This window comes from Monodelphis domestica, chromosome 2 (assembly GCF_027887165.1).
Source record: "Monodelphis domestica isolate mMonDom1 chromosome 2, mMonDom1.pri, whole genome shotgun sequence".
Classification (NCBI taxonomy): domain Eukaryota; kingdom Metazoa; phylum Chordata; class Mammalia; order Didelphimorphia; family Didelphidae; genus Monodelphis; species Monodelphis domestica.
This window is the reverse complement of record NC_077228.1, coordinates 165,060,830-165,132,918: the sequence shown is the minus strand read 5'-3', so window position 1 is coordinate 165,132,918 and position 72,089 is coordinate 165,060,830. Positions and strand designations below refer to the sequence as shown.

Here is a 72,089-nt window from a genome sequence, read left to right as displayed (position 1 = left end):
GAGAAAGATGACCAAAAAGCCAGGTATAAAATCCAGTCTTTAAGAACCAGAATACAACAATTAGAAGCAAGTGACTTTACAGAGCAGCAGGACACCATAAAACAAAATCAAAAGAATGAAAAAATTGAGGAAAATATGAAGCATCTTATTCACAAAACAGAAGACTTGGAAAATAGTTACAGAAGAGACAATTTAAGAATCACTGGTCTACAAGAAGACCATGACAAAAGAAAAAGCCTGGACATCATACTACAGGAAATTATCCAAGAAAACTGCCCCCAAATCCTAAAATAAGAGGGAAAAGTGGAGATTGAAAGAATCTACAGATCACCTCCTGTACTTAATCCCCAACTGACAACACCCAGAAATGTTATAGCCAAATTCAAGAACTATCAGACCAAGGAAAAAATATTACAAGCTGCTAAGAAGAAGTCATTCAGATACCATGGAACACAGTGAGGATAATACAGGATCTGGCTGCATCTGCACTGAAGGACCGAAAGGCATGCAATATGATGTTCTGGAAAACAAGAAAACTAGGTCTACAACCAAGAATCAACTACCCAGCAAAACTGGCTATATTCTTACAGGGGGAAGTATAGTCATTTAACAAAATAGAAGAATTCCAAGCATTTGTAAAGAAAAGACCAGACCTGAACAGAAAATTTGATGCCCAAGCACAGAACTCAAGAGAATCATCAAAAAGTAATTTTAAAAGAGGAAAAAAAGAAAAACAAAACAAAAACAACAAAAAAATATCCACTGAAATCATAGGTTTCTTACAGCTGAAAGACAGAAGTATTCCAGGGTGATGAGAGTCAAGTGTTCTTCTGCTTTGGCAGATCATATCTGCAATATTTTATTTAAGTGTGTATAAAACATTTTAAGAAGGGTGTGAAAAGCTGATATTCACAACTGGACATCTCTAATCAGAGGCTAGATCACCACTTATCTGGGCATTAATGGGAGGACTTTTGTTCTAGTACAGATTATACTAGATGATCATTGAAATTGCTTCCAACTCTGAGATTCTGCAGTTCTAGGGGCGAAGAGGCAGATTTGAGGAGGGAATCAAGATGAGGTGGAGGACCAGCAGAGGCAGAGAAAAGGAGGAGGTCTTGGAGACTATATCCCCTCCTACCCTGCCCTCTTACCCCACTGAAACTGAGGAAAATGGTGTCACTCATGATCATGGTATATGAAAAGTTTATTGTCTGTCACCTTTGTCTATTAAGGGATCCATGAAAATACCATGAATCTTCTGTGTGCTGTGTCCATCTAACAGGCTGGGACAGGCACAAAGGTAAGGGAACCCTCTCCAAGTCCTTTTATCACAGATGCAGCTCAAAAGAATTCCTCATCTTCTAAGATCATATCTCCTTCCTCCTTTTTTTATCTGCCAGCTAGGTCAGGGTCCAAGTATTTCTCTCTCCAGTATGATATAGTAGAAAGGACATTGGATTTCAAATCAGATAACTTAGGGTCAAAGCTAGGGGCCACTTTTCCATTGAGCTTTACTTTCCATATCTGCAGGTTGAGGAGGTTGGACTAAATGAACAGTAAAGATTCTTCTAGTGTCTTCCAGACTCCAAAGATAGGGAAACTCAGGATCAAAGAGGTGAGGGGGAGGAAGGAATTAGAGGGAAGGGAAGAAGTGTTTGGTTACACATACACAAGTTGGGGCAGCTAGGTGACTTAGTTGATTGAGAGCCAAATCTAGAAATGGAAGGCCCTAGTTCAAATCTGCCCTCAGGGACTTCCTAACTGTACAGCCCTGGGCAAGTCACTGAACCCCCATTGCTTGGCCTTTATTACTCTTCTGTCTTGGAACCAATACACAGTATAGATTCTAAGATGGAAAGTAAGGTTTTAAAAACACACACATAAGTAACTAGCTATATGATTTTATTTTCACAAAATATTTTATTTAAATTTAAAATTTTATTTTATTGTGTAAATAATTTTCCCTTCCCCTCTGGAAGCCAGTTTCCTTATTAGACAAAAGAAGGGTTTGGAGGAAACAGCTTGGTATAATGAAAAGAGTACTTAATTTGGCTTTAAGGAAAAATCCTCTACAACTACTACTATCCATATGATCTTAGGTAATTGTTTCCCTTCCCAGGGAAGGAGTTGGTCTAGATCAGTGATGGCAAACCTATGGCATGAGTGCCAAAGATGGCACACAGAGCACTCTCTGTGGGCATGTGAATGCACCCCCCCCATCCCAGTTTGTTACTAGAAAGGCAGAGGGACTTAGGTGGAGCTGCTCCCTTCCCCCTCTCCATCATGCCTGATGACATTTTTCCACATCGTCTGCCCCTTTCCCAGCAGCCAAATGGGAGTGCTTTCTCCCTCCCCTGTTTAAGGTAAGGGGAAGAGTCTAGCACTCAGTGGGGGTAGGGCTGGGCACGGCACATGGTCTCTAAAAAGGCTAACCATCACTGGTCTAGCTGATTTCAAGGCAAGTTTCTAACCCCAAATCCTATGATATATTTCTCAGTTTTCTAGGCCAACCTACTCCCACTCCAATTCCAATACTTGCCAATTCCAACTCTGACTCTTTCTTAGCTTAAAGTCCCATCCTCTATCCCACCCATTTCCTTTTCCTAAAGATCAGGTAAAATATTGGAGTTCCTCAGGAGGATTCTAGGAGAGAGACCGTTTAGAGACACAAAAAAACATAGATCAATAGACACTGAGGAATAAAAGAGAGGTCATAAGCTTATATTCTGGTACCACTCAGAACCATCCTCTGTCCTCAGTTCCCCAACTTAATTCTTATTTAGTACTAAATGAATTAGTTTTCCAGGAGGGAGATAAACATCTTTTAATGCCTTGTACCTTATCCCAAACCTGTAGGGAAGAAGTTAAAGTATGTTTCTACATCTAGGTAAGGCTTGATAGTGACCAACAATAAATAAAGCAGAGACAGAAAGGAAACAACAGGGATGAGGGCGGATTCCAGGTTCCCCAGCTGTTGGGCAGGAAAAGTCACTTGCTTAAAGATTCTTTCTTAGACATGACTCATTCCCAAACCCAGGTTTTTGTGGAGAAGGAAGATGCCCTATCTTTCTCCTCCCTGCCCCCAACTTATTCCTCCCACCCTCTATCAACTTTTCCTCTCCCCTATATCATCCATACCAAATCTCCACTCCTTCTCCTTCCATAGCTTAACCCCATCTTTCTGGCCTCCCTGAAGGTCCCTTTCCTTGATCTCCAGTCTAGATCCTAGACCAGTGATGGACAATCTTTTGAGCTTGGTGTGTCAAAATTCACCAAAAAAAAAAAAAAACAAAAAACAAAAAAACTGAGCATAACTCTGATGGTATGTCACTTCAAGAAAAAAACTGTAATTCTGTGATATTTATAGTTTAACAAAAATATATAATTGTAATATATAACTGTATTTAATAAACCAAAAACGAATTATCTAACTTACCTACTTAGTGACTTCTTTGTTCATCTGTCAGTCAGGGTTTTTTTTTTGTTGGTCTTGATATTATTGAACTTGTGTGGGGTGCCATGAACTAAGATAAGTGAGGGGGAGGGGGAATTCTTTAACTAACCTGCCTATTAGTGACTTTTTTGTTGCTGAATTTCATTGGCTAAATCTTCAATCGAAGGTTGGTATTTTGTACAATTCAAGCCCAAGCAAGTGCTATTAACTTCATCTGTTAATCTGTTTATTTTGTTGGTTTTGATATTATTTAATGCTGAGAATAAGGTCCCACAAAAGTACATAAAGGGGAAAATTGTGAGTAAAGCCATAGCTATATTTTTCAGAGTTCTAAAAGTGTCTGGTAATGGGTTTCAGGCACTCCTCATTGCATGTGGACTGGAGCCCCATCCAGTCTTCTACTGCCCCACAGCTCCCTCCCCACTCCTCCCCAGCTGACTGGGGGGGGGGGGGGAGGGACTGCAAGAGCAGCAGCTGCAGAGCACCAGCCTGCTTGCCCTCAAACTCACACTTCTTCCGTGCCTTGCCTGCTCTCCTTCTCCCCACTGCGTGCCCCATGCTCACCTCATCCCTGCTGCTAGTGTGTGGAGTGCAACCCCACACACACACACCACCCCACCCCCTGGGGCCAGCAGGGGCATGGCTACAACTGTGGCCCAGGCAACTCCTGACCCAGAGGTGTGCTAAGCCCACATGCGGTTGTGTATCATCGAAAATGACTATATGTGTCAGTGCTAACACTCGTTTCATAGGTTCACCATCACGGTCCTAGACCCTAAACTCCTAGACTTCAACATCTCCTGCATTGCCCAAGACTGCTATTTCCCACAAACTCTCCCCACTATTCTTCCTTGCCAATTCAATCCAGCCCCTATTTCTTTCTTTTTAATATCCCTTTTCTCTACCTAGATCCAAGATCTGACCAATCCATGCCTTCCTCTCAGTCCTATTCCACATTCCTAGGCCTGAGCCCATCTCCCGCTGCTCAGAAGGGCTCAGAAATGGGACTTGACCACTCAAACATTATCAAAACACTAAGAGATGGAGGGGTGGAGCAAAGAGAGTTGAGACTTATTTTCATGCAGCAGTTCCAAGCCCTTTGAGATCCCAAAACAGAAAGAACTTGGAGACAGAGACAGAAAGGATAAGTTGAATAGAGAACTGAATTCTAAATGCAGGGAAATGTAATAATAGACATAAACAGTGACCGATAAACCCCAAATGGAGGCAGAGGGATGACGTCAAGTCTTTTTTTAGCTTTGAGGTCTATGCATCAGGTAGGACTGGGGTGAACCCAGTGAGGGATGTGGTTAGGGAGGTACAGTGGGAGGAGGTGTGAAGACTGGGGTGATGGTTGCAGTTATATTGGGGTTGAGGCTAAGGAAAAGTTAAGGTCAAGTAAGGAAGAATTAGAAACCATTTCCAAGTATGGTTATAGTTAGGAAAACTCTGGCTGGATTTAAGGAGAGGGACTGGAGCAGTTAGATGACCCAGTGATTAGAGAACCAGGACTAGAGACAGGAGGTCCTAGGTTCAAATCTGGCCTCAGACACTTCCCAGCTGTGTGACCCTGGGCAAGTCACTTGGCCCCCATTGCCTAGCCCTTACAACTCTTCTGCCTTGGAACCAATACAAAGTATTGATTCCAAGATGGAAGGTAAGAGCTTTAAATATATATATATATATATAATTGATTCTAAGACAGAAGGTAAGGGTTAAAAAAAAGATAAGGACTGAGATTAGTGTTACAGGTTGGAAATCAAGGTTAAAGTGTTGATATTAGTGTCAGGAGTAAGGATTACAGCAGTAGCCAGGAGTCCAAATTCCCTGAGATCCCTGGACCAAAGTGGTTGCTTAAACCAGCCTGAGACAAGCCTAGGACTCCAAAAGTGATTTCTCATCTGCTCCAGGCTCTAGAGTGTCCTTGGTCTCTGGATCTTATCCTTGTCTATTCCTACCCTGGTATTTACTAAGCTATATTCAGAGGTATCATAATAGATAGGGAAGAATACTGAACTTGCAATCATTCAGTGACACAGTGTTGAAGAGGGAAGAGCTGGTCCTGAAAGCCAGTTCTCTTGGATCTTTTGATTTCAAGTCTCCTACACCAAGCTTCCACTCTCCAATACAATGGTTCCAGGTTTGAATCCTGGTTCTGCTACTTACTATGTGATCCTGAGCAAATCAATTATTATTTTTTCTTTTTTTCCTTGCCCTCAGTTTCCTCAGGGTAAGATGAAGGGATTAATGAGCTCTTAAAGGTCCTTCTGGCTCTAAATCTTATGCTTTTTGAGGACTAACAGCCTCAATACAGCCAGCAGATACTCGGCAGAGAGCCAATAGTCACTTTGAAAGCTAAGAAGGATGTATGACTAGGTTGGGAGACTCCCCATTGAGCATTTCTGGATCCAGCTCCATAGTCCTGGCTGCTGGTTTGTTTTTCCTTGTTGCCCTGGCTCCTGGATTAGGGGAGGGAGGAGCTGGGATTGGGACAGAGCCAGAGGAGGTGGGACCTAGAGCAAGCCAGACTATTTTGGGCAGATGGTCCAAATATTTTCTATCATTCTGGATGTGTTAGCCAGGTCTAGCTCAAGGGGCTGGCTTTGGGGTAATTGACTGCTGATTACACTGTGAAGGCTAACAGCCTGGGAGAAGATGAAAGCAACCAAGTCCCAAGAAACAAGTAGAGAAAGGGCTTTTGGGCCTGGGCAGTGAGGACACTGCAAAAGGACATCCTACTCAAAGCAAGCTTCATCTTTCATAACACTTGCTTACAAAGTGTTTCCCTCATAATGAACCTATAAATTAAGTAAATCTACTTAAGTAAATTAAATTAAATAACAGTATTTCAATTTAATTCAACTTCATGGGCATTTATTAAGTACCTACTTTGTGCCAGGTACCACATTGGGTACTGTGGATGGAAAGACAAAAAATGAAACAGCTCCTGCTCAAAATTACCCCCATCTTATACTTCATTATATCTTTGATTTATCTGATGTATGCCCTCCAATAATACAGAGGCAATCCTTTTCACCATGTGCGAGTCTTATCCAGGTCTTCCAATAAGTACTCCAAAAGGGTCCACCCCACCTGTTATCCCTTGATACATGAGCAAATCACCTCAATTTTTAGGGGATAGCTTTTATGTCATTTCTTACATGTCATTCATTGTTGATAATAGGTTATAGCCTATCCATGCCCACCAGACTCCTCTTTTGCCCTTTGAATGATCCACAGTTTTGATTCTTTGAATATTAAGGAATTGTGGGTTTGTATTATCTGATTTAGTGCCTTCTCCCATCTTATAGATGAGAAAAATGAGGCTTATTGAGACTAAGTGATTTGCCTAAGATTTAAACAGATGGCAAGTGTCAAGAGTTGGGACTGAAACTCGGGTCTTCTGACTCCAAGCCTTGAACTCTTTCCACCATGCCACACTAGCGCCTAGTTCCCAATTCACATATTCATATCACCCAGGGAGCCCGTTACTCCCAGCTCCCCTAGAAAGAAGAAACATACCCAATAGCCATTCAGGATCTCTGACTTTACAGATCTAAGAAGGGAAGAGGAGACCTCTGGCCAAGGCTCTTAGGGGCTCAAGAGCAAATAGTCCTGCTCCCATGGTTCCTGTTTTCTCCCTTTTCCCACTGTCCCTCATTTCCACCCTCCTAGGTTGCCATTTATGTTTCTCTACGGAAAGATCCACCAAGATCTCAGACAGCCCTGCTCACGATTTCCTACACTTCATGATCTCCCGTAAAAATGGATAGTCAGGGATTGGACAGTCTCTCCTGATCATCCAGAATAAATCAGTCAAAAATTCAGGAGGCATGATTGAAGTTAAATCACAGGAGAACTTTGCAGGCTTATAGAACTGAATGAAGAGATAAAATATCCATTTTGGAAACTATTTAAATCCAACTATGAGTGGTAGCTAGGAAAAAGGCAGATAGGTGAGCATGGGTGGCCTTTTAGAGATCTGAAATTTCAATAATACTTTATGTGAGGGCTTTATGGGTATGGCATGCCCTAGAGAATGGTTCTGGCCTCTCTTTCATGTGGGTTTTGTAGAGAAGGGAAGACAAAGGGGTCAGGGAGCCTGATAGTCTCCTACCTAGTGTGACCTATGATCCAAGCTAGTTGTTCCCAAATATCCCATATTCATTGTTCCCAAATATCCCATATTCGGGTGAAAAATAGGAACTCTTGATGCGCCTGAGAGCCTTCCTGTGATTTAATCCAGAGTCCTCCCTCAAATCCAAGGTCCTCCCCAAAAATACCAACAACTCCCCAGCTCAATCCCTCCTCCTCACTCTCAAATATCACTCATCCCAGTCCCAGAAACCCTGACTGGCTTTGAACTTCCACAGTTCCTTTCATACCAGCCTAATCAAAGCATAGTTACAGACACCAATTAATATTCATTGCTGGCACAAGTCACAGATTAGAGAACTGAGACATTTGGAGGGAGAAAAAAGGGTGATGACAGGTAACTCCATTGAGTCAAATGGAAGTTCTGCTCAGGCCACTGAGGCACACCCTTGCCTGAGGCAACACTGGCTAGGCAGGCAGCAGCTTCTAGAGCAGGAGTGCTGAGACCCAGAGAATGCCTCTAGCAAGGAGTTGGCATAACACAGGCAGCAGGCACATCTCAGTAGGCAAGGCTAGCCCTCAGTCAGGAGAACTGGAAATACCTAAGACAGCCGCTTGTAGGTCAGGCTAGTTGCCCCAAGATCAAGGCCAACCACTAGACTTTCCAGCCATTTATTCCAGACTGGCATACCTGGGGCTGGGGAACCTGACCAGAAGACATGGGGTTGGAAACTCTCTGGGTAAGGAGCAGGGATAAGATCATAGGCATTAAAAAAAAAAAAACAAGCAGAATATCATGCCAAAGAGTCTGTGGCTCGTGTTTGTGTTTTATTTTGATTTGTGAATGTTCTTACAGTTTTGTAGGGTTGCTGGATCCTAAGGAAAGCATCATAGCATCTCAGAGTTAGAAAGAGCCTCAGCGATCATCCAGTCCAACTCGTAGCTACATTCCCAAAATGTAGGCATCCACCTTCTTCCTTCAGTGGAGATAGAGCTAATGCCTCCCAAAGCAGGCTCTGGGCTATTCAGAAATCTTTCCTTACATACAATTAATTGGAAACTGCCTGTCAACTACTTCATAGAATCATAACTTTAGAGCTGGAATGAACCTTAGAGGCCATCAAGGATATCCCCTTCATTTTTTTCAAACCCTTACTTACCATCCATCTTAGATCAATACTGTGTACTGGTTCCAAGGCAGAAGAGCAGTAAGGGCTAGGCAATGGGGGTTAAGTAACTTACCCAGGGTCACACAGCTGGGAAGTGTCAGAGGCCAGATTTGAACCCAGGACCTCCCTTTTCTAGGCCTGGTTCTCAAGTCACTGAGCCACCCAGCCATCCCCTAACCCCTTCATTTTAAAGATGAGGAATCAAAATCTTTGGAACAGATAAAACTTGCTCAATCACACAGCTAGTGGATGCCTAAGGAGGGTTTTGAACCCAGGTTTTTCCAGCTTTATGTCTACCACCACATCAGTCTTCCCCCTCTGCTTCTTTTTTACCTTTGCTTCTAGGTCTATGGGCCAAAAAGAGCAAGTCTAATTGCTCTTCCACTGGATAGCCCCTCAACTACTTGAAAACAGTTATCACAACCACTCTACCCCATGCTTCTCACCCTTCCCCCATACTGTCTCTTTTCTTCCAGCTTAATTATCGCCAACTCTTTGAGCCAGTCCCTGAATAGCCTGGACCCCTTCCTCCAAATGTACAGTTAGAAGTGGTACTTCTGGACCAAGAGATGCTTTTTCTCCACTTTCCAATTCTCTAATCCTCTTCCCTGTCCCTAAAATCACTAAGTCTACATATGTTGACTTCTCTGCTGACTTAGCTTTGGGGACTTCCTCTTTGACAAGCTAAAAGTTCTCCTATCATAGATGAAGGAAGAACCAAATCCAATGATAAACTTGGAAGTGGGTGCTGACCGTCCCAGGGATACACTCCCATAGCAGCTTGGCCAGGGCAGGAAAAGCATCCAAGCAGACATCCTGGTGCCAGAGGGATCCAGATACTCCCTTCCCAGCTCACTCAGCAGCATCTTCATGTTGGTGCAACAACAGTAGGCACCCAGGCCACATCTGCCCCCAGCTATAGACAGAGAACTTTCCCTATAATTATCTGCACATCCATCCCTGAATAGGGGGGGAGGGAGGGACAAAAGACACGATACAGCAAACCTGCCTCCACCCTTAGACTTTATTCCTGTCTTTTGCCTGCACCCTAAATCTGGGACCCTGAGTTTCTCTTATATTTAGCAATCTGCCCCTGGGCCAGGAGAGTAATCAAAATGACAACAAAAAGATGAAACAGAGGCCAGGATGAGGGTGAGGACAAAGAGATAGAACCTAGAAACAGGGACAGGCTAGGACAGGAAACAGAAAGGAAAGGAGAGGGTCTAGTGAGGCAAAGGTGGCCCAGAGTTCACCCATTTTAAACATCCCAATCGTATCACAGCCTGCTTTTTCTGCCCAGAGACATAAAGATGGCAAAGAGCAGAAGCATCTTAGTTTTCTCCAAGAGTCCTAGTTCTAATTAATTATTATTATTATTATTACTTGGTGCTTTAGATTACACTGAGAAAAATAACAGACTACATCACAGATGTCAGAATTAGAAATTCTCTGCATAAAATACGGCCTTCCTCTTGACCTAAGAGTCAAGGATTCAAGATGCGGAGGCACTCTCAAACGTGGCCAATTTAGGAATTCATTTTGTTTGCATATGCATTTTTGATAAGTTTTCTTTTTTGAGGGTTGGGGGTTCCATATTGGGAAGGAAAGAAAATCAATGCTTAAAAAAATTTTAAAGGAAAATAAAACTTACATTTTAAAAAGTTTTTATGATGAAGTTCTTGGCCTGGGATCTGTGAATTTTTTCAAAACATGTTTTAACTATATTTCAATATAACTGATTTCCTTTTGTGATCCCATGTATTTTATGCATTTAAAAATGTTATCCTGAGAAGGGGCTTGTAGGCTCCACCAGATTGCCAAAGGAGTTCAGGACACATGAAAGATTAAGAATCATTGGGTGAGGGGGCAGCTAGGTGGCACATTGGATAGAGTGCCAGCCTGGTATCAGTAGAACTTGGGTTCAAATTTGGCCTCAGACCTTCCTAGCTGTGTGACCCTGGGTAAGTCACTTAACCCCATTTGCCTGTCCTTTGTCCCTCTGTCTTAGAATTGTTCCTAAGATACAGTAAGAGTAAAAAAAAAAATGTAAATCCCTGGAGGTCAGGGACAACATCTTATACATCTTGGGATTCTCCCACAGTGCCTTGTGTTTGTAAGTACTCCGAAAATATGTGAGGAGGAAAAGAGAAGACAATTGGTTTCTCCTCCAAGCTCTGCCACTATACTTAAGTCTTTTTTTTTTTTTAATCCTTACCTTCCATCTTAGAATCAATACTGTGTATTGGCTCCAAGGCAGAAGAGTGGTAAGGGCTAGGCAATGGGGGTGAAGTGACTTGCCCAGGGTCACACAGCTGGGAAGTGTCTGAGACCAGATTAGAACCCAGGACCTTCTGTCTCTAGGCCTGGCTCTCCATCCACTGAGCCACCCAGCTGCCCTCTGCTATACCTAGTCTGATGACATCACTTCCTTATCTAGACCTCAGTTTCCTTATCTTAATAGATTATTTGCAATTATTTCTAAGATTTCCTCCCTTCTAGTTCTAATATCAAAATGGACCAACTCCCCTGAGGTTCTTGCCTCCATTATTTACTTTAGTGGATGGTTGTGAGGAAAACACTTCATCAATCCCTAAGTGTCATACGTGTATGTACGTATGTATTAAGTCCATCGCTATTTTCCTAAATACCTCTAGTCTTCCCATTCCCTTCCCCCTCCCACCTTCCATAGAAGTGGATGGATGCCTGGAGCTAGGAAGATGGGTTCAAATCCTGCTCCAAATACACGCTCTCCTGGGTCCAAGTGGTTCCCAGATCACACTGTTGTACATCTGACTGATCCTCAGAGGGATCCCTATGCCAGGATGCCAATGAGCGAAGGGGATGCCGGAGGAGCCAACTGGAGGAGGCTGAACGCTGACTATCATTCTGCCTTCTTCCAGGGAGACCCGGGAGAGCCCAGCCTGCCTTCTCCTCTGCAGGGGAAAGGGGCCTAGAGGAGCCTCAGTGCTGTGCCTGAGGAAGCGGAAGCCCAGGAAGCAGCTTGCTGACTCTTGCTAGCTGGGCCCTATGAAAAGGGGACTCTTGCCCCAGGCCCTTGTAACCTGGCATTGTAAACACCTGGGACGCACCCAGCAGCCTCCCGCAGCCAACCTCCACCACGATGGCCGCAGGGCCCATGTGGGGGAGGTAAGGATGGGCCCCAAAGCTCCTGGGCCAGGGGGAGGGGCCCCTCCACAATGGGGAAGACAGACACTATCCCAGGTCTTCAAATCTTGGGGGACCTGGGGACGGTTTTGTAGAGGAGAGGAGAGAGATGTTGTTAGTAGCTATATCCTCCAGACAAAAGAAATGAGCTGGAAAAATATTCTAAATTAACTAATTAAATAAAATCCAGCCATAGCACTGCTGGGTTTGTACCCCAAAGAGAGGATAAAGAAAAAGACTTGTACAAGAATATTCGTAGCTGCACTCTTTGTGGTGGCCAAAAATTGGAAAACGAGGGGATGCCCTTCAATTGGGGAATGGCTGAACAAATTGTGGTATATGTTGGTGATGGAATACTATTGTGCTAAAAGGAATAATAAAGTGGAGGAGTTCCATGGAGACTGGAACAACCTCTAGGAAGTGATGCAGAGCGAGAGGAGCAGAACCAGGAGAACATTGTACACAGAGACTAATACACTGTGGTACAATCGAAGGTGATAGACTTCTCCATTAGTGTCAATACAATGTCCCTGAACCATCTGCAGGGATCCAGGAGAAAAACACTATCCATAAGCAGAGGACAAACTGTGGGAGTAGAAACACTGAGAAAAGGCAACTGCTTGACTACAGCGGCTGAGGGGACATGACTGAGGAGAGACTCTAAATGAACACCCTAATGCAGATACCAACAACGTGAAAATGGGTTTGGATCAAGGACACACGTGATACCCAGTGGAATCGCCCATCAGCTATGGGAGGGATGGGGAAGGGGGGGAGGAAAAGAAAAGGATTTCTGTTTCCAATGAATAATGTTTGAAAATGACCAAATAAAATAATGTTTAAAAATTAAAAAAAAAAAGGAAATGGGCCAGGGAAGAGCTGAGAGGCAGGGCGAGAGTGGCTCAAATTAACCGTCAATCCGAACAGAATGAGGAAAGCTGAGGCAGATCAATGGGCTGAGGGAAACCATGTTTATTGGGGTGGGGTAAGGAGAATGGAGGCAGGCAAATGAGGTAAAGGGAACCCAAGGGGGCAGGGCGGGGCGGGCAGCACCGGGGCTCTGGGTGTGCCCTGTTATGGGGGACAGGGAGGTAGAAGCAATGTCTGTGTTGTGGTATTGCCTGGAGTTGAAAGGGCTCCAGCAGAGGAGGGTGGAAGGAAGAGGTGTCTGGATTCATCCCCATCCATTCTAGATCACAGATGTGGTCTGATGCATGGGCGTGTACACAGGGCCAGCTCTGCCCCAGGCCAAGGCCCTTTCTCCCTGGTCCCTCCTCTTCCTCTCATCCCTCCTTAACACAGCATTTCCATCTCAGCTGCAGGGAACTCTGCAAAGGGAGTCTCCTGCTGGAGGGAGCCCTGTGGTCCACATCCCAAAGGAGTCGGGACTGTCAGGGCAAGGCCGTTCCCTGCCCGTTCGCCCACACCCAGTGCCACAGGTCTCTCCCATGGTCCAATTGCCCAAGAGGCTCCATCTCTTTCCCATTCTGGGGACACAAAAAGGACATCTGAATTCTTTGGGGGGCCCAGAGGATCTGAGAGGGAGGTAACATGAAAGAAACATCCTCTTGCCTACCGGAGCCCCACTTTGCCCATGTGGCACTCTTGCTGATGAGTACAGAACAATTTCAGGTCTCAGCTACACTGAGAGAAAATCAGGTACAAACCCTAGTAGTAATATAATGAATCCAATCTCTATTTATAAAACCTCTGGGTCAGCAGCAACAGTGGAGTTCCAGGGGCAAAGCCACAGGCAGGCCCTGGAAGGGGGTCAAGAGGAAGGTCCAGCAGCTTCTTCACTCAGCTCACTGGATTCGGTTGAGTGAATATTGCCTTTTCTCTCTGCCTCAATGCAGTATTTCTCTGGAAGGCCAGTGGCTCTGCAGAAAGAAGGCCAGAGAGGGTCAGAGAGAGGGCAGTTAAAAAGTGGTCACAGGCAGCAGGAAATAGGGTCAGAAGCAGGCAGTATGCAGAAAAGGAGGGCTGACACTGAGCTAAGTGCTGGAGCTAGAAAGGCAGAAAGATCACCCTTGTTCGGAAGGAACTCACAGTCTAAAATATGGAAACACATAGACACACACAGGATAGATGGAAGGGAACCTCAGAGGGAAAGGGACAGCAAGGGGAGAGTGGGAAAGACCTCCTACTAGTAAAGGTGAGATTTAAGCTAAATCTTGAAGGATGTTTGGGAAACAGAGGAAGAAGTAAAGGGACGGAGTACTAGAGGACATTCAGGACAAAGGCATAGAGTAAGGAAATTTGAATGTGCCTAGGACAAGCTCAGATTTCCAAACACCCGCCCCCCACTAAGAGGTATCCAAAGAGCCCACACCCCCACACCCCCATCCAGAAAGTTCTGGAACATCCATACTTCCTCAGAAGCAATTCTCCTCCCTCCCCTCCCAGCTCTGGCAAGATTCCTCCCTAACCTTTTCCTCATTCCCCACCTCCCAGTTCTGTAGTAATTCCCCTTTTCATGCCTTCCAGCTCTGGGGCAATTCCCAATCTCCTTGCCTCTGGTTCTGGGATAAAGCCCCATTCTCTCAGCTCCTTGTGGATCTGAAGGGATTTCCCCCTTCAGCTCCCTGTTATGGGGTCCCCAAGAATACAGATGACAAGGGATTTGGGCCACCAGCTCACCTCAGCTCTTCTATTTTCTTTTTCTTGATTTCATTGATGCGCTCATGCCGCTTCTGGGCCTCTTCCTTGAGGCGCCGGCCCTCTTCAAACGTGGCGATCCGCTCCTGCACCTGCTTTTGCTGGTTCTCTCGCACCTGACGCCGTAACTCATTGGCATGTTGCAGATTCTCCTTGCCTTTCTTCTCTTCTTCCAAACGTTCCTTCTCAATCTGCTGTCTCTGAGCCCTTGGAATTAGGGGAAGGCAGAGATAGGTCTCACATGGAGGAAGGAGACCTGCCACCAGCCAGCTACTCACTCTCTTAGTCAGTTCCCACTTTCTGGCTGTCCCCCCTCGCTCATCCCTGAAACCCACTGCCTATCCATAGACCCCCTCCTTCTCTCAAAGCTCTGCTGTAATCTCTATGTCTCTTCTATCCACCAACTGCTCTTGGCTTCCATTACCCATGCATTCATTCAATGACCACTTATTAAAGGCCAGTTTAGTATAATCCACTGTGCTAGATGTCAGGGGAAATACAGAAATGATGTTAACACTTCACTACTTATTCACATAATAGAATTAAGATTATTTAGCCAGGAGAGGTGAAGAGCAGCAGTAATAATGTAAAGCAGGGAAGCTTGGGAAATGCAGGTGGCAGTCCACAAAGAACGGTGGAGGCTTTATAAAGCCTTTTCAAAATGAGTGTGCTTAGATTATCTAAGAGCAGCAAAACAGTATGGGGGTGCAGGGCAAATCTTGGGAGTCATAAAGAAATGGGTTCTAGAACATCCTGACTAAGTAGCCACAGCTAAGTCACTGAAGCTCCCAATCCTCCAGACAACTCTGTGGTTAAAGTTGCAGATAAACTGCCACTTTGCCTCAATGGAGTGGATTTGCACACAGAGTTCACGGTAGGGAAGAAATCACAGGGTCAGAATGAAACAAGGCTGAGAAAGCAGTTTGGAGGGTTTGTGGAATTTCTCTATGTGTGGGCACCCAGCTTTCACTCAGATATTAGTAAAGACTTGGGATCTCAGCCAGGTCATATTTTCCTCTGGTGCCTCAGTTTATTCACCTACAAAAAGAAGGCTCAGATTAAATTATCTCAAAACTACAATTCAGTTTTAAATCTGATGACCTCTCGATCCTCTGAGTCAAACCTAAGTGTCACGAGATTCTTCTTTATGTCTGACTTAAACCTTTCCTGCTACAATTTCATTCCTTCCTCCTTGTGGAAATAAAGAACCATTCTGGTTGTGAAAAATCACCTCCCCTTACCTGTTATCCACCTCTCCTTCCAGGTGAATTATTCCAGTTCTTTAACTCTCACAGATCCTCAACCAAGAAGAAACTTTGTCACACAACTAGGAAGAAACACTTCCTAGCAGTGTGAACTTGGGCAAGTCACTTAGCCTATTTGCCTCAGTTTCCTCATATGTAAAATGGGGATAATAACAGCTCCTACCTAATAGGGTTGTGGTGAGGATCAAATGAGATACCTATAAAGCATGTAGCACAGTGTAGGCACTTAATAAATGACTATTCACATCCTGTCCCCTTCTCCCTTTATAAAATCATTTTATAATCTTAAGATAGTAATGAGACCTAACATAGACCAATGAAAATTCCACCAGTAGGTGAAGATACTCTATCTTCAGTAACAAGGTTCAGTTTTAAAAAAATCTATATAAAAGGCCAAGACTTTGAATTCAAATCCTAGTTCTTCCACTTACTACCTGGGTGACTTTGGGGCAAGCCAATCTTTACTCCTCTGTAAAATAGATAATGCCTAAGGTCATTCTTCTAACCCTACATTCTAGATGTGGTGCCCTCCTCTCCATTCTCCCTACCACAGCCTTTGTTTACTTGATTGGCCTTTTCTCTGTAATTACCCATTCAGTTGTAGTGACTCTTTGGGATTTTCTTGACAAAGAGAGTGGACTGGTGTTGCTGATTCCTTCTCCAGCTTACTTTACAGTTGAGAAAACTAAGGCCAACAGAGTAAAAGTGACTTGTCCAGGGTCATACAGCTTGTCAGTATCTGAGGCCAGATTTGAACTTAGGAAGATGAGCCTATTTGATTGCAGGTTCAGCACTCTATCCACTGAGCCATCTAGCTGCCCAGCCTTTGAGACACCCAGGGGCAAAGCAAAGGCCAGCCTACCTGAGGATCCTCTCAAACTCATCTCGATCCCGCTGCACCTGCACAGCCATTGTATGCTCTTTGAAGGCCACTTGCTCCATCCGACTCTGTTTCAGTTGGTTGTTGGTTTCCATTTTCTTCTGGGCATCCTCCTTCTCCTTCAGGCGCCATTCTCGTTCTGCTGCTTCCTGATTGCGCCTGGCTCGAAGGGCATGCTGGCAAGAGGGAAGGGGGCAGCGAAACAAGGCTGGGTGCTGTGCCAGGTGACTTGAGGGAAGCAGGAAAGTTCCTAAACCCACCCAGTTGAAACCAGGAGTATTGGGGGGGGGGTGTCAGGGTTCTTGGTGGGACAGATTTCCTTATGCAACTAATTTCCTGGGCAAAAACCAGTTTCCTCAAGGAACACAAGCTAACTCACTCTACCACCCTTCCCACAAATAAAGTGGGAGCCCAGTGTCCTACGCCCATCCCCTAGATATCACCAGCTTATAGTTTCCTAATCACCTTCTGCTTTGACAAACCCAGATAATTTCTCTAGCAGTAAGAAAGTCTAGGAAAAAATAGATGGCATTTAATGATCTGAAAGTAGCTTGAGAGGTCATCTTGTCCATTTCCCACCTCTGAAGTGATTTTTATTTTAAAATACTATTAATGAGGGGACAGGTAGGAAGCTCAGTGGATGAAGAACCAGGCATAGAGATGGGAGAATCTGAGTTCAAATCTGTCCTTAGATACTTCCTAGCTGTGTGACCCTGGCCAAGTCACTTAACTCCCATTGCCTAGCCCTTTCCACTCTTCTTCCTTGGATCCAATGCACAGTGTTTATTCTAAGACAGAAGGTAAGGGTTAAAAAAAAGTCACATTGTGATTTTATGGCACAAGCCACAGTTGTCAGGATAGAAATTGTTTTGAAGGGTTTAAAATTTTTTACTATTAATGAGGGAGTCTACAGCCTCCCTTGGTGACCTATTTGATTAGCTGACCTTCTCCCTTCAGAAAGTAATTCTTAATGTGTAGCCTGTCTCCCACCCAAGTAAGGCAGAGGAAGGGCACCTCTGTGCGTTGTGATGCCAACAGACAGAAATGTGACTTCTGATACAAACAAAGGGGATATGCACCCACAAAAATATATATGTATGTATGCAGGTCTGAAGGTATCCCGCCTGCAGAGAACGGGGGTCTCTTCTGTCAGACTTGCCCCTGAATTCCACTTTGGAGATACCTGTTCTGCTTGGTAGTCCTGGGCTTTCTCCTGCATGGCTCTCAGCCGAGCCGTCTCTTTTTCCTTTTCCTTTCGGATTCTTTCTTGCTCAGCCTCATACTCTGCTTCTCGAGCCTAAAAGAGAGAAAAGGCTGTGAGAAGCATGACAGCGGATTCCCTCGGTCTCTCAGACAGCCCCGGATGTGGGTCAGGCCACTCTTCCAGGAGTACCTCTTCTCTCAGCCTCGGAAAAAGCACAGAAAGTGCTGGTTTGTCTTTCCCATCATCCAACTGCCCCATGGGGAAATTTCAGCTTGTCTAAGAAACAGCAAGGAATGTAAGCAATGAAAACAACAGGCTTTAACCATTGCTCCTGCTATAAAAGCAAACAAGGAGTTAACTGCTCCCCAAGGCCATCTCCCTAGGGCTGCTCATCTTGTGCTGGCAAGGAATAATCTCTGGGCAGGCCTAGCCCCTCCATTCTATCTCTCCAGACCTCTATGAATATCCTTATGTCCAGGCTACCTGTGTCTTAACATGGTTTCTCTAAAATTTCTCCAAATTTGCTGTTTCCCTTTAGTGTCTCATTAGGGTTTGGTCCACAGGCTATGTTCACAAATGGTCCACATCAATAGCTGATAGGACTGAAGCAGCTAGGTGGTTCTGCGGATAGGAAGCCAGGCCTAGAAATGGGAAGTCCTGGGTTCAGATCTTGCCTCAGACACTTCCTAGCTGTGTGACCCTGAGCAAGTCACTTAATCCCTGTTGCCTAGCTCTTACTGCTCTTCTGCCTTGGCACCAAAATACAGTATTGATTCTAAGACAGACGGTAAGGGTTGAAAAAAAAAGTCATATTGTGATTTTATGTTACAAACCACAGTTGTTGGGGTAGAGATTGTTTTGAGGTCAGAGAAAATCTACAATTAATAGACATTTAAAGTGAACTCCAAAAAGGCAGCAGCATGCACATGAGTGTGTGCCTTCCTGTGAAACAAAAGAAACACATACATATACACATTCCATTACTCTGCCAGTCTTTCTTTAATCTCTTTCCTAACTCCACCTGTTCCCTGATCTTCTTCCTTTCTTTCATTTTTCTCTTTCTTCCTTTCTTTCTCCCTTCCTTTCTTTTTTACTTCTTTCCCTTCCTTCCTTCCTTCCTTCCTTCCTTCCTTCCTTCCTTCCTTCCTTTCTTTCTTTCTTTCTAAAACCCTTACCTTCTGTCTTAAAATCAATACTGAGAACTAAAACTAGACTTGAACAATTGGAAGAACATTAACTGCTCATGGGTAGGACAAGCCAATATAATAAAAATGAACATCCTACCCAAACTCATCTATTTAGTGCCATACCCATGGAACTTCCAAAAAAATTTTTTACTGATTTAGAAAAAACCATAACAAAGTTCATTTGGAAGAACAAAAGATCAAGGATATCCAGGGAAATAATGAAAAAAAATACAAAGGAAGGGGGTCTTGCAGTCCCAGATCTCAGACTATATTATAAAGCAGCAGTCATCAAAACAATTTGGTACTGGCTAAGAGACAGAAAGGAGGATCAGTGGAATAGACTGGGGGCAAGCAACCTCAGCAAGACAGTATACGATAAACCCAAAGATCCCAGCTTTTGGGACAAAAATCCACTATTTCATAAAAACTGCTGGGAATATTGGAGGACAGTGTGGGAAAGATTAGGTTTAGATCAACACCTCACACCCTACACCAAGATAAATTCAAAATGGGTGAATGACTTGAACATAAAGAAGGAAACTATAAGAAAATTAGGCAAACACAGAATAGTATACATGTCAGACCTTTGGGAAGGGAAAGACTTCAAAACCAAGCAAGAATTAGAAAGAGTTACAAAATGCAAAATAAATAATCTGGAATACATCAAATTAAAAAGTTTTTGTACAAACAAAACCAATGTAACCAAAATCAGAAGGGTAGCAACAAATTGGGAAACAATCTTCATAAAAACCTCTGACAAAGGTTTAATTACTCAAATTTATAAAGAGCTAAGTCAATTGTACAAAAAATCAAGCCATTCTCCAATTGAAAAATGGGCAAGGGACATGAACAGGCAGTTCTCAGCCAAAGAAATCAAAACTATTAATAAGCACATGAAAAAGTGCTCCACATCTCTTATAATCAGAGAGATGCAAATCAAAACAACTCTGAGGTATCATCTCACACCTAGCAGATTGGCTAACATAACAGCAAAGGAAAGTAATGAATGCTGGAGGGGATGTGGCAAAGTAGGGACATTAATTCATTGCTGGTGGAGCTGTGAACTGATCCAACCATTCTGGAGGGCAATTTGGAACTATGCCCAAAGGGCGACAAAAGAATATCTACCCTTTGACCCAGCCATAGCACTGCTGGGTCTGTACCCCAAAGAGATAATGGACACAAAGACTTGTACAAAAATATTCATAGCTGCGCTCTTTGTGGTGGCCCAAAACTGGAAAACGAGGGGATGCCCATCAATTGGGGAATGGCTGAACAAACTGTGGTATATGTTGGTGATGGAATACTATTGTGCTCAAAGGAATAATAAAGTGGAGAAGTTCCATGGAGACTGGAACAACCTCCAGGAAGTGATGCAGAGCGAGAGGAGCAGAACCAGGAGAACATTGTACACAGAGACTAATACACTGTGGTATAATCGAACGTAATGGACTTCTCCATTAGGGGCGGTGTAATGTCCCTGAACAACTTTCAGGGATCCAGGAGAAAAAAAACACTATTCATAAGCAAAGGATAAACTATGGGAGTGGAAACACCGAGAAAAAGCAACTGCCTGAATACAGAGGTTGAGGGGACATGACAGAGGATAGACTTTAAATGAACACTCTAATGCAAATACTATCAACAAAGCAATGGGTTCAAATCAAGAAAACATCTAATGCCCAGTGGACTTACGCGTCGGCTATGGGGGGTGGGGGGGAGGAAAAGAAAATGATCTATGTCTTTAACGAATAATGCTTGGAAATGATCAAATAAAATATATTTAAAAAAAAAAAAAAGAATATCTACCCTTTGATCCAGCCATAGCACTGCTGGGCTTGTACCCCAAAGAGATAATGGACACAAAGACTTGTACAAAAATATTCATAGCTGCGCTCTTTGTGGTGGCCAAAAATTGGAAAACGAGGGGATGCCCATCAATTGGGGAATGGCTGAACAAACTGTGGTATATGTTGGTGATGGAATACTATCGTGCTCAAAGGAATAATAAAGTGGAGGAATTCCATGGAGACTGGAACAACCTCTAGGAAGTGATGCAGAGCGAGAGGAGCAGAACCAGGAGAACATTGTACACAGAGACTGATACATTGTGGCACAATCGAAGGTGATGGACTTCTCCATTATTATCAATGCAGTGTCCCAGAACAATCTGCAGGGATCTAAAAAACACTTTCCACAAGCAGAGGATAAACTGTGGGAGTAAAAACACCGATGAAAAGCAACTGCTTGACTACAGGGGTGGAGGAGATAAGACTGAGGAGAGACTCTAAATGAACACTATAATGCAAATTCCAACAACAGGGAAATGGGTTCGAGTCAAGAACACATGTGATAACCAGTGGAATCGTGCGTCGGCTATGGGAGAGGGAAAGGGGGGGGGGGGGAGGAAAAGAAAATGATCTTTGTTCCAGTGAATAATGTATGGAAACGACCAAATAAAATTATGTTTAAAAATTTTTTTAAAAAAATCAATACTGAGAAGAGTGGTAAGGGCTAGGCAATTGGAGGTAAGTGACTTGATCAGGATCACACAGCTGGGAAGTATCTGAGGTCAAATTTGAACCCATAACCTCCTGTCCCAGGCCTGACTTTATCCACTGAGCCACCTAGCTGCCTCTTCTCACATCTTTATTAAACATAATAGCAAGAAGCATAGGCAATGAAATTTTAATGGAAAGACCCCTGTACTTGGAGTTAAGAAGGCCTGAATTCAGATGTAAACTCTGCTTCATATTAGCTGTGGGGGTGACTATGTGTAAATAATTTCAGTTCTCTGATCTTCAACTTCCTCATCTGTGAAATTATAAGGATAATGATAATAAAAACAATAATAGCTAGCATTTTGTGCAACAATGATAGTATGCCACGTACTATGCTAAATCCTTTACAATTAAAAAAAATTAACCCCTACTTTTCTGTCCTAGTAACAACTCTAAGGCAGAAGAGTGAAAAGAGCTAGGTGATGATGGTTAAGTGACTTGCCCAGGGTCATACAGCTAGGAAGTCTGTAATATAAGATTTGAACCCAGATCCTCCCAAAATCCAAACCTAGCACTCTCTCCACTGTTCCAAAATCTGCCTGGTGTTTTATAATTATTATCACACTTGATACTCACAACAACCCTGACAGGTAGGTGCTATTGTTATCCCCATTTCACAGTTGAAGAAACTACATCTTTCTGATGATATCTCTTAACCTGACTATCCAACTATGCCAACAGGCAATGTGGCAAGGTACAAAGACAGCCATCCTTAGTGCCAGGAAGTCTCTCCTCTGATGTATACTGACTATATGACCTTGAACAAGCCTTTCAATCTCTTGAGACTCTGGGCAGAGAAGATGTTGACAGACATTGATTGAAATGAGTCCCCTCATCCCAGAATTCCCTATATCAATGGAGTTCCAGGTATGGTTCCTATCCCTTACTCTCAGTCATCTTTGAAGGTCTTTGTTATATTTTGCAACCTACTCATTCCCACCATTATGCCTCTCCCTTACCCCCTACTGATACTCATTTTAATTATTTTACATTTAGTGGTTTTCTATAACTAGCAGCCACACAAATAACTTTTATGAAGAAAGATGGGCATTTGTTTCAGGAAGAAGTAGACGTTATTAAGCTCTGCAATCTTTCTGAACAAAATCCCCTCTCCTCTTTCTGTTTAATTTGGGTCCAATTTGTGATCTATTTATATTGTCTGGCCACATATATGAAAGAGTGGCAAGAGGGGAGAATGGGTTCTCCATACCTCATCTACAAGGTGTCATCAAAGATGACAACGTGTCATTGTGTTAACACCTGGTGATTCCTTAAGAAATGCAACATTTCTATGATGGAATTAAAGGAAGCCTGACCAATGGAAAAGAAAAAAAGTTGGTTACACCCCTAAAGAATGTAAATAGTTATAACTGTCAACAATACCACGGATATTTATGGCAGAAGCCCATAGATCAAGAGAGTTCAAAGACATAGCTGAGGAAACGAAGACAGACTGTCCAGACTAAAGATGTGTCTCTCTGTTAGATGCCTCATCTAATATTGATGATCAGAGGTCAATGAACAAAGCTCTGTTGTTGCTATAATTCTTAGTGGATCTTGAAGTGCAGATGGGAAAAGCCTTGTTAGAAGAAAAAATTTAAGGGGGGGCATTTTCTCTATCAAATCAAAATTTCAAAAGAGAATCAATGAAAAAATACAGGAGGACCTTTTATTCTTTACATCAATTGTGTGATGTTAGAATTGGTGGTCTCCTGTATAATATCAGGCTTACAAAAGTTGGTCTGTTCCTCTCCTCATTGTATGTACATGACTCATAAAAATAGGTTAGTAAGCAAAGTAGGTCAATAGCTATTGATGTTTTCTCAGCCACTGTTTTTTCAAGTTTTAAGAACTGAGATTCCACCCCCCTCTTTCAATCTTTGATATCTTTTTTTTATTCATATACTTTGGGAATTGATTCTTCAACACCTTTACAATAGTGTTGCCTCCAGCACAGACTTCCTCTGTATACACACTTGGTTTATTGGAGCAGGCTTTTCCATCTTTATTCTCTTTGCTGAAATTTCTAGAGCCTCCACAAACATATCCTGGGCTATGATATTGAGTCCAAGTGTGGTGGGTCTGATGTTAAAAAGAAGTCAATTGTAAAAATCGTTGCAAATCTTTTCCATTTTTCTATTTGTTGCACTCCTTTCATTTTCATCTTTGTAGGTCCTCATAAGTGTTTTGCTTTGTTGAATCTTTTGGCAAGTTTTCTTTAAACTGGTCTTTCCTTTATGGTTTTTCTGTTTTATAGGGCAACCGCTCATAATCTTCTATCTTTCTTCTTTGTAATATTGTACAAATATGTTTATATTCCAAACCAATGTGCCTTTAAAGGGCTACCATTCTTCTTTACTGAGCAAATAAGTCATGTTTGTTGAATGAGGTGCTTCTTGGGCTCTTTTGGTCACTTTGTTACTGCAATTGATTTACATGGATCAGACATCTTAATCAATCAATCCATAAACATTTAAGTGTCTACTATGTGCCAGGCACTATACTAAGCCTTGGTATAGAATGAAAGGCAAAACACAATCTTGGTACTCAAAGACCTCAAGGTCTACCGGGGCAGACAACTTGTAAATAACAATGTACAACCAAGCTAGGTAAAGGTTAAGTTGGAAATAATCAACGGAGAGAAGAAACTAGAATTACCTGTATGAAATAATTATAGATTTGTGTCTATATTCATTCTATTTGCCATCTCCCATTTCCTGGGATATGAATAGTTAATAGTGGGGAGGTTCATATGAATGGGTAAGGATTGAGCTATTTCAACCATATAGTTTTCTAATTTTTCTTTCTTTTTTCTGTATTTGCTTCGATTTTTATCTTTGCTTGAATTAATTAGTAGTCTGTACACAAAAAACAGATTCAAAAAAATGACACTCACATGAGTAACAAGGCATTTCCTATCAGTTAAAACATAATCAGTTTTCTTTTAATGATATTCTTCAGTGCTCTCCATGTCTAGTGCCTAAAGATTCTTTTTATGAAGAAAATATGCACAATATATAGAGGTGGAGTGTCTTTGTAACCTACAAGTCTTTCATCTCTCTCAATTGTTATTCCTGATCCATATTTTCAAATACATTTCTTACCATCTTTACCTATTCCTACTTCTGCATTGAGGTCACCAAATATCAAGTATAAGTTGATTTAATGGGAAGGTCTCATTGAGTTATTGGTAGAATTTCTCTACCTCTTCATCCTATGCAAAAGATGTTGGCACAAAAAGGGAAATTATTTTTATGGCGATCTCCTTGCAAATACTCATAATGAACCCTGTAATACAAGGTGACCATATGTTCATGGATTTTTTTCTTGCTGTCTTTGAGTATATGATAAAACAAATGACCCTGACTCATTTATTTGCCTTTTAAAGGAGAATATATAAGCCATCCTTCCATTTAGCTTCAACTTCCTTCTCCCTGGTTTCACTTATATCAAGTATATCAAGACTAATATGAGACAATTCCTCCAGTAGTATCTCCATTTGCTGGTCACTGAATTGATCCCGCATGTAAAGTTGTCAATGGTCAAGGCAAAGTTTAGAGATGGCCTAAAACTTGTGTGACTAAGCCCCCCACACTTGCCTTTCTCCCCTGTTGCTATAGTCACTGTGGAAAAGGAGGCAACACACACACAAAAAAAAATGAGGGCTAATTTGTGAGGAGTTGTTGTTTATTTGTTTGTTTCATAGTTATCATGGCCAAAACATCCATCCCCAAAGTGGCCAGTCTCCCAGTGAAGATCCTCCCATACTTAGCTAGGCTAGTCCTCAAAAAACAAACCCAGCCTACTGTCAGGACCATACCTGAGGGATAGAGAAAGTCCAGAAGAATTAAACCCATATAGAAAGATGGTCAAGTTTTAGGAAAACCAGAATACAGTAAAAAAAAAATCTGCTTCTCTTTTTAATGGAAGATATTCATCATAAAGGCAGAAATGTGAACCAGTAAGGTGAAGGATAATACTTTTGTCTTAATTTTTGTTCTTGCTTGGATTAATTTGCATTACAGTCCAGAAAAGCTCTTAAGAGAAAGATGGGTTTCTTCATTCTAGCTTCATTACAATTACCATGGATTTGGATTTTCTGGGGACAGAATTCTCATAGTGGGAGGGGGAGGGGCCCAGGAAATTTGGGTATATCAGCTCTGCTATATACTATATATTTGACCTTAAGAAAATAATTTCATTTTCTCTGGGCCTCAGTTTACTCATCTATAAAAGGGGGGAGGTTAAGCCTAATGAATTTGAAACTTTAATAATATACTATAATGTTTTTTATAATACTTCTGTATTTTCTTTTTTAACTGTACCTCTGCCTGGCTAGTAAAATACAAACAAATCCATGGGGTTTATTCAGTATGGTTTAGAATGAGTGGACCCATAGAATTCCCTAAACCTGGGATAACTTTTCTGAGATACCTCCAGGTACTATACTTTCTGAAGGAAGTAAAAAAAACCTTTATTTCCATCGAAAACCTAAACCATGATTCCCTCTCCTCCTCCCATTTAAATCTCCCTATTCAAGATACTTTCAAAAATATTAAGAGAATAACCAACTAATCTGATTTTTTTCCAATACATTCTTTTCCCTGCCACTGTTAATGAGCAAATGGACCACCTAAAATGGATGGAGTACTTGGGCACTCTTCAAAATTGATTCCCACAGAATCAAGAAGTAGCTATCTCCTATCTGGAGGGGCTTTTATCCTGACTTGTCTTCCTGATATAGAATTGCCATAACTGTTCCTGAGAAGAAGCTACAAGCTGCTCCTTTCACTGTACCCCTCTACCACCATCATTTCACCACCTCTGTGTGTTAATATGGTCTATTGTGTTCCAGATAAGCAAACTTACTTATCATCCCCATCTCACAACTCACCCATTCCCACTTTTGAGCCTCCCCCAAATTCTTACTCCTCTTTGTCCCTATCCAGACCCCTGTCATCTCACCATTTTCTTCTTGGTGAACTCCATCACCAACTGATCTGCAAGCTTCTCCTGGGCCAGCAACTCCTCCTTTCGCCTTTGGTTTTCATCATTGATGCGCTTGATCTCAGCCTGCATTTTTATCTTATCCTGGTGCCTTTGTTCCATATTCTTCAATGTGGAGAGAAACAAAGGCACAATATGAGACAGACATAAATAACTCACAGTGACTAATAAAAGAGATAACCAGAGAAAGTGAAATACACTCTTTCTACTATCTTCTTAACTCAATGAACTAGACCTCCACATACCCCCTACTCTGCTGAAAATAGAAGTCTCTCCCAACCAAATTCAACAACTTTTTCTAAGTGTATATCTTATTTTCTCTCTCTGCAAATTGGACAGTGCTATAGAGTGCATCAAGAAGTAAGGTGTCTCCCAATGGGAAAAATCACCAGGGACAAAACTGATGGTTTTGATTTTAAATAAATATGTATGTATGCATGTGTGTAAATATATATATATATATATATATATATATATATATATATATATTTAGTACACTGTTTTGTGTTTGGTATTATCAGTTGTGTCCAACTCTATGATTCCATTTGGGGTTTTCTTGGCAAAGATACTAAAGTAGTTTGTCATTTCCTTCTTCAGATTTATGTGGATACATACATATGTGTATTTATACAAATTAAATTATATATTTGCATATGTAAAATTAAATATTTATATTATGTACAAATTAAATACATATATATCAATTTAGTTTGTATATAATAAATCTAAAATAAAAGAGAAAAGCAAGTGACTGGAGGAAGATGTTCATGTCAAATAGATATATCAGACAGCAGTTTGGTTCCCAAGTTTAGGGAACTGACAGAATGAATCTTTATTAAACGAATAAGTGATTATCTCTTCTCCTACAAAGTAATCTCTTTGAACTTTTTGGAATAGGAAGAACATATTGTTCTGATGTCACACTGTCAGTAGCAAGGCCAGGGTCAGAAGCAAAAGTAAGGTCTCCTAATTAATAGTCTAATGTTCTTTCACTTATACCAAGATAGCTTTCTCCTCACTTGGCCACTACCTGTATAACTTTGGAAAATTCACAGAGCTCGATTTCCTTCTCCCATTCTCTAAAATACTTCCTATCTCTAAGATCCTATTCTAGGCCAAAGGCCCCATATGTAGCAGTCCAGCCCATAGGTATTGTGGAGAGACAAGGATTGTGAGTGAGCACATGGCCATTCTGCGCATGGCAATGAATTCTATTCCCAGCTCTGGCTGAAGTTAGGGTGTGAAATCTTGCTTCCCTTTGTCTCACTCACCTGAGGATAATAACCCCACCTTCACCTTGTCATAATTTGCAATTATCCAATGGCAATACACTATGTAACTCATCTATATGTATTGAGGCATCATGTAACTTATCAATATGTATTGAATTCATTTGCGTATCAAAGAGAATAAAAGAAAGGGACACAGCCAGCTCCTCCCACTTCGACAGGTTTGCCTTACAGACCAACTTCTCCCCTTTCTCTCTCCTCTTTTTCTATCCTGAGGCCTGGCCCTTCGGTCAGGTCTCTCTCTCTGTCTCTCTCTTTTCCAATGCTAATACCTAGCATTGTCTAACTCTTTCAGTCTCAAATCTCTCTCTCTACTGAGCTAGTATTATCCTCTGACCAGTGCAGTGTTGAATTGGGATTACTGGATGGGAATAGCCTTAAAAGTAACATCCAGTGGTCAGAGCATGGCTGTGGCTCCCAAATATTAATAATTGATTACTGACTCATTACTCATATCTCAAAGGTCGGCTCTTTCATGCCCTTCGTGGGATTCACAAACTTCTATCCCTTTTCTATTTTCCTACCATAAAGCTTCTCGCTGGCCGGGAGGCTTTACCCCATGAATCAACAACTAGAGCAGTATCCTTCTGTTATTTCTCACAATGGTGGGAAATGATCCAGTCACCAACATGGAGCCTTCTCCAAATAGTAAACCAATTCCTAGTTGTTTAGAGAAGTTCTAAACCCTGCCATTCTCTTAATGGCATCCTCCCCCTGACCCTTCTCAATAATACCTTATGACCTTTATTTGGGGGTACATTTTTCTTTCTTTAAAAAAAAAAACACTTACTTTCTATCTTGGAAGATAATACAACTATCAGTTGCAAGACAGAAGAGTGATAAGGTCTGTGCAATTGGGTTTAAGTGACTTGCCCAGGGTCACCCAACTGGGAAGTGTCTGAAGTCATATTTGAACTCTGGTCCTTCTGCCTTCAGGCCTATCACTCTATCCAATGATCCACCTGGCTGTCCCTAAGGGGAACATTTTTCAATGAAAGTGAACTAAATATAAATTGACATGTCAATTAATTGCTATCTGTTAATCTGAGGAGTCTCTAAGGAAGTCACCAAAGTTTTGTTGAACATTTTTGTTAGTGTCTTAGATGAAGGCATAGATGGTCTGTCTAGTTATCAATTAATTGCTCATCAAATCTGCAGGTAACAAAGTCATTAAGGTAACTAAAATGGAAGAACACTGAACCTAGAGTAAGAAGATTCAAGTTTGAGCCCCAGCTTCAACACTTGCTAGCTGTGTAAACATAGGATTCCACTTAATCTGAGACTCTTTTTTCTTGTCTATAAAATGGGAATAATACTTGCACTATTCATTTGGAAGTGTTATTGTAAGGAAAACACCCATAGCAATCTTAAAATAATTTATGTGGGAGTTGTTATTATAAATATGTTAAATAACAAATAGAATCAGGGTCCAAATCATCTTGACAGGCAAGAACCTAATGAGACCACTTTTATCTCTATTAATTTTCAAACCCTGTACTTAAGTTAAGAAAAATAAATTATCCAAGAACAGGATGTAGGAGATGGTGACTAGACAGCAGCATTACATGTGAGAAGGACATGAGAATTTTAATAGGCAGACTGCAAGGTCAATGTGAGTAAACAGTGTTACATGGCAGCCTAAAACACTAATCCACTGTATCCACCGTTGAAGAAAATGGCAAACCATGCTAGTATCCTTGCCAAGAAAAGCCCATGGATAGCTCTGGTCCATGGGGTCACAAAAAGTCAGACATGACTGAATGACTGAACAACAACAAAATGCTCATGATTAAAGGCAACATTAACAAGGGGCTGATTTCCAGCATCCAAATGATGCTATTGTCTTCCAACCTGTCACACTACATTTAGGGTACTATGTTGAATGCTCAGTCTTGAGTAGCACATAATTGAAAGAACAGTGACAAGCTGGAGTACAGTCAGAGGAGGGTGATCAGGACGGTGAGGAAACTAGACATAATGCCATCTAAGGTTTGGGTCAGCAAACTGGGAATGTTTAAACTAGAGATAAAAAGACTTGGGAAGAATGTGATCGCTTAACTAGCATGTGGGAAAAGGGAGCAGACTTTGTCTCCTTGGTCCCAAGGGAAGAATTAGCACCTGGGAGTTGGGGAGGAAAGTTGAGGGAAGGATCAAGGAAATATCAGTGTAAAAGAAGTAAGAGAGTTATACAGTAATGGAACTGGCTTCCTCAGGACAGAGTAAGCTTCCCATCACTGGAGGTCTTTGAAAAGGACCTGGATAACTGCTTAGAGATATTATAGAGAGAATTTCTATTTTAGGGATGAGTTGGGCTAAACTACTTCTGAGGTGACCCTTCCAGCTCTGAATGACAATGAATATAATAGTAATGATTAATACTCACATTCTCTGGCACTTAAAGGTTCACAAAGGACTTTTGTCATAACAATCCCTATGAGGTAAGTTGTATGAATGTTATGATTCCCATTATGCAGATGAAGAAACTGCTCATTTCCATCTCTGGCTCAATTGATGCTGCTTTCTTCAATCTAGAAGGTCTTTTATCCTTCCCAAACAAACCTTACTCAACTTCCTACTCAGCACAAATCTCATTTCTCCCATGAAATCTTAACTCCCCTTAAAATTCAACTTAATCATTCATTTCTTCAGATTCCCAGTGCCCTTAAAGTCAGCATTATCCTTTAATTAAATGCTGTTTTGAATGACTTTCTAATTGGTGTGTGTCTGTGTGTATATGTGTGTTTTAGCCTCCCAAATGGCCTGCAAATCCTAATTAAAAGTAGGGGGTTAAGAGTAAAGCTTCCTTTGTATTCTTTATAGATGCTATGACAGAGGGTTAAGTGGAGCCCAGTTAATATTTATAGTCAACCTATTAGGAAGAGGAACTACAAGGACAAAAATAGGGTATATACTCCTAAGATTGAGAAGAATTCAGAAAATGCCACCCTATCATACAGAAACTACTAGGAACTGACACAGAATGGCTAAATTACATCATACAAAGAGATAACTTATAAACATATAAAAAGATTAGGAAAGAGAGAAGCCAGAAACTCTAAGATACCACCAAGAGGCTGCTGACCACTTGGCAACTCATTGTTTAAACTAATTATTCTTGATAATTATATACTAAAGTTCCTTACTCCTTCATTGGCATCCAAAATGCCTGGGGTATGGGAAATGGTAAGGCAACCCCTAAAGCAAATAGTCAGATGCTCTTTGGAAAGAAGATTTGAAGTAAATCATTCCTTCTGCCTTCTCCATTCAAAAGAACCCTTAAAGTATGATCTTAGAACTGGAATGTACCTCTGGGATCAGACAAGGTAATTCTTTGATTTCACAGAAAAGGAAACTAAGACATTATGGGGATTATTTGCTCAAGGTCTCATTCAACTGATACTGAAATTAAGGCTAAGCCAAGTTGGGCTCAAATGGAACCCATTAGGGACTCATAAATGATTGGAATAGGAAGGGACCTTGGAGCTAGCTTTGTCCAACCACTCTCTTAAATTACAAATAAAACTGAGACTGGGTCAATGTCAAAGCAGACAACAGGGCCCACTTCTCTTGACAACTCATCTAGCATTTGTCCTCCATCCAAGAGAAGAGTACACAGAAGTATGGGGACACCAGAACAATACTCCTTGAATTTATGACTTGGAAAAAGCAGCTATCAGAGGAAAGGGATCTCTGCCTCACTCCAACCCAGAACTAGCCTCCCAGGAGGCTCTTTACTACCCTAACTCCACCATCAACCCCTATTCCTACTATCTTCAGTCAGCAGTCCTTCAGTTCTCTAGTACTACAAATAATTGGAAACTGAGGAAGTGCCCATTAATTGGGAAATAGCTAAACAAACTTTAGCATATGTGTGTGATTGAATACTATTACACTGTAAGAAATAATGAAGAGATAACTTTGGGAAAGCCTGGGAAGACTTGAAAAAATGGTACAGAGTGAGCAGAACCAGAAAAACACAAACAATACAACTAGTATTATAATGAGAAACAACTCTGACTCAGGAACCCCAATCACAATTTCAAAGGACCCAAAAAGAAGCATGTTAACTACTTCCTGATAGATAGGTGATGGACATGGCCAATGTATTGATTTGTTTTGCTTGACTATACATGTTTATAACAAGGTTTTTATTTTTTCCTTCTCAATTTGTGGCAAAAGAATGTGGGAGGGAGAGGATGTGAATCTGAAAATAAGTTAAAATTTAATTTAATAAGTTAATAAATCTCCAGCTCTGGAGCAAATTTCCCCACCTTGAGGAACTAACTGCCCATTGGCCCTATCCTAATTACAGTTAAGTGGAAAGCAAGATGAACTTAGAGGTTGTAAAGCAAAGTTGAGCTCAAAGTTATCCCTGATAGTAGGGAATGTACCATGATTGGAGATGAGTATACATTTTTTTAAAATAAGGGATAAGTAAAGGAAGAGAATAGCATTGTTTATTAGGAAGGTATACTAATGTGAAGAAAACTAGGAACTAGAAGGAAGAAGCATAATAAAGCATGATCTTTATTCTGGTGGTGAAGAGAAATAAATTAGATGAATAAAGAAAAAGAATTTTAAAAGCATTTTAAACCCTTATCTTCTGTTCTAGAATCAATACTAAATATTGATATTTAGAAAGAGCAGTAAGTGCTCAACAATCCAGGTTAAGTAACTGGCCCAGGATGAGGCAGCTAGGAAATATCTCAAGTCAAATTTGAACTCAGGACCTCCTATTGCCAGTCCTGATTCTCTATCCACTAAGCCACCTAGCTGGCCTTTAAAAAACCATTGATTAAGTGTTTCCTGTACCCTGGGCACTATACTAAGGGTCAGGGACACAAAAAAAGAAATGTGAGCAATTTCATCCCAAAATGTACTGTTGTACATCCTTTATTTTCAGAAGACCAGTGACATCACTGGAAGATGTCTTCAGTTGCATGTGAATTGGATTTAAGTGAGAAAGAGTTATATAAAGTTGTGAGCTTCACTTTCTCTTCCACAATCACCAAAATCCAGTAGAAAGGCAAAATCAAGATGAATGTTGATAACGCAGTATGTAGTGGATGACCTTGGAGTCTTGGATGCCTGACCAAGCTCTAAGTGCCTTCATAGTCATTAGGACAAACTATTCTCATCTGCCCATTCTGCAAGGGGAAGTTCACAATCTTGGGGCAGATAACCTCCCTAACACCCCAATGGGTTTCAGGTTGATTATCTACCCTCAATTTTGTTTAGCCTATCTCCAATACAGTTTTACTGGAATGTGGCTGCTACAGCTTCAGGTGAGAGCTGAGTGAAAAGTGGACACCAAAGGTGCATGAGCAGCCTTGAAAATGGTTCATTGAGCCCTCAGATCAAAGCTGCTTGTCCTCCCAGAACACCTCATACCCCTTTATAGACTGTTATAGACTACCTAGACAAAAAGAAAAATAGATGAATTTGGAAAATAGATGACATGTCTGGTACAGAACATGATATAATAATGGAGCCCTCAATCATACAAACATGCCCAAAGTCTCTGCTATACTCAAGAGCACCTAATAACTTCTTGACTTGACTTAATGATAATTTCATTCTTCAAAAGGCTGAGGAAACAACAAGGAAAAAAATTTTTTTCCAGATCTAGTTTTCTAACAGGGAGAACCGGTTGCTGAGATGGAAATGATATGAACCTTAGGGGGAAGTGACCCCTCCTTCTTAGACTTTACAACAGAGAAACAAGGAGAGCTGGACATAATGTATTATGCACTCTAGATTTGGGGAGAACCAATTTCAAAGGGAGCAGAGGCAGAATAGTTAAGATGCCATAAACTAAAATTATACAGAGAAAGTTAGTCCAAAAGGGACAGGAAGCTCTTAAGAATGATGTTCTGAAGACAAAGAAAAAACTGGTGTTTTCTAAAGATACTTATGTAGATATACAGAGAACAAAACAAAATTGGATTTTGTTGGGAAGGTAAGATCAATAAGACTTGGCAACCAAAAGGTGATATTACAAAAAGTGAAAAGATAAAGATCACTCCATGATCGAGGACCTAGACAACTAGGATGGTGATGCCTTCAGCAGAAACAAGAGAGTTCAGGACAGCTCTCTAGATCTTCAGTTTGGTGTGCAGCCTAGTACCTCTTCTCTCCCACACATTCCTCAAGACTCCCAAATGTTGATGTGCTCTGGAAATATGTATATCAACTTAATTATCATACTGGAAAGTATATTACCAAGGTAAATTAATTCATCCATAGCATTTGAAATTTCTCCATTTGATGTAACCAGTGGTTATTTATGGTATTTGTGGTGCCGACTGATGGAGAACCTCTATTTTCTCAGTGTTCATTGTCAGGCCAAAATTGGCACAAATGGCAGAGAAATGACCATATTCTTGCATATCAGCCTCAGAAACTACATTGAGTGCACAATCATTTCTAATACAAAGTTGTGCAACCAACTCTCCCCTCTATTTTAGTCTTGGTTTGTAGCTTTTTCAAGTTAAATAATTTACCATCAGTGCAGTAGCTGACTTTAATGTCATTTTTGTCCTCATTGAAAGTGTCTGATATCATCACTGAAAACATCATGGTAAAAAGCTTGGGAGCAAGCACACAGCCCTGCCTCTCTCCATTGGTAACTGGAAAGCAAGAGAACATCTTCCTTTATCTGGGACCCAAGCAAGTATGCTATCATGAAAATGATGTACAATACTGATGAATTTCTCCAGACAATCAAATTTTGTCATGATCTTCAACAAGTCCTCACAAATGACAGTATCAAAGGTCTTGGTTAGATCAACAAACATTGTATGCATAACTCTGTCCTACTCTTGAAATTTCTCCTAGAATTGTTGGACAGAAAACACCATACAAACTATTCATTGGCCCTTTTTGAAGCCATACTAGCTCTAGAGATGTCCATCCTCCAGAAGAAGGATCTGCTAATTAAGGAAAACTCTGGGAAGAATCTTATTGGCAGTGACTAAGAGAGAGCACCCCTGTGATTGTTGCAAGCAGCCTATTCCCTTTTCTTTTATAAAAGTGGACAATGGAGGCATCTTTGATCTCCTAGGGGATAACCTCCTCTTGCCATATAGCCCAGAAGATTTCAGTCAGCTTTTATATGACCAATGGACTCCTGCCTTGTAAATTTCTTCTGGAATGGAATCACCAAAAGATACCTTATCACATAAGAGGAGTTTAATGGCATTCAAAACATTTTATTCAGTTGGAATTTTGGCTAGAGAAGGACTTACTTCAACCTGAAGTATATAGTCAATGGCTTCAGCATTGATTCATAGTGGTCTGGTGAAAAGATTATGGAAGTGTGTTCAACCCATCTCTCCAGGATCATGCCCTTATTACTGATCAGTATGATTCCATCAACACTGAGTAGTTGAGCTACACCACAGGTCTTTGGCCCATGAATAGTCTTCAGAGAATCATTGAAGCACTTTGGGTTGGTACTATCAGGATAAAGCTGAATTTCATCTGCTTTCTTACTGAGCTAAGAACACTACATCTCTCTAAAATTCATTTGCACTCTATTTTTGATGGAGTTAAATGCTGCCTTCTTTATCACAGATGAACTATCCTGCTGGTAAACCCTGTATAGCCCTCATCTTCATTTAGTAGCTTCTGAATATCCTTATCATTTTCATCAAACCAATCCTGATGTTTACATGTGTTCTGGCCCTAATGAGTAAATGTGATGTTGTACACCAAGTCTCTGAAAAATGCCCCATCTTTCTCTGCCAACTGTCTATTGGTTCAACTTTCTCTCTAGATCAACAAAGATTGTTTGCTCATGGAAAAGTGCTCTAATCTCCTGACATTAAGTCTTCTAGTAGTCATCTCACCATGGGGATGCCACTTTTGTGACATGCAAATGTTTAGAGAGGATAAGTCTCTGAGAGTCCAGCAGTCTGTACCACACATTGCCTTCACCACTCTCACATCCTGTCTGTTTCTTCTCCCCACAATAACAGTTTTGAAAATGCCAATATTTGCTATAACGATACATCCATGAAGTTTTATTGTGTTTAAGTAAACAGAAGACAGTGTTTGTGATGAACTCAGGGGACATACAAGTCTTCAGTAATAAATGACCATTGCTGTTGCTGTTTCCAACTTGATTTCTCCCAAGAACTCCCTTCTATGTTTGATAGTCTGTGCCTTACATGGCATTAAAGCTACTAAGAATTATAAGCTTGTGGGGGCAGCTGGGTCGCTCAGTGGATTGAGAGCCAGGCCTAGAGATGGGAGGTCCTAGGTTCAAATCTGGCCTCAGACACTTCCCAGCTGTGTGGCCCTGGGCAAGTCACTTGACCCCCATTGCCTAGCCCTTATCATTCTTCTGCCTTGGAGCCAATACACAGTATTGACTCCAAGACAGAAGGTAAGGGTTTAAAAAAAAAAAAGAATTATAAGCTTGTTCTCTTTTGACACATTGCTTATAAGGATCCCTAGATCTTTATAAAATTTTTCTCTGACAAAGGATATGAACAGTTTGTAGATGAAGGTGAAGAAATCAAAGCTATCAATAATATGAGGAAATGCTCTAAATCACTCTTGATTAGAGAAATGCAAATTTTAAAAACTCTGTGGTATCACCCCACACCTATCAGATTGGTAAAGGAAAGTGATAAATATTGGAGAGGATGTGGAAAACTGGGACACTAAAGCATTGCTGGTAGAGTTGTAAACTGATCCTACCATTCTGGTAGGCAATTTAGAACTTTGTTCAAAGGGTGATAAAATTGCACATACTCTTTTATCCTGCAATACCACTACTAGATCTACATCTCAAAGAGATTTTTTAAAAGGGGAGAAAGGACTTGTACAAAACTATTTATAGCAGTCCTTTCTGTGGTGGCAAAAAATTAGAAATTAAGGGGATGAACATCAATTGAGGAATGGCTGAACAAATTGTGGCATATGATGGTGAAGGATTATTATTGTGAATTAAGAAATGATGAAGAGGATGATTTTAGGAAAAGCTGGAAAGAACTACATGAACTGATGCAGAGCAAAATAAGAAGAATAGGGAGAACAGTGTACACAGTAATAGCAATACTATATGATGGTCAACTATGAAAGACTTGGCTTCTGTCAGCAATACAATGATCCAGGACAATTCTGAAGGACTAATGGCAAAGAATGCTATCCACCTCCAGAGAAAGAACTGTTGGAGTTGGAATGCAGTTCAATGCATATTATTTTCTACCTTAGTTTATTTGGCTTTTCATTTGGGGGTTTTATATGATTATTTTCTTACAAAAATGAACAATAAAGAAATATTTTTGCATGATAATACATGTATATAACTCAGATCAAATTGCTTATCATCTCCAGAGAGGAGGAAAGAAGGGAGGGAGAGAGACAATTCAGATTATACAATTTCAGAAAACTTACGTGGAAAAATGTTATTACATGTAATTGGTAAAATAAAATATCTTTACAAAAATTTTTTTTCTTTGACATCATCAGGGTTCATCATGATGGAAGTATACACACTAATGATGGTGGTGTGACAATTTCCTGCAAGTGGTAATCTCATTGGAGAGGCATACAATCTTGTTGACTAGATTAGATTTGATTGTAAATCAAATATGCCACCTTCACAGCATTCCTCATCACAGCAGCCTCTCCAGAAGAATGTGTCTCTAGCTCCAACTTTGGTAAGCTGGCCTTTATTTGCCAGCCTTGCTTCACTTAGGGCTGCTTTTTTATTACAGTACCAGCTAAGTTCTCTTGAAACAAGAGCCATTCACCTTTCGGGGCTCCTGGATTTCATGCTGTCCATAAGTACATGCATATTCCAAATACCAATGATGAGAGGAATCATCTTCACAAAATTTTTGTACTTTTTTTGTGTTTTAACCTTAAGATATGATCCCCATCTGCTGCAGTAAGTAAGTAAGTAAGTCAGGCTTGGGTGAACTAGACAATGTTTAGGGCACCTTTTCTAACACCTTCCTCACACCAAGAAGTGAGGAGTTAAAAGGTTGCTCAAACATCCAGGGGGTTGCCAAATTCTATTACTGCATCAGTCTATTGAGAAGATGACCCCATGCCCTAGACTGCTTGAGTACAGAGTTATGATTACAGTTCCAAATGTATCCACACTTGCTGTTTCATCCCTGGCCTATCACCACAGGATTTTGAGATAAGTAAAAATAATAAAATAGTAACAGAATAAAATTGTGAAATGATTGAGTAGCAGAATAATAAAATAAAAATTATAAATTATAAAATGTAAAATATTAAAATGATATGGGTGGTATCTTTTGCCTCAAATGTAAATTGGATTTAAGTGAGGCAGTTGCACAAAGTCATCAGTCTCATTCTCTATTCTAGAGTCACTGAAGTCCAGGGACAAGCTAAAAGTCAGAATGACTGGCTGTGGTCCAAGATGTAATGGATGCCCTTAAAATCAGTCTTCGATGTCTGACTAAACTTTAAGTGCTCCACAGTGCCTGCTTCAGGGGCCTTCATGGCCTTTGGAGCAAATTATTCTTATCTGACCATTCTGCAGGAGGAAATCTTCACGTGCTTGGAGTAGACATCCCCCTAAGTCACTGATGAGATTAAAGCCTGTCAGTTATCCTCAACCTTGTTTAGCCGACAGTGGAGTGGCTGCAGTGAATGCCACAGTTTGTTACATGACAGTTGGGTGAAAGGTGGACATGAAAGATGGATGAGCAGCCCTGAAAGGGCTCGGTGGGCTCTCACATCAGAGGTGCTAGTCCTTTGTGAATGCCCCACCTACCCCCAATAAAGATGTTGACAGAGTAAGAGAAGAGGGAGGAACCAAAGGCCATGAAGGATGGAAAGAACAGATTTCATAGGTGTGAGACAGAGGGAAAAGTGCAAGGTTAGGGAGATGGTATTTAAAGAGGAGAATTTCCAAGTCCATCATTTTGAAAGCAGAATGGTTTGGGATGCTCCAGTCCACTTAGCAGGTCCATTCTCACGGCAAAGAAGGTAGCAACAACTATTAGACCCTTAGGACAATATCCTTGATAGTCACTCAAAACCTTTGATCTAGATCCATTTATTTAGCTTTCCAAGAAGACCTCCCCTTTGAGAAAGTAATGCATTGATCAGATGATATAAGAACTTTCAAATATTTTCAATTGTATTTTTCATTATAAATTAATCAGTTAGATTTCTGGTTCAGTCTTACCAAGTTCCTAACCAGTCTATTGTGAGTTTGGTTGGTATGAAACAGTTCAGCAATTTGATTATCCTCTGGAGGAAATGAGGAAAATAAGTTCCTGAGCTTGAGAAGTTGAAGCTCAGGCTGGAAACTAGAGGCCATCCCTCCAAGGTTGTACATAATTTTTTCTTTTTCTGTCTCTTCTCCTATGGTTGCCCAAACACAGGAGTAGCACAGTCTGCTGCTAAATATAGATCACTCAAGCTAAGCTTACTCTATGCTTCCACTTAAATAATTCCACATGCCTATAATAATCCTCTTCCCTGGCCCAGACTGACAAGTCTCTTTGTCATTCAAACAGCTCATGAAATCCCACCTCCTTCATAAGGCCTGAAAAACGTGATGTAGGGTAAACTGAAAATACCTGGCCTGAACCCCAGCACTTCCTAGCTGTGTGACTTATAAGTAAGACACAGGCTCTTCCTATTTCCTCACATATAAAATGGAAATAAAACTTGCCCCTACCTCCCTCACAGGCTTTCCCTGAAATGCTTTTTAGACCTTTAAGCATTATTTGAATGTGAGTCAATCTGACTGTAGACTGCCTGGTCATGGGATTCTTCTCATTCCCTCTTCACTTAGCACCCCAAAATTCACTTACCCTAGATATGAACACAGTCAACTGAAATATCTTTGCAAATAGTACAAGGCACTAAAAGAGATAATCCAAACAGCAGAGACTCCTAAAAACCTGTCTAGTTAGCTGTGACATGCATGTAATCATTTTTTTTGCACTACATACACCTTCCTAATTGTTTCATAAAGGCTAAAGGTAAAAAGAGTTTTTCCCACCTGAGCACATATCAACTAAGGATAGAAAAAGGTCACTGAACAGCATGGAAGGTGATAGGGGGAAACAAGTCTCTAAAAATTAATACTTTCATTTAATCCACCAAGAGGATAATCCACCTGTACAAAACTGAGGGATGATTTCTAGCAAAGGCTGCATTGCTGCCTCCAATCATTCTCAATTAAAATGTAACTGGGAAATATTTAACAAAATAAATAAAAATACAACAGAACATAGATAATGTTAATGTGTGGTTTTGTAAGTCAATTTCTCTGTCTTTGTAGCCCATCTTTTCTGTTTGAGTTTGACACCACTAATTTGTAGCACTGCTATCATTTACCGGCTACAAGTACAAACTATTCAGCATGACCTGCTGTCTAGGCTGATATATCTGCCTTTGACTGTAAACCTCCAGAAGGCAGAGACTTATGTCACTCAGTTCAGTGCCCAGCATGGCACTACGTACAAAGAACTATTTAAAATGATAGTAAACACTGATGATGATGATGATGATGTTAAATGTACATGTAGCTGATGAATATTTTGGCTGTAATTGAGGTAAATAACACTTCCTTTCTATTAGAAAATGTCAAATCTGAAAAGTAGAAAGTTAAATATGTGTTATCAGTCATAACCCTCCAATCCCAGGGCAGGAAACCTCTCAGAGTTGATAGGAGGCAGGGGAAGAAAGGGCAAAGGATAGGTTATCTTATAAGATGTGGCAGTCTTTCTCACCCTCTGTTACCTTTATGTCTTCTTCCTGGAGCTGCTCCATATATTGTAGCATCTGCTGAATCTCCTGTTCCCGGACCTCAGCCTGCAATGAACGCTCCTCCTGGTTCTTTTCAATCTGATTGATAATATGCCGTCTTCCTCTACAAATCATAGAAACCATCCAGTCCAAATCCAACTTTTAAAACCTTAGCATCTTAGAAACCAGTGGTCTCCATATGTCTTCTTTAGCCCCTCCCACAAGATGGTAAGGAAAGGGTTTGGAAAAAAATCCCTTTTCTAAAGAGTAAGAAAGAATTCAGGGGAAGGACTAATATTCACTGTGTTTCATAGTGCTCTTCCAGGCTGCCTTGGGTGACCTCACTAACCTTGACTCTTCTACCCCCAGTTTGCCTCTTTGCTTCTCACAAGCAAACACACTAGGCTACCTTGGTTGATGGCCTGGATGAGTGGGAAGAACATTGGTCTTGGAATCAGAAGATTCCTGGGGTTTGTGGTCCTGTCTTTCACAGGCCAGGAAAAGTAAGGAAATCCAACGACCTCAGATTGTCAAGGAAGGACTGGTATTAACTATAATGTAGAAACAGCTCTACCAATGGAAATCTCCAGGGTCCAGGAGTCAATGCTATCTTTCTTCCCTCCTGGGGAATTTCTTTACTGCACTTAATAAAGATTTTATGATAACAATATTTGCTAATGATGAAAATAAGATAGCCTCCCATGTCTTCTTTCACGGGTATCCAGCATGGACTTAAAGGGGATTATTATGAGTGGCCTGAACAGGGAGATGCCAACTCAGATGGTTTACCGTATTCTTTCCTCTTTCCGTCTATTGTCTATCTCTTCCTGCCTCTGTATAGATTTCTGCCGTTCCATTTCCATCATCTGGTCCAATCGCTTCTCCTCTGTGTCCAGTTCCTTTTGGATTAATTGCTTCTCCAGGATCTGAGCATCCCGGATAGCATGACACCTGGCATTTCGGATTATCTGGGGAGTGAATGAGAGGTTATATATAATACTAGGTTTAGGGATGAAAGTAGTGACTAGGGGTACCTAATAGCTACAGAGAGTTTGAAAAGGATGAGAGAAAATGAGAGCCAAATTTTTCCCCTCCAAAGACAAGTAGGAATCTCTAGCACTAATTAATTAGAAGCCCAGAAAAGCAAATATAATAATAGGATCTTAAAGGACATCTAATCGAAATCCTTCATTTCACAGGTAAAGAAACTGAGACCCATTGACTTGCCCAAAAACACATAGTAACCATCAGAAGTAGAATTTGTATTCAGATCCTCTAACCTAAAAGCCAACATTGTTATTCTCCCTTACTTATAGATGCATATATGGCATATTCTAGAGGATTCATGCATACTTGTTTCAAAAAAATTTTTAGTAGTTGATGCCTCATTTTTTCAAGCTTTTTAAAAATAAAGTTGACTTTTTAATTTTTTAAGAAAGTTAAATTTAGGGGGCAGCTAGGTAGCTCAGTGTGTTGAGAGCTAGGCCTAGAGATGGGAGGTCCTAGGTTCAAATCTGGCCTCAGACACTTCCCAGTTGTGTGACCCTGGGCAAGTCACTTGACCCCCATTGCCTAGCCCTTACCACTCTTCTGCCTTGGAGCCAATACACAGTATTAACTCCAAGAGGGAAGGTAAGGGTTTTTAAAAAAATAAAAAATAAAATAAAAAAAGAAAGTTAAATTTAGTTGTTTTAGTTTATTTAGTGTGATAAAATATTTACACTTAAAATATTCACCTTTTTAAATGTATGCACATCCTGATTAAATGGGTATATACCTTCTCTCAGGCCACATTTTCAATCAGTTACCAAATTTTATAGTTTTTACCTCATATGTGTCTCATATCTGTCTTCTTCTCTAGACTCACATGGCCATCACCCTAGGTTCAAGCCTTCATCACTACTTGCCTTGACTACTACAACAGCCTCTTAATAGGCTTCCTTGCCTCTGGTCTCTCCCCTTTCCAATCCATCCTCCATACAGCTGCCAAAGTAATTTTCCTAAAATGTAAGTTTGACTGCATCGTTCCCCTAACTCAATAAACTCTAATGGCTCTCTATTGCCTTTTGGATCAAATATAAGTTCTTCTGTTTAGCTTTTAAAGCCATTCACAATCTGGCCCCAACCCATCTTTCTAAGCTTACTATACTATACACCAGAAGTGTCAAAATGGGCCAGGGTCTAGCAACACTCTTGAATGCTGTTGCCCAAACCAGATTAAAATCTAATTGGGAAATAGTTAACAAAATGAAAACATGAAAAAATAGGTAATATGTAGTTTTCCAAGTCAATATGTACCCTGAAGGAATCATCACATACATTTCCTATTACATACTATTCTTATTTGAGTTTGACACCAATACTATATACTACTTTTCTTTCCATACTCTGCTGTCCAGGCAAACTGGTCTTCTTACTGTTCTTCACACACATTGTTTTATCTCTCACCTCTTTACCTTTGCGTAGCCTATCTCCCATAGCATGACTATTATGCACTTCCATTTCACCCTGACCTCTTACATTCCCTTGTTGCCTTTCAACCTGGGCTTCTGCAGAATCTTCTACATGAAACCTTCCAGATCCCTCCTCCCTCCCCACTCACTGCTATTGCCTTTTCCCCCAAACTGTACCTTGTACATTCTTAATCATGTACACATTAGCCTCCTTGAGAGGAGGAACTGCTCCACTTCTGCCTTTGTATGCCCAGGACCTGGCATGTATTAGGTACTTAACAGGTTCTTATTGAAAGATTGATTGAATGCAGAGCACAGAATGTGAATCACAAGACCCAGCAAAGTGTCCCCTATGGTGTCTGGTAAAAGACACTTGACGTTTGAGTAAACCTTAATCCCTCCCTTTTTCATTTAGGAAAACTTGACTTGAAAGCCAAGGGATGGAGATCCCTAAAAATAATTATGGGGAGAAGAAACAAGGAGTTAGAGGCCCTGGAAGGGGGGAGAGGACGAAAAACTGATAATGTCAAAGGTAAAGGAACAGAAATTAGAGCTACTGGGAAGTGGTCAAGTCTTTGCATTTGTACATGAAATGGACGAAAGAGAAACAGATCTCAGGCATCTGGTCTCCATGGCATGTATATGTGCCATGGGAACAGCCTGGGCTTCACCTTCCATATTCCGATCACTTCACAAGCCTCCAGTACCCTTGAATCCTTTCTTTGACCTTGTCAGGTACCTCTAGCTGAGGACCAATACTGCCCACGGTGAGGATAAAAAATTTGGCAGGAATAGGAGACAACCAACAACTTCACTTGCCCCCTACCTGACTCATGTCTTTGATCTCAACATCTTGCTCCATCCTCATTGCATTGGCTTTCTCCAGGAGATTATGTTCCCTCTCCTTGGCATCCTCCTCCAGGTCACTGAGCTTCCTATTCTTCCTCCGCACCATCTCCTTCTGTTTCATCACCTGCTTTCGAAGGGTCACTGCAGTCTGGAAGAGATCAGTCCATCTAAGCAGGGTGTGTGGAGGGAAGTTTGATCCATTTTTTAATATCATAAAGGTGGAAAGGACCTTGAGGTCCCACTGAGGCTGGGACTGTTCCCTAAATATTTTTTCCTGGGGCTGATCTCTCCAATTTGCTCCAATGGGATTTCTACTCCTCACTCCACCTCCTTACTAAGAAGCAAAAATTTCCCTCTCTTAGCTCCATCCTCACCACTGCCCTTACCACTCATTGCTGCCCACCTCCTTGCCCTCTACTTTGTAGTTTCTTTGATCATTCTAATCAGTTTTTAAAAAATTGGTTTCTGCCATATTTTTTAAAAAGTAATGTTCTTGAGAGTTCAGTCTAACTTTCCACCCCCTCCTCCTTCTTTTAGGGTCTTTTGATCTGAGCTCCCATTTATCTGAGGAAAAGCCAACCTCTCCTCCAACACATCCCCAAGTCACCAGTGGATCCACAGAGTTCAAAGTTGACAAGATTAGCTACCAAGATATCCGTCTTCTCCTTCTTGTAAGCCTCCTCAATAGCATCTCGTTCTTCCTTGGTGAGGACACGGGAAGCAAACTTGATTCGTTCAAACTCCTCAGGGCTGATGATAAGAGACTCTCCTGAAGGGTCTTCTGACGGGATACTAAGGGGGGGAGGGGTAATGACCAAAAGTAGAGACAAAAATCAAAAGGGAAGAGAGGAAAAATTAAAGAAGAAAATAAAAGAGTGATTATCTCACAAACCCAGAGAAAACTCTCACTAACACATCTTGGGTTTCCCTGCTTTTTTTTCTAGTCCTTATTACATTGCCCACCCCCTGGCACACAGCCATCTCAATGTGAAGTGTTTCCACACAAGCCAACTGGACCCAATAGAGAAAATATGTGAATGTCATTTATCACAAGGAATCAATAAAGGAACAATTTAAGGGTTGGATGTCTCTCTAAGTGGGCAGACAGAAGCAGAATAAAGGCCTGCAGAGAAACACCTAAACATCCCTGTTCACCCAGCCTAGACAGAAGCTTTGAACACTAAATATTAATTAAAATCTCTGATCAACAACAGCAGCTGACATGTCCATAGACCTCTCCTTCCCAGCTGCCCAACGCACTCAACAAACCAATAACTAATTATAATGATTACAAACAAATGACATACCTTAAAGGTGGGGGAGAGAGTTGGGGGGGGGCACTTAAGGAATGAAGCTGCTTCTGGGTGAGGCATTTTAACAGGCACCAGGAATAAGACGCAGTTGGTCTGAGACAGGAAGTGAAACCTCATCTAATAAAACCAGTGGGGGGATTCCAGGAGGCAGACAGAATGAGAAAGCAAATTTGGGATCTGGCCAAGACACTGAGGTTAACCAAGTGGCGCAACCCAATGGAGCCTTGCATCTGGAATGGCCAAATAGAATCAGAACATAAGAAAGGATGCCAATGGCTCTGGGCATGGATCAGGACCAGATTAACATGTCTCTTGATGCTTTCTATGGCCCTAAAAAAATAACAAATAGTCACCTTACAGAACTGTCCCAGACCTCAGCCCCGAGAATGGATCTCAGGACTGCTAAATGGGAATGTGATGGTCTTGACCTAAGTCAGAATAAGATTATCTGAGCTACAACCAAGAATAACCAAAGAGACAGCTCTCGGGGCAGCATCTTCCTTCCCTGTCACTTCCTGGGGCAGTAGGGAGTGCAGGACCAAAGTGGGAGGGAAGGGAATGGCCAGTTACAAAGTCAGTTAAGCACAAAAATTCATCTACCTTAAAGAAGTGGCTCATCTCCAGATTCCTAGTCAGGCCCAGATCAGGTCCCAGGAAGGGACCAGGACAAAGAGAGAGCCACTAGGAAACAGCACTGAGCTAATCCCAAAGGAACCCAGCATTTCCCATTTGTGGCCAGCCACTCTGGGAGGAAGCCAAGAGGTTAATTAGGCAGCTGGTCAGTTTTCCTTTGCATCAGACTCTTAAGGCACCAGAAAGGAACTGACTCATCCAGCTAATTTCCCTTCACCAAGAGAACCAGTGGGAAGGGAGGGATAGGAGAGGGGAGGGTTCAATCATCCCATGCGTCCTTCTCCTCTACTAAATCCTAAACCTAGGAGAAAGCTGAAGGAAATGGGAAAGAAGAAACATAGAACCAGGAGACAAGCTGAGAAGACAATGACATATAAAGCAGGGATGAAAAAGAAAGAGAAAGTTAAAAGGAAAACTCCAAACCCTAAAACAAAAAGAGAAAACTGAGGAGCCCAGGAACCTAATCCTTTCCTAAGAGGAAAACTGAAAAAGGGAAGAGCAACTAGGCCAACTACTTACACAAGATCCCGGATCATGTCTCGAGTGATAAGCTGGATGGTCTCGGGCTTGTGGGTCCAGCCCAGGCTCTTCTGGATACTTTGCTTATCCCTCAGAATCACAATGGGGCTTTCACAGCGGTTATGCTGGGAGGTCTGCAAGGCCAGAAGAGGCAACTCATTAGCTAGCCACACAAAATTCCCACCTTTTTTTTTTTTAACCAATTTCAGTCTCTGGGAGTCATCTCATTTGAGGTCTAAACCCACCCAACAACCAGGCACTAAAAGACAAATTGGATTGCAATGAGTGTTGAACACTGGATAAAATGTAGCCATGTTCTCTGTTTGGAAATGGCCAAAAATTTTAACATTTTCCCTCTCCTCCTTTATCTCTTTCTCCCCACCCTTCCATAATATTCCTATTCAATAGCTGCCAAAGAAGAAAAGAGTACCTGATCTCATAACACACTTTTGTACCTCATAATATACTTTGAGGAAGGTATCCCTTCTCTTCCCAAAGGATAGGTGAGATAATATCTTCTGCCCATGTAACTAATGCCTGCAGTATTCCACAGTTTGGGAGGAGAAACATAATACTGAGGAGCTGGAGAGAATTTTAGAGATCATCTAGTCCAACATTCTCTTTTTCTAGATGAGGAAACCAAGCCCCAGAATGGTTGAGTAACTTTCCCAAGGTCATATCACAAGATGATTTGGACCAAGGGTCTGTTAATAGCCAGTCACATTTCTTTTTCTTCTACATGCTCTAGATTTGGTGAAGAAGTGAATGTAATATCTTGAACCACTAAATTAACTTGATTTTTATTTTCTTCCCTCAATGATCCAAGAAAATAATTGTCCTATTTACATTGTGTGGTGTTAAATCAACCGATCTAAACTGGGAGAATTCCTCAGTAACTTCTTTGAACATTTGTCAAATCAAAGACATAGATTTGAAAGGAATTTAGAGATTAGCCTCATTTTCCAGATGAAGAAACTCAGACTTAGAACCATATAGTGGGAAAAAGAATAAAGATCAGACATGAGAATTTTCCTGACATTATAGGCTGAGAGAAGCTGTGGGAGCTTTGCCCCTTTGCCTAAAAAGAGAGGAGAAATGTTCTCTTGTATGAAATGCTCTTGGTGTGGCTCTGCCCAGCAGTGTTGAATTAGATACTTTCTCAGGGGCCTTTCCAGCCATAGGAATCTCTCTCCAAATACTTTCGCTAAGATGCTACTGCCACCTAGTGCCTGGCCTGGGCTTCTGTGTGGATATCGGGCAGACTGCAGGAAACTCCTGCCACCTACTGCCAAATCAGGGCCTTCTGTGGATTCCAATATGTTTTTCCACCCCCAGTTCAAGGAAATAAACCAGAAGGCAAGACTTTCTCCTTATTGTTCCATTCTCTTACCAGAAGAGATTATTCGCTGAGGACTTAGCCAGGTCTAGACTTGGCCAAGTCCCATTGGGCAAAGACCAGGTGTAGGTTGAATTTTTATCAAGCACAACTACAGCCCCTTTTTTCTCATCAATAAGGCACATTGTGGGGGGAGGGGGGGGAGCTGAATGGCTCAGTAGTAGATTGAGAGCCAGGTCCAGTGATGATACTCTTCTGCCTTGGAGCCAATGCACAGTATTGATTCTAAGACAGAAGGTAAGGGTTTAAAAAAATAAGGCACATTGACAAATGCTGGGTGGAAATTGTGATAGAGCCTGGCACTAGTGAAAAAGTGCCAGACTGAAGAGTATGTGAAATTGATCACCTCGACGGGGGAGAGGCCCCGGAAGTGGAATGCTGAGGAGAGAAGCCTGGCTGGAGGAGAGAGCAGTGAGGCCCTCAGTCAGGGTTACCCACTTTTCCTGCTGGTGACTGGAAATCTTTCCCCCAACACTTCCCAATTGATGGGACTTTCTGAAGAGAAACCTGAGCAGACTTTACCTCAGCTCCTGTTACCCAGGGGTGACTTTCTCTCAGGGCGCTCAGGCTGCCGAGGTCTGAGTTCCCCCCAAATTTGAGGAGGGAGGGGAAAGGGTTTAGATAAGAGACAGGGACCCCCTTTTCCCACTTTCCCTTTCCCATTCTCCCCTGCCTGTTATTCCTTTTGTATTACCTGATTGAGTTGACATTAAAAGTTATCTGTTCCCCAAGCTGAGTGTGAGTGAATGGATCAAGGGGAGACCTTGATCTCGAATAGTGGAGGGGGGACAAGAGGGACTAGAGCAAATTGGGGAGAGCCACTTTAACTAAGGAGGGAAGGCAGAAGGGGGAAAATCTTCAGACCCCCTCTCCTCTCTCTGAGCCAACCTGTTACATCTGCTGTCTCCCCTGAACCCTGCTTTGAGAAGGGGGTTCTCCTCCCCTTCCCCCTCTCCATACCCAAAGATCCAAGCCTCCCTCAGGGTACAAAACTTCCCTTTTTCTATTTTTTTAAGACAAAATGTGATGAACTTCTAAAAGGAGGCATGTCTATGCCTGAAAAAAATCTGTAAAGATTTTCAGAATTCCACCATGGATGGTTTAGGTCAGTGGCTTTGGTGCTAAGTGGAGCAATTATTAGAGGCCTTCTTCTACTCCCTACTGATGGTAGCCCTTTCATTGTTTCCCTTCCCTCACCTTCCCTTTTTCTTCTATTTTCCCAATCCCTTCTCTTTTCTATTTCTTCCCCTCCTCATGCCTTAGACCTCACAAAAATGCTCATGGGCAATGCTAATTCTTCTAGTGACACTTGGAACTAAAGAAACTGGTGACCATTTGTTTAGATAGTATTTGCAAATAGTCACAGACCCAAGCTCCTGAAAATTTCACAAAATCAAAGTTCATCACAGCTGGAAGGGAGAACTAATTTCCTAGATTTTACAACTCTGGATAGAGAAAACTATAGAGGCCAACAAAATGCCATTTATGCCTGCACAACTGGTTTCTATCAGTTCATCTCAAACATCTTCAGCCCAGGACCTGCCCACCAGTCCACCTCCTTCCTCAAAAATGAGGAGATCTGGAATGCACTCATTGGCACCTAATAGTTCCTGGGCATGCTGTGGCTCCAGCTTTCCTGTTGGTATCATTGCTCTTCTTAAAGGCTAGAAGCAGGGGAGGGCTTGGGGTGGAAGAAAACAAGTCACCCTGTTCACATGCCCACAGTTTATTGCTAGCACAGCTCTGCCACTCTGATCTCGGTGACTACTGCAGAACTTCTCCTGTGTTAGAAGATGGCATCCTGAGCACTAATTGGCAACAAGCCAGGCCACTGCCTCAAGGGTTATATCTCAAAAAGAAGATCACAGAAGGCGTTTTGGACAGGAGCAGGAAGTTACCTTGCCAACTCCAAAGAGGCTCTCATCAACCTCAGAGTTCATGGCCTTGGTCCTGTATCGGGTCCGGTTCCTTGACCTGTTGGAAGTGCTAGAGGAGGAGCTCAGGAGACCAGCTGTGCTTAATGGCTGAGGGGGGTCAGAGAGAAGTGAGGAGGTAGGAAGTTCATTTCAAAGTCACAGTTATAATGGCATATGAACTTAGATCAAGACAAGTAAACATTCAACTAACAAAGAGATTTTTAAACATTATTTTGTGTCACAGACCCCTTTTCCGCAGGAGATGAAGGAAAATGCTCTTTGTGAAATTGCTGGGCCCTACAAAATCCCAAAGGAAAAAAAAAATCCTATGAGGTGCAGGGGCAAAGAGGTGCTCCACCAGGCTGGGGGTGTCCCCCACTAGAACAAAGGACTTGATGAGTCAGAGAAAGCACCTCACTGGCTCTGGAGAAGCCCACCACAAGTTCTATATGAGGAGACTGGGGTAGTTCTTTCATAATCAAGGGAAATACAGAGTTATGTTTTTGGTCAGTTTTAGCTCATCTGCCAAAATATGATGTGGGAGAAACACACCCAAGTTTGTAGCAGGATCTCACCCCAAGAATGGGAGATTCAAACTGTTCAGTTCAGAAGTGTGAAATGAATTGTATTTAAAGTAGAAATGGTTTTTGGTGGTATAACGGCCTAATAGCAGGTGGAATGGAAGAGGCACTGAAGCCTACCATTAGAGAAAGTGCTAGCTCTGAAGCCCAGCAGACCTGGGTTCTAATCAAATCTCTGACATTAGTTATGTGCCCACTGATCTGTAAGTCACTCTGTCTATAAGGCTCAATTAGTCTATCTCTAAACTGGGAATAATAATGCCTGTTGTGCTTATATTAATCTTAAAGGCTTATTATGAGACTCCAAAGAGATTATACAAGTAATGTGTTACATAATTGTTAGTTGTTGTTGTTGTTACTGTCTTCTAGATAATTCTGGTCATCTCACTTCCATACCACCCACCATATGCAATGTCAACTCCATAGACTAAGCTTCAAGATCCCTTCACCAGGGGAAGAGAGGTGGTTCAGTGACTAGAGAGCCATGCCTGGAGATGGGAGGTCTGGGTTCAAATCTGATCTCAGATACTTTCTAGTTGTGTGACACTGAGCAACTCACCTACTCCCTATTTCTTACCCTTTACTGTTCTTCTGCCTTAGGACCAATACTTGGGATTGATTCTAAGACAAGAGGTAAGGGTTTAATAAAAGAAAAGACCCTTCACCAATGGTAAGTCCCCATCTTACCATCCTTGTTTCTTAAGCAAATCTGTTTACAGCTCCAAGTACCTTCACTCCCACTTCCAAACCCCAGCATTCCTTCCATCTATGATGCATTCATCTAAATCCTTCCTCACTGCAAACACCTCACTCCAAGAAGCTTTCTTTAAATAAGTTACCAAAGTGAAAATTAAATAAACCTTGGCATAAAACCATAGACCAGAGCAAAGCAAACAGCTTCTATGATAGAATATCAGGAGCTTGGCCAGCCTCACCATACTTAATCCCACCCATTTCCGATGACTCTATCATTCAACAACATTTAGGGAGTCGGTCAGCCAACAAGCATTTATTAAATAATTACGGTGAGCACTTGGGACACAAAAGAAGGCAAAAATCCTCTCTGCTCCAAAGAACCTCATGGTCCAAGGGGAGAATGGTGTGTGAACATGCACAATCTGTGCAGTTTGGATGGGAGAGAAACTCAAAGGGGAGGCACTAGCGGTGGAGGAGGACTGGAGGAAGCCTGTGGTTGAAGGTGACTTCTGAGCTTAGGCCTTTTGTTCTCCTTGTTTTTAAACCCTTACCTTGTATCTCAGGGTCAATATTAAGTGTATTGGTTCCAAGGCAGAAGAGGGGTAAGAGTTAGTTAGACAAATGAGGTTTGCTTAGGGTCACCAGGCTAGGAAGTGTCGGAGACCAGAACCAGGGCCTTCCCCTCTCCAAGCCTGGTTGCCCCTTTGCCTTTGGGCTGAGTTTTGAATTAAAACAGGGAAGCCAGGAGGTAGAAGTAAAAAGGGGGAGCATTCCAGGCAGGGGTAACAAATAGGGCAAAAAATACAACACAGTCAGGAGATGGAGGGTCACAGGAGAAGGCCAATTTCACTAGATTATATATACATAGAGGGGGATAAAGTGTAAAAAGTCTGAAAATGTAGGAAAGGATCTTAACTGCCAAGCAGAAGACTTTTCTATTTGATCCTGGAGGAAATAGGGAGCTCCAGAAGTTTATTGAATCACTCTGGGATGGAATGATCAGACCTGAGCTTTGGTAACAGTTTGGCCTAACAACAGGAGGTCTTGACCTAGAGAACAAGAGGTCTTAAGTTCAAATATGGCCTCGGACACTTCCTAGTTGTGTGACCCTGGACAAGTCATATAAGCCCAATTGCCCAGCCCTTACTGTTCTTCTGCCTTGGAACTGCCTTTTAAGAGAGAGAGAGAGAGAGAGAGAGAGAGAAAGAGAGAGGACAGAGGGAGGGAGGGAGGGAAGGGAAGGGAAGTAGGGAAGGGAAGGAAGGAAGGAAGGAAGGAAGGAAGGAAGGAAGGAAGGAAGGAAGGAAGGAAGGAAGGAAGGAAGAAGAGAAGAGAAGAGAAGAGAAGAGAAGAGAAGAGAAGAGAAGAGAAGAGAAGAGAAGAGAAGAGAAGAGAAGAGAAGAGAAGAGAAGAGAAGAGAAGAGAAGAGAAGAGAAGAGAAACAGAATGGTTGCACAGTGGATAAAGTGACTGACCTGTTGTCAAGAAGACTTGAGTTCAAATCTGACTGCAGACATTTAACTTCTATCTGCCTCAGTTTCCTCCTTTGTAAAATGAGGATAATCATAGTACCTACTTCACAGGACTATTTTGAAGATAAAATGAAATCTTTGCAAAGTGCTTTGTAAAAGTCTACGACAAAGTTAAGTGGTAGGATTAAGTAGTTGTAAAATTACTTTAGCAACTAAGCAGATAATAGATCGGAATGGGAAAAGACTAGAGGCAGTTTCCACTGTATAAGGAGGTCAATCAAAAGTCAGATTTCAGAAGTTTTAGCATTTAAAGGAATGGAACTAGAGGCACTGAGTATAGGCAGCTTCCTCAAGAAAGTTGGCCACTGGGAGGAAAAGGGCTACAGTGAGAGCTAGCAGGGATGATTGGAGCAAATGGTCATGGTTAAAAGTAGCAGGAAAGAATCTGATAGGAAAGATTGAGGATCTCCACCCTTCTCTCCAGAGCACTTTGATCTATAATCCTGTTGTCCCTCCTTTAGAGCAGCCATGGGGGAAATGTCCTTCCCCTCTTCCTCATCCCCTCAGAGTAATGGTGGTTCTGCCTGACTCAGTCACCTTTGACTCATTTTCTCTAGGTATGGGGACCAAATGAGCAACTGGGAGTTGTTGTTGGGTCATGCATATCCTTTAGGCATGTTTGGGAAATTGAGGGGAGAAGCAGGAAAGGCCAAGGTAATGACAGAGTTTGCAAACAAAGAGTCAGAGGGCCTAGGCTAAGACCTTGGGCAAGTTACTGTAATGGGGATCTGGCCAGTGAGTCCAGCCCTTATGAGCATGCACCAAGTATTTGGCTGACAGAGTTCCCACACAGATTTTAAAGCATGCACGGATATTATTTAACCAAGTCCTGTCTGGTGGCCAGGTGGTAAAGAGCTTGATTGGATGGCCCTGAAGCTGGAAGTAAAGTTCATTTGAAAGACACTAGTCAACCCTGGCCTCTACCTTTTGTTCTGACTCCTTCCTACCTGGAAACAATCTAGTGAGAGAAGAGAGATAATGAATTAAGAGGAGCGGTCCCAGCTGCAGGCATGTAGCCTGAGAATACAAGCCTGGGTTCTTTGCCTCTGCCTTTGTCCTATCTTCTTTTAGGTGATGGAGATGAGATGCTTTGACCTCGTGATCTTCAACAAGTCAGGAGAGGACTCCATGAAGGGGTCTTGAAGCAGAGTCCAGAGCAGGTTTTTTCAGTAGATACTTGAGCACTGAGATCCTGAAGAGAGACCTTCAGGACCCAGCCACAGACACTGAAGAAAGACATCCCTTCCCCACCTGCCCTCCAACACCTAGAACCCCCTGAAAGTGCCACGTAGTATCTAGGCATCCATTTAAAAAATGTCTATTGTTGGGTGAGGGAGGGACATGAGGAAGGGAGAAAATCTGGAACTCAGAAAGATTTAATTTTTAGTGTAAATGGAAAATATTTCACATAATAAAAATAATTTGAAAAGATATGTTTATTAAGTATCTACTATGTACAAGCATTTCTCTGCTATCACCTGGATCAGACTAGACCCTGAACTCCCGGCAGCACCCAGAGTCCTCTGGGTCCAATCAGCGCTGTAGAAAGTGCCCTTTTCCTGACTTCCTGGCTCAGTCAAGGAAAGGGCCTGATGAGGGGCAAAAGAGCAGTCAGAATCGACACAAATCTAACAAAATGGAATTCCTTGTTTTCATTAAAAGATAAAGGCCAGAAAACTGTTTTAAGATAGGTGGGAAGCAGCTGTCCTCAGTTCCAACACTACCTCTGCTGTCAGTCCAAGAGAGAGAAAATGTAATGAAAAAATGAGCTGAAATTGTCCAAAGTGGGATTGAATTTCAGAATCAGAATTAATTCCCCAACTGGAAGAGACAAAAAACATTGGAACATGAAGGAAATGGTGATTTTTTTTGTTGTTGTCTAGAGACCTTTAAGAAAAAGGAATTGAAAAGATGGGGCAAGAACAACTTGATGTCCTTCAGACTAGGAACTGAACATCGTTAATTGAGTTCAATGAAGGTTACTTGAAAGAAATGCACAAGGGGAAGCTAGGCAACAAACACAGTGGATAGAGTGCTTGGCTTAGAGTCAGGAGGACCTGGATTCAAATTTGACCTCAGATAGTTCCTAGTTGTATGACTTTGGGCAAGTCACTTAACCCAAATTGCCTAACCCTTACCACTCTTTTATCATAGAGTCCAGAGATCTCTGGAAATGAACATGATATAAAGCAAAATGAAAAAATATATATCAATAAAATCTTTTTTTAAATAAAAATCAAATTTCATCTTGATGGCCCAATTTAATCTCTTTTCCTCTAAACCGCTCATGCTCTAGGGAACAAGAATTAGAACCATATCCAAAGGCTTTGAGAAGCATTCTGGAACTCTATGTAATTGCAGGGAAGTTCAAATTTGGGAGTCTAACTTCTGGAAATCTTGGCAGGACCAGCACTTAAAGTGCCAAGACATTGTCTATCCAGAGTGTTCAGCCAGTACAGAGCAAGACAAAGCTGGAAAGGGTTGTAATTTCTCTGATGTAACCACAACACCTGTCAGCTGAGCAAGAACAAAGAAATGTTCTTTTCCTGAATACCCTTGTCTAGGCCCAGACCTATTTCCTCTTTACGAATGTCAGGTCCATTGAAGGTTAGGATCTCCAATAATTGAGCTTGGACCCCTGAGCTGGAGCAGTGGCTCCCTCTGCCCTGAAACAAGGAAGGCACACTCCAAATCATGGGTCAGACTCCACTTCCCCCAATGCCAACATTGATTTTTAGGAGAATCACTTTGAGAAACATCAAAGAATGTCAGAATAGAAGGATCAGACTTAATTCATTTAGTTCAGAAATTTTCAAAGTGTGGATGATGGGACCCAAAAAGAGTCCCTGAAACTCTCAGGGATCCAAATGATAAAAAAAAACTATATTCATAATAATATTAAGATATTATTTGTCTATTCGATTTGGCTTTTAAAATTGCCTATTAAAATACTCCCCCCTTTTGTAGTTACATATGTGTGTGGCCAGATTTTCTCATATACTTCAACCAAAACGACAAATCTCAACAGATTGAATGCAGAAGCAGAGATGAGAATTTTTCTCCTATTAAACTAGACAGCAAAAAGATTTGCAAAAAATACACATATAAAACAATTCCATACTTATCACTAATTGTTTTTTGTGGAAACTATAACTTTATCATTTTTAAAAATGGTATTTATTTTAACATGTAATGAGTTTATTATTATGTTTAATTAATTGATAATTTTTAAAAACTGGAGCAGCAAGGTAAGAATAGTGGACAGAATTTTGCTTAAAATGTTTTGCTTTAATATAAAGGAAGGTGCTCTGAAGTGAGGAAAAATTGGTGTGAAATAAAGCATGTTTAGGGCAGCTAAGTGGCACAGTAGATAGATTACTGGGTCTGGAATCAGAAAGACTCATCTTCTTGAGTTCAAATCTGACCTCAGACACTTACTAGCTGTGTGACCCTGAGCAAGTCACTTAGCCCTGTTTACCCCAGTTTCCTTATCTGTAAAATGAGCTGGAGAAGGAAATGGTAAACCACTTTGGTATCTTTGCCACAAGAACCCCAAATGAGGTCACAAAAAGTTAGATGTGACTGAAATAACTAAATGACAAATTTTATCCATTTTAATTTCTAATGTGAAAAATAGCAATAAATGTAATCCACCTAAACAAAAGCTCTTTGGGATCTTTATTAAATTTTAGCTGTAAAAGTTTCTTGAGATCAAAAATTTTGAGAACCACTGATCCAGTCCCATTCCTTCATTTTACAGATGTAGAAATTAGGGTCCATTCATGATAGATTGTGTCCATGCACAAACTTCGCTAGGTTTGAAAAGGCTCATGAATTTGAGGGATATAGCAAATCTCTAAGACCTTACTAAGTTACAGAGGATTGCAATACACATTAGTGGAAGAACCCACACTAAAAATAAATTACATATCCTTGAAATACTTGCATGTTAAAAGATAATTTACTTGATTTATGAAGACTTAGGTTATTCATCTAATGACACTTCTGAAATTGGTGACATGTTTTGATTTTGAATATATTTAAGGAGTTGGTTTAACTGTAGGATGATAACCTTATACAAATTATCTAATCCTTGGATGATTTCTATATTTGTTATCTAACATATAATTATGATGAATTATATAATAAATGTGGGTTGGGATGATTGGAAAAAAGAAAAGAAAAGAAACTGGTATTCAATAGAGGTTGTTCCCTCAGTTTCCTCATCTGTAAAATAGGGATAATAGCAGCACTAATCTCCCAGGGTTTTTGTGAAGATCAAATGAGATAATATTCGCAAAGATGCTGGTATAAAGAAGCATCTACTTTATATCAGGTACAGTGCCTGGTATAAAGTAGATGCTTCTGCTTTAATTAAATGCTTGTCCCCTTCCTTTTCCCACTAAGTGGCAGACCTATGGTCACAGAAATAATAGCAGAGATGGAACTAAGAGAAGCTGGTCAATAAGCTTCTTGAAGGCAGACACAGCATCTCATTTATCTTTGTAGATGCCCATTGCCTAATTCTTCGTTGTCTATTTTGAAGGATTGTTGTAAGAAAAGAAAAAAAAACTTAAAAATGATATATAAATACAAGCTGTTAGATGTTCAACAAGTCTTGTTGAATAGATGAAATAGCAATCAAAGCTGTCTTCCTCTGGAAGAATTTTATTATTTTTTTTTCTCCCAGATCTATGATTTCATTACTGTGGAGTTCCCAAGAAGGAATTCCCTCTACCAATATAGATCTGTACCTACAATACAATTTTATATTAGATGGCTTCCTGAAGCATTGAGAGGTAAACAAATTTGCCCAAGATTTGAACCACTTCTGATAGTTTTCCTGATCCTAAAGTCGTATCTCCATCCACTATACAAAGCTACTTCTCCCCTTAGTAGAACTCATAAAGGGGGCAGCTAGGCTAGGTGATTCAGTGGATTGAGAGCCAGGAAATCTGAACTCAGAAACTTTCTAGTTGTGTGAACATGGGCAAGTCATTTAATCCCACTCTTCTGCCTTGGAATTAATACACTGTGTTGATTCTAAGATGGAAGGTAAGAATTTAAAAAAAATTCATGAGGAATATATTCACACTCTTGTATACACAGAAGCAAAAAATTAGGAAAGCATACATAGAAATATATCAACTAATAAAGGGCTGTGTAAATTGTACTTGAATATCCCACCAGCATCAAAAATTCCAAAATACACACACACACACACACACACACACACACACACACACACACACCATTCCCTTCTCCAAAACTCGATTTCTGGTGGTGGCACCACCATTCTTATTCTGGATCTTACAGGCTGAGATTCTCAGATTCCTCTTGGACTTCCTCAATCCCAATATAAAATCAATTGTTGAGTCTCTTATCAATTCTGTCTTGGCAACATCTTTCAAACCTGTCCCTTCCTTTCCATTCCCACAGCAACCACTCTAGTTCTTTTTCTCATCACTCCTCAAATGAAATACTATAAAAACCTCTAAAATGGTCTCTTTGCCTACCCTAATGGGAAACTTTCTGATACACCATTCTATCATGTTGTTCCTCTAGTCAAAAACCCATCTGTCACTCTCTATAAACTGCTATACTGGGAGATCAGGTTATCAGGAAAGTCTAACAAAGCAACCTGGGGCAAGTTGTAAATTGAAAGGAATTTTCTCAGCCTAAATTCAAAGAGAAGCAGCTGAGGCAGAAAAATGGCAATTGCCCTGGCAATCTGTACCTAAAGGATTCTCTGGCTATCTGGCTTTATCTATGTGTCTGAATCACAAAAGAGTTGAAATAGACCTTGGGGCTTTGATTTAAGAAGTGAGATTCTTCTATTACAAGAGAAAGGTCAAATGTCTGCAGCTATTCAGCAAAGGACCAACAGATAATAAAAAGCAGCATTAAAAGCAAAAGATGTCATTCCAGAGGAAAGAAGTGACAGGAGGTGAGCTGGCTAGGAGGAGGGAGAAAGACAGATGACACTGGCAGTTCGGTGGAAGCAAGAAGCAGCATCAGAGGTCAACAAGGGTCCCAGTGGAGACAAGGTTCTAGGAATGTGACTCACCCTGCTTATGCCTGGCTCCTAGACTCTCCTCTCTTACAAGTATGCCTTTTCCCACAAATATTCCATGATCACATCTACTTATATATCTCTCCCAAAGTGCGTGGCCTTTCAACATATTCTTTGGCCAAATATATTCCATGAGTACCTATGTTTCCTATGTATGCCCCCTCTCCATTGAGAGGTTGTATCTCAGGGTGTATATTATTTCTCTTATTTATTCCCCCCTGCAATTTAATTAAATATCTTCTGCTTCTAGATACTGTATTCTCTAATTGTCCTAATTTTAAAAAAAAATTTGCTATGAGCTTGTGAGCTGTGGTTGGGTAGATGCTGACTCAAACCAGGCCTTGGACCTGGGATGGGTTTTAGCAGGCCCATTTAGAACCCAGAGAGGGCAGATGGGGAGGAAAGAAAAAGGAAGTAAGCTATGCTAGCATTCAAGATTATCTGCCTCTAATATACATTTCCACCTATTTAACATTCCAAAGTGACCTACTCACTATGCTCCATTCTCACCCTGCTTTTATCTAGAAGCCCTCACTTATGCCATGCCCATCCTGGAATGGACTATGAGCCACCTGTACCTGCAATATCTTCCTGTTTAGATCCTCCCTTCTTTCATGGACCACCACCAGCTTTATTCCATGGACTACCACCAGCCATAAAGCATTTCCCACTACCCACACCCCACTGCTGAAATTGGCATCTATTTCCTTAAATTTCCTAGTGGTTTGTTTGGACACCTAAGTGGATTTAGATTTGGAAAATCCACATTTATATCCTAGCTCTGTCACTGCCTATGGGATACCGGGTACCTAACCAACTGGTCTGGGACTCAGGACCATTGGGAAAGAAGACTAGATGATTTTTCATATGATTCTTAAATCCACAAATCCCATGGCTGGATTTCTCCCTTGCCCTTATCATAGTTTTGTCTTGAATCACATATGTGTCCAAACTGCATACCTCCCCTCAAAGTATAGCCTCCTTGAGGAAATACAACATTGTATAACTCCCCTGTATCCTCTAAGAAGGATGGACCCACAAGAGAGATGAATTTCTTGATTCCCTTGGGTAGTATAAATATGGAGAATTGTAGGATTCTCAGGGGAAAGGGAGGCTTACCAAATTGTAAGGTTGTTTTATATCCTAGCAACCCTAAATTATTTCCCCTAGAAGAAAAGAGGAACCTACTAAGAACAGTACTATAAGTCTTGAATATAGTATAAGTCCCTGAGGAGGGTGGAGGCCCACTAGAAAGAGAAGAAAGGTTGTGTCACTATTGGCATAATCCTATAGATTTTCTGATGAGTTAAACAAAATCTATCCCACAGTTAATATTTTATTAATCTAAGAGTCTGAATAGAAACTGAGAGCTTTAAGAGGGCCAGAAACCAAAGACCAGATGTCATAGCAAAAAAAAAAAATAACACTAGATAGGAACATACACCAGATACTGATATTCCCCAAGAGAAATCCTAGATGGGTATAAAATAAGTCATAAATATAATTCTAGAAAGAAGCCTCCAAGAGAGAACTTGGTCCATGTGAGACTGGAGCTCTTCTAGAGATATGAGCTATAATTGGCTTTTGAACCATGACACTGAGCCCCAGAACCTCTCTAAGATATCTTCTAACTCTGCAGCTATGTGGCTGTAAAAGCCAGAATCATTTAACTTCTCAGGACCTTGGTTTGCTTCCTCATTCATCAAATGGAGACAACACAGAAACCTGTTAATAGGAACCCTGTGTCCATAAGTACATTTCAGCACCCATTGATACAGTTGGCAAACCCCTAGAAGATTTGCATACTTTGGCTAATATAGAAATAAATATGTTTTGCATGACCGCACATATAGAATCCAAGTCAAATTGTTTCCCTTCTCTAGGAGAGAAAAGGGGCAGGGGGAAGGAGAGAATTTGGAACTTGATATTGTTTAAAATGATTGTTAAATATTTTTACATGTACTTGGGAAATATTTAACTAAATGAATAAAAATAATTTTAAATAATAATAAAATAATTTTAAATAATTTTAAAAATAAAGTTAGTGATAAGTTTTTAAAGAATTCACATCTCAAATCAGACACTATCCCAAGACTCAAACTATTCCATCTTCTGCCCAGCCACATCACCCTACTTTACCTTTGTCCTAAAGATGGTCCCACCCCCATCTCCCTGCCTACAGTTGGAAGGATTTATGTTAAATGCAAGATTACTATCAACTCTCCTACCATGAAAGTGTTTAAACAATGACCTCCCAAAGAAGGCTGGGGAATTCCCTTATCTAGGATTTTTAAGTGAAAACTGTTATACTAGAAATCAACCCAAATCTTGGGTCCTGCTCCCTATTCCAGACTGAAACATGCACCTAGTACTGCAACAAGTTTCAACAATATCCTCTGCTTCTGGGCCTTGTGGTCTAATAGCTAGCACATTGCATATATTGCCTTGTTTAATCCTCACAATAATCCTGGGAGGGAGGGAGGTGCTATTATAAGTGTTGCAGTGTCTAGAATGCCAGGTCTATCTAGTAAGGAAGACCTATGTTCAAATTTGTTCTCAGATACTAGCTGTATTCTTGGGGAAGTCACCTTAACCTCTGTTTGCCTCAGTTTCCTCATCTGTAAAATAGGGATAATAATAGCACTTAATTGCCAGAATTGTTGTGAGGATCAAATAAGAAAATAAATGTAAAGCCCTTAGCACAGTGCTTTATACACCGTAAGTGCTACATAAATGTTAGTTGTTGTTGTTATTATTTTGAATATGAGGAAATTGAGGCTAAAGTTAAGTCATTTGCTCAAGATCACAAAACTATAAACTGTCTGAGGCAAGATTTGAACTCACATCTTACTGTCTCTGCCTCTGTCCAGTGCACTACAGTGTGGCCTTACAGTAATGTCTTACATTTGTAGGACACTCTATACTTTTCAAGAGAATTTTCACACATTTATTCCCATCTAAGAGAAGGAAAAACCAAGGCTCAGAACAGTTAGAGCCACTTGCCCCAAAGCAAGGTGATGGTGTAAGATATGTTAGAACCCAAGTCTCCTAGAAATCATAAAGGCTCTTTTCCTCCAGACCCCACACATGTGCATCCCATTCTTAGCACCATACCTAAGAAGTATCTCCTCCTAAAGGTTTAGCACCACCTTCTGGATTTCTAGTCCCTACACCTACCTCCTAGTGGAATCATAAATTCAATCTAACAAGGACCTTGTTGTTCAGTTATTTTCAGTCTTGTCTGACTCTTCAAGACTTCCTCCCCAACCCAATTTGGGTTTTCTTGGCAAAGATAGTAGAGTAGGTTTCCATGTCCTTCTCTATCTCATTTTACAGATAAGGAAACCAAGGCAAACAGAGTTCAATGACTTGCCCAGGGTCACACAGCTGGGTAAGTGTCTGAGGACAGATTTGAACTCAGAAAGATGAGTTTTCCTGACTCTAAACCCAGTGCTCTGGCCACTTCACCACCTAGCTGCCCCCATCAAGGGTGTTAGGGTTATCAACTAATCTCCATTCCCTTCATTTCACTTTTATAAAGCATTTTACAAATTTATAACTGTGAGTTAAAACATAGCAACTATTATCACTCTCCTTTTATAGTTGAGGAATCTGATGGACTGTCTTGCTCAAATTCACACAACTTCTAGTTAATATAATGAACTGAACTTGGAAGCAAGAAGACATGCCATATATTAGTTATGAGATCTTGGGCAGGGATTCTTCCTGTAGTGTCTGCTGATCAAAGCTCACCTGAAGTAAAGTGTATAGTTCTGGCAACAATGTTTTGGTGTTTTGGGATTTTTTAAACAATCTTTTGGAAGAGTCCTTGATAAGGTGGAGGGTACCCAGAGGAGGGAAAACCAGATGGGGAGGGGACTCAAAATCATGCCATGCAAACTGTGTGGCCTTAAAATCACTTCTCTGAGCCTTGGCTTGTGAGAACTGGAGCTGCTTCACCTGGAGAAGAGAAGCCTTGCAAAGAATAGGAAGGCTGCTTTCAAATACTTAGAGGGCTGCCATGTGGAAAAGGGATTAGACTTGTTTTGCTTGGCCCCTGAGAAAAGACTTGGACCGCTGGGTGGAAGTTACAGGGAGGGAAATTTTATTCAGCTCAGCATAAGGGAAAACTTCCTAATAATTACAGCTTTCCAAAAATAGAATGGGCCGACTGGGGGACAGTGAATTCCCTGTAACTAGAGGTCTTTAAGTGGAGGCTACATAAAGATCACTTGTGCCAAAGAGGTAAATGGAGACAGGATTCCTAATTTAGGTATGGTTTATACTAGATGCACTCTAAGGTCTCTACCAATGCTGCAGCTCTGTGATTAAGCCTAAGTCTTTTAACTTCTCATGCCCTCAGTTTCATCTATAAAATGGGAGTAAAGATAGCTGTCCTCTCTACTTCATTGGGTGGTGGTGGACAGCTATAAGTCCATATAAGTATTAATCCTAAATTAACCTTGCTGCTAGTAAGAGGCAGAGTAGGGCTGACTCATTTTCACTTCATTCAGGTCAATGACCATCTCTGGGCCTCAATATCTTCAGCCTGTAGAAGCACCTCCAATCCTGTGAACTAACAAGCTTGGCTCAGATCCTCCCCAGTTGAGTCTACACTCAATCTCCCATCTGTGTACCTTTGCACTGGCTGTGCCTGGAATATTCTTTTCAAAAAACTCTTTTCCCCCAGTCCAGCTCATCACCTTCTGCATGAAAACGATCTTAATTCCAATTCTCCCCTGTCAGATTTCCTTCCATTTTCATTTCGTACCTGCTGTTTCCCTCATAAAATGTAAACTTCTTGAAGGTAGGAACTGATTCTTTTTTGTCTTTGTATCCCTAGCGCCTAGTATATAGTAGGCGTTTAATAAATGCTTCTTGACTTAATGGCATTTCCCCCTTCCCACAATTTCTCTTTATGCCAACACCACCCTCACCCCACCCCCACCCCAGCCCTCCACTTCATTCTGGGACTGACCCTCACTGCTTCCCTTGGTCGCTGCCCCGGACACCCATAACAGGCCCACCACAAATCCCCTCACCACCGCGAGATCTCACCATCTTGGCAGCACCCACGGCCTCCGGGGCCTCTCAGGCCTCCCGGGCGGAGCCACAGCCGCTACAGCCACACAGCTGCTGCAGCCGCTGGCGGGGGGTGTTGACGCGTCACCCTGACAACCGAGAGTCGGGCCTCGCTCCGCCTCCTGGCGTGACCGCTCAGTTCCCTGCCCTGCCCTGCTTGTCCGGGTCCGGTCTGGCGCCGGTCCCCTGGGTGGGTTGCCATGGGAACCAGGAGCCCCGCCCCGCCCTGCCCCGCCCTCTTCCTCTCAGCACTCGTGGCGGCAAAAGGAGGCGGGGAATAATTAGATAGATTTTCAGAGTGGTGCCCCTTCGCCCTGGAGCCGGCAGTCCCCAAGAGAGTGTGGCATAATAGCCAGAGCCTCGGACTTGACCCTGGACTTCTTGACTTTAATTGCTCTTTTTCTGTGACCTTAGGTCATTTGACCTTTCTAAAAAACCTCAGTTTCCTCCTTTGTAACATGGGTAGAATAATACTTGCAAACTGCCAACGCGGATAGCGCCAGGAAAGCCTTAGTTAAATTAGAGCTACCTCTCACCTCGAATTTATCTTTCTCTGGCGGGTATACGAGTAACAACCCTTCCTCCTGCCCCACCTCCCACTTGGTTTCCCCACTACCCTAGCACAAAGCCTTGCATAGAACAAGTATATAATAAATCCTTGAATGAATTATGTGAGCTTTATTCTGATACTCCAGTATTTCCTCCTACAAAGAATTTTAAAACCCAGAATTGGGGTGCAGCTGTGGGAGAGGGGGGGAATGGGGTCTAGAAAGGAAAAAAAAAGAAGGGAAAATAAATTTCAAGGAGCATCTCCCTCACTCTCACCCAGTCTACAACAGGGAAACAATAGGATACCCTGAAAAGGGCTTGGAGACCGAAGAACTGAATTCGGGTTGTGAACCTGCGACTATATTCGTCACCCTTGCTTGGCACAGTAAGTTGTCCTACCTCTCTGGTCCTCAGTTCTCTCCTTTTTTTTTTCTTTAAACCCTTACCTTCCGTCTTGGAGTCCATACTGTGTATTGGCTCCAAGGCAGAAGAGTGGTAAGGGTTAGGCAATGGGGGTCAAGTGACTTGCCCAGGGTCACACAGCTGGGAAGTGTCTGAGGCCACATTTGAACCTAGGACCTCCCGTCTGTAGTCCTGGCTCTCAATCCCCTGAGCTACCCAGCTGCCCCCTAGTTCTCTCCTTTTTAAAGTCCCTACCAGTCCTAAAACCTATAAACTATAAATAGTCTTATTCTCCTTAGAAGCATGAGTGAGGGCAGCGGCTTAGATGAGGAGCCAGAAGACCTGGGTTCCGAGTTGAATCTGACTAGTTAAGAGCTGAGGGGAAAACTTGAAAGGGCTAAACCATTATCAGCAAAGCAAATTTCCAAGATAACCACAAGGGACTCATGATGAAAATGTTATCCACAGCCAAAAAAGGAACTGTTGGAGTCTGAGTGCAGATCAAAGCATTTCATATTCCACTTTATTCCCTTCATGAGTTGCTTTTTTTTTAATTGTACGGGTAATATGTGTCTTCTATCAAGACATGAGCAACATGGAACTATGTATTGCATGAAAGTACTGCTATAACCAATATCAGACTATTTACTGCCTTGGGAAGTGGGGAGGGGGGAAAGGAAAGGAGAGGGGGGAAATCTAAACCCTAAAATGTCAGAAAACAGTTGTCAAACATTGCTTCTGCATGTAACTGGAAAATAATTAATGGGGAGGGGGGAACCCTGAGGGAGAGAGGAGCTAGGTGATTCTATGGATTGAAAGCCAGATCTAGAGATGGGAGGTCCTGGGTTCAAATTTGATCTCAGACACTTTCTAGCTGAGTGTCCCTGGGCAAGTCACTTAACTCTCATTGGCATTCTTCTGCCTTGGAACCAATACACAATATTGATTCTAAGTCAGAAGATAAAGGTTAAAAAAAAAAAAGCTGAGGGAAAGTGGGCAAGCCCTTTCACTTTTCAGGAAGCTTTAGTTTCTAAATCTATAGAATGGCTAACATTTTTTTAACATTATTTTATTTGGTCATTTTCACACATTATTCATTGGAAACAAAGATAATTTTCCTTTCCTTCCACCACCCCTCCCATAGCTGATGCACGATTCCACTGGATATGACATGTGTCCTTGATTAGAACCCATTTTCATGTTGTTGGTATTTGCATTAAAGTGTTCATTTAGAGTCTCTCCTCATTCCTGTCCCCTCCACCCCTGTAGTCAAGCAGTTGCTTTTCCTCGGTGTTTTTACTCCCACAGTTTGTCCTCTGCTTGTGGCTAGTGTTGTTTCTCCTAGATCCCTGCAGATGGTTCAGGGATGTTGTATTGACACTAATGGAGAAGTCCATTACGTTTGATTGTACCACAGTGTTTCAGTCTCTGTGTACAATGTTCTCCTGGTTCTGCTCCTCTCACTCTGCATCACTTCCTGGAGGTTGTTCCAGTCTCCATGGAATTCCTCCAGTTCATTATTCCTTTGAGCACAATAGTATTCCATCACCAACATGTACCACAGTTTGTTCAGCCATTCCCCAATTGATGGGCATCCCCCCATTTTCCAATTTTTGGCCACCACAAACAGTGAGGCTATGGATATTCTTGTACAAGTCTTTTTACTTATTATCTCTTTGGGGTACAAACCCAGCAGTGCTATGGCTGGATCAAAGGGCAGACAGTCTTTTATCGCCCTTTGGGCATAGTTCCAAATTGCCCTCCAGAATGGTTGGATCAGTTCACAACTCCACCAGCAATGAATTAGTGTCCCTACTTTGCCACATCCCCTCGAGCATTCATTACTTTCCTTTGCTATGGCTAACATTTCTATAGCACTAAAATTTGCAAAGCAAAGTTGACAAATACATCTTTTGAACTTATAATATCTCTGTGAGATAAGTGCTATTATTATTCCCATTTTGCAAATGAGGAGAACTGAGGCTGAGAGAAGTAAGTGCAGGGGTCATAGAGTTAGTAAGTGTCTGAGACAGGATCTGAACACAGGTCTTCTAGACTGCTTTGTCCACTGCCACAGCTAGACCAACCCCTCCCCCCCCATGATGTAATAATGTTTGGCTTATCTCAGGCCAGTCTCTACAGAAATATGCACAAATAGACCTGGGACCTCATTGATTTGTATGTTCCCTCCACTATGTCCAGCACAACTCACCCATATCCTCCAACTCTCTACTGCTTTTGTCCCTTCTTTCTCATAACACCAGAGATAACCTTGCTCCGTGACCCTTGATCGTTAATATGGGATGTCTCATAAAACAAGGAGGCATGATGACCAACAGTGTTCTTCACAGTGGTGGAGGAGAAATCAATTTGACAAGCGACACCAGGGATGGCGAGTTCTCCAGAGCATTGTCCAAAAGCTCCTGTTTGCTTGGGTGGAATCAAGCCCTGGCCAGTGAGGCAAATTTGGTGCAGGAAAGCAATTCATAAACTGAAAAGTGCTCTAGAAATGCTTTTATTATGCCCACCTGGACATTGCCATCACTTTCTCAGATGCCTTCCCGGAGGTCACCTTTTCCCTCCAGGACACATCCTGGGCTAAGGCAGACCCTAGTGAGGTAGGCTGAAGAGGACAAAAATAAATATAATGCTGCTGGCAGAAAGAAATTAGTTTAGACCTCTAGTCGTTTTGTGGTGTGGCAGGAAAAAAAAAATCATTGGTTTTGGAGTCAGAGGGCCTGGGATCAAATTCTAAATTTGCTACTTATTTGCTAGCTGCATGCGGTTGGTCTCACTTTTCTTGAATATAAAATGGGGCTGGGGAGGGATTTGGAGTTGGGTCATATCTTTCTGGGGTAAAATGGGAGGATATAGTTCCCTTAAGGGTAGGAAAGGACAAAACCTGTGAACTCCCTATTATTGGGGACTCCGGGAGGCAGCTTTTCTGAAATTCAGTCTTAAAGATTTGTCCTCAAGCATTAAGAAGCTAAAGACTGATTCATTCTGTTTGAAATGTATTAAAAGCAGAATTGGAACCCAGGTCGTCCTGATTCCAAGACTTGCTGCCTTCTATCCACCAAGACACAGTCTTTTTGACAAGATGCTTTAAGGGTCTAAAATTCAGGGTGTACATCCTAGAATTTCTTATTCAGAGGAGTTATTTTGTTTTGGTCTTAAAACACTAGCTTAATTTTCATTCTTGGTCTGGTTAAGATGAATTAATGCACAGGAGATGTTTTAATGTCTCTACAAATCCCTAGGGGCTCTTGATTTTATGATTTTCCCTGAATAGTCATCCCTGCCCTGGCTGTTCCCATTCAAGGGGCGGAGCCCCACTGTGAGGCCCCTGCCCCGCTCTGAGCCTGCTCCAGCCCTCCTCTGCCGAGGCTCCCCACCCCCAACGACTGGCCAAATTAGACTCCTTCCTCCCATACCAGCTGGTTGACCACATCCCATCCCCCTTCTCCAGAAAGTCTCAAGAAAAGGCCAGAAAGAAGTCCTGGAGTTAGGATTCTGTGGCATGTCCTTCTCCCTCACCCCATTCGGGAGCATTGCTCTCCCACCCACTGCTCTCTCCCTTTACCCCTTTTCCCTGGGGTCACCCCATTCGTCTTCCCGTGCCCAGAGCGACCCTCATTACTCCTCTTCCCAGCCCCGTAACTCTCCCCCTGCTGCCTTCAACTGGGGGAGATGAGAGGTCAGGGCTAGACTAGCTAGAGGCTGACAGACTAGCTGAATGAGGTTATTAGTCCCCTGGGGTGCGGGGAGAAAGGAATGGGTCACCTCCTGCTGATAGCCCCGCTGTTTTTGTAACCAGCCGAGCCTGTAGCTGCTCCCACTGATTCCACATCCCTCCTCTGGTTTTCCCAGCCCTTATCTCTTCCTGGATTTCCTAGACTGGAAGATTGTGTCCCCTCTACCCATGATCACACGGGCTCCCCACATGTGGAAAGAGGGAGGGAGCTACCATATTGGAAAGAAGCCCACAGGAGGGAAGCCAAGAGGGGGAAAGGAGGGTGGGGACTGGAAAGAAGGAGAATAAGTAAGGCAGCCTGTCGCCTGGCTTTCTTTCCTCTAGCGCTTTATCGAACCTTTATACCTTAAGTCAGTGGTATCAAAATCAAATAGAAATGGGAGCCACTAAACCAACCTAAGGATCATTCCAAGTACATATTGACTTAAAAAACCACATATTAACATTATCTAGGTTCTAGTCTATTTTTATTTATTTTTGTTAAATGTTTCCCAATTATATTTTCATTTAGTTTGGTCTGTACTCCCAGGTTTGACACCTGACTCTGGCTTGGACTCATTCACCCTCTTAATCTAACATTCCTGCCCATCTTGCAAAGTTTAATTCAAATGTCATCTCTTTCCCATAATTCCACTCGACTCCATTTTGTTCTGTTCCCCTCCACCTCACATAGCAATCTATTCTGCTCTCTGTTGCACTTATTTAATAATAATTACATAGCACTACTATGTGCCAGGTACTGTGCTAAGCACTTTACTATCTCCTTCAATCCTCACAACAACCCTGGAAGGTAGACGCTCTCAATATATTAATATTTTGTATTATAGTTATCTCTATGAGTCTTATTTCCCTATTAAATTTTGTGAAGGTACCCAGTGAATCTTACAAAACTTTTGTATCTTCCCTAGTCCCTAGCACAGAGCCATTTAATTAGTTAGTTAAGGAAGGATTTAATGTTAATGTTGTAAGGGGTTTTTTCCCTGTAATTCCTAATCATTGCCTTTTTCTAATATTCCCCATTATCTAGCTACTAAAGACAAGGAATTCATGTGCCCTCAATATTAAAACCAGGGGAGAAACCACAGTCTTGCCCTTCCATGGGGAGCTCACTTCAAACTCCAGTCAGCTGCTAGATCTCTGTCTCTGTCTCTGTCTCTCTGTCTCTGTCTATCTCTCTCTTTCTCTGTCTCTCTCTGTCTGTCTCTCTTTCTCTGTCTCTGTCTGTCTGTCTGTCTGTCTCTTTCCCTGTCTCTGTCTGTCTGTCTTGGTCCCCCCCTCCCCCCTGTTTTCTTAAGCTTCAGAGATAAAACTGCTTTGAAGCTTTCTAATTACATCACCTACCCCAGAGCCATAACTAACAAAGTTGAGCAACTAGGGCTTTGTCCCAGGTTGCCAACATTGAGGGGGGAGAACTTCCTTCCCACAGGCAGCTTTCCAGTCTGACAGCACCTCCTGGATCTGTCTCTTCTCTCCAATGCTACATACATCCAAAGTACAGCCAAGACCCTTAGGGGAGGCACTGCCCCGTCTCTTGGCACAACTGCACCCAACTTGCAAAATGAGACATATATTTTCAGACATTGTCAATGAGGGAATTTGTTTTGCTTAAGTATCCATATTTGATACTAGGACTTTGCTTTCCCCTCTACCCCCACCTCATAGCAGGAAGAAGGAAATTGAAAGGATAGAAAATAGCTTTAATTTTTTAAATTAGAAAAAAAAATTAATGACTGCACTCAACTGTGGTGGATGGAGACTGGTTACCATTTGTTCTACTGAGACTCTCTGGGGGACAGGATTTCCTCTCTCCAAAACTACCAAGTTAGCAGTCCTTGAAACCTACAACCCTACCCCCAGCTGAATTTGCCCCAGCTCAAGAATCCTGGTGTGACTGTCATGCACTCATCGTCGTTCACATTCTGCCCCTACACAATAATAACTCACATTTACCTAGTGCTGAGATAATTGTCTCCCTCTTTTTGAGGGAGGTGAGGCAAGGACCACTATTCCTGTTGCACAAGTGACCAAATAGAGATTCCGAGGTTAATTAACTTGCTTACAGTTCTCATTTTAATCCTTGTACTTTGAGCTTCTTCCACACCCTTGTGTTCCTGAAGTGAGCCTTCTTTTATTTCTTCAAAGATCTGTGGTTTCATCACTGAGGGAAAGTTCTCCACTAAGGAAGTGTGATGGATGGTTTTATGAAGTCAAAAAAAGAAAGAAAAAAATTGTCACTCGGGGACCAACCTTCTGGTGATAGGTAAGCTGCCACATTCTTGGCTAGGCTGGTCCTCAGGCTGGAACTCTACACTTTGGTAGGACTTAAACGCCATTGCAATAACCATAAGGAACCCAGAATCTCTTCCATAGAACCATGAGGCATCTGAGCATAACTTTTTTTGGAGGCTTCCATTAATAGGGGTAGAGAATGTTATTAATTAGTGTGCTGTCATTTCCTGTCCCCAACCCCTCACCCCATTTGGAAACTTGGCTGCTAGAAAGACACTCCCTTAGGGAGAAGAAAGTCAGTCAGTAGTGAATCCCTTACCTTGGACTAGCTTGCTTAGACAAATATGAGAAGTTAAGCAGATTCATTAATCGAAGTCTTTCATATAAGCCATGGAAAGTAGGAACTTTGATAGGGAGTGCCAGAGAAGACATCTGTTTTAATACCAAAAAAAGATAACTAGTTTGTTGAATGATGTGGACAGCTTCAGACCCTTAATAGAGGTGTGACCCTGGGCAAGTCATTTCACCTCTGCCTGCCTCAGTTTCTTCAACTGTTAAATGAGGATCATAATAGCAACTATTTCCCAGGACTGTACTGAGAATCAAATGAGATAGTATGAATGTAATATAATACTATTTTACTATGAGAAATTATGAAGTGCATAATTTCAGAGGAATTGAGAATGCCTTAATGAACTTATGAAGAATGAAATGAGCAGAACCAGGAGAACAATTTATACAATGACAACAGCATTATGAAGAAAAACAACTTTGAAAGACTAGAATTCTGATCAGTGCAATGACAAACTACAGTTTTAGAGGACTTGTTTTCTATGAGAGGAAGGATGGGCTTAAAAAGGCAAAAAGAGACATATGTATTTGGGCATGGCCAATCCAGTGTGGGAATTTGTTTAGCCCTTTGTGAAGGCTTTCTTTCTTTCTTTCTATCACTTCTCAGCCTTTTAGCTAAGATCAAGTGTAATATATTTTTCCTTCTCTCTTTCTCTCTCTCTCACTCACTCTCTCCTTTCTGTGTTTTTTTTCATTGTTCATTTAGGGAGGAAGGGACTTGCAAAGATTATGAATGTTTATGAATTGGGAAACATAATAAAATAGTTTTTTAAATACCAACCAGAAAAAAAAAAACCATGGTTGAAAATAGTTGGATGGCATAGACTGTAATACTATAATGAAAGTTAAGCTGAGAAGTTATCTAATAACAGAGTAGATGAGTATCACTTAAGGAAAGAACTAGCTGTTATACCAGAAAATGTCTGTTTGACACTACTCTAAAAAAGAGATAGGCTAGGGCAGTGATGCTGAACCTTTTGGAGCCGGAGTGTAGGGCCCTGCCCCCATCCCACCCCCCAGACTGAGTACCTTCCCTGCCCCACCCAGAGACTGAGTTCAAGGCATGCTCTA

At 41.6% G+C, this 72,089-nt stretch overlaps 1 protein-coding gene across 1 annotated transcript; it reads right to left on the bottom strand.

The window, feature by feature from the left end:
- Positions 1–12,836: 12,836 nt before the first annotated feature.
- On the bottom strand, positions 12,837–63,946 carry CFAP45 (cilia and flagella associated protein 45). The gene is made up of 12 exons (XM_056816179.1): positions 63,710–63,946; positions 49,752–49,877; positions 46,458–46,591; positions 44,640–44,784; positions 43,970–44,140; positions 41,480–41,658; positions 40,685–40,814; positions 26,607–26,753; positions 17,873–17,986; positions 16,672–16,865; positions 14,527–14,751; positions 12,837–13,766 (listed from the first exon to the last, which is right to left on the bottom strand). Exons 1-12 carry the CDS (start codon positions 63,710–63,712, stop codon positions 13,658–13,660), a joined length of 1,677 nt encoding a protein of 558 aa, XP_056672157.1. The 5' UTR covers positions 63,713–63,946; the 3' UTR covers positions 12,837–13,657.
- Positions 63,947–72,089: the final 8,143 nt, after the last annotated feature.

Bases quoted from the DNA above. Each gene is read 5' to 3' on its own strand.
- CFAP45 (XM_056816179.1), bottom strand. The intron at 17,987-26,606 runs GTGAGATGACAG...TCTCTCTTTTAG, and splicing joins AGTTCACCAAGAAGAAAATG to GCTCGAGAAGCAGAGTATGA. The intron at 14,752-16,671 runs GTAGGCTGGCCT...CCTAATTCCAAG, and splicing joins GAGTTTGAGAGGATCCTCAG to GGCTCAGAGACAGCAGATTG.